General features: G+C 36.0%; 2 protein-coding genes and 1 pseudogene across 2 annotated transcripts; 2 read left to right on the top strand and 1 right to left on the bottom strand.

Annotated features, from left to right (window-relative positions):
* Window positions 1-16,745: 16,745 nt before the first annotated feature.
* LOC141839765 (KID-containing protein 1-like) lies at window positions 16,746-17,884 on the top strand. The gene is made up of 2 exons (XM_074727588.1): window positions 16,746-17,316; window positions 17,426-17,884. Exons 1-2 carry the CDS (start codon window positions 17,018-17,020, stop codon window positions 17,796-17,798), a joined length of 672 nt encoding a protein of 223 aa, XP_074583689.1. The 5' UTR covers window positions 16,746-17,017; the 3' UTR covers window positions 17,799-17,884.
* A 9,096-nt stretch (window positions 17,885-26,980) lies between these two features.
* Window positions 26,981-33,158, top strand: LOC141841087 (uncharacterized; annotated as a pseudogene).
* An 8,276-nt stretch (window positions 33,159-41,434) lies between these two features.
* Window positions 41,435-54,914, bottom strand: LOC141841086 (oxysterol-binding protein-related protein 4C-like). Its single transcript, XM_074729209.1, has 7 exons — window positions 54,826-54,914; window positions 52,671-52,850; window positions 45,076-45,321; window positions 43,934-44,030; window positions 43,540-43,834; window positions 43,325-43,427; window positions 41,435-41,859 (listed from the first exon to the last, which is right to left on the bottom strand). The coding sequence occupies exons 1-7, from the start codon at window positions 54,859-54,861 to the stop codon at window positions 41,578-41,580; spliced, it is 1,239 nt and encodes a 412-aa protein (XP_074585310.1). The 5' UTR covers window positions 54,862-54,914; the 3' UTR covers window positions 41,435-41,577.
* Window positions 54,915-66,179: the final 11,265 nt, after the last annotated feature.

Raw genomic sequence — 66,179 nt, 5'->3', positions numbered from 1 at the left:
TATTTTTGTAATATAGAGATATTCAATATTCTCATCATGTGTCTCAATGTAATATCCATTTTGACAAATATCTTTAAAACTTAATAAATTTCTTTGAGACTTAGGAGAGAATAATGCATTATCAATAACAAATTTTGTTCCTCCAAATAATGATATATTCTTCCATTCAATAATATTTGTACTATCAAATATTATATTAACATTACTTTCACCCATTTCTAAATAAGAAAAATATCTTTTCTTTTTGAATATAAAATGTATTGTTGCACTATCAACAAGACATAAATCTTCATTATTGAATATGAAAGTCATGATATTCTTCATTAAAAAAAATACATAATGAGAAACAACTAAAAGATTACTAAAGAATCGTAATAGCAAATGTACTAATTTATTTTAAAATATTTCATCATCTTAGAGATTTTCATAAATATCTTCATTTCCAATTGAATTATCTATTCCTCCATCAAGATCTGTAAAGAAATCAGAAACATCCAAATGTGTTGTCATAGAAGGGTCATGATTTGTGTTATTGTCTTGAAAGACAACATTTGTCTTTACATCTTTTTCTTTGCCTTTTAAAAAGGTTTGGTAGAGATGCGCAAGGTATTTTAGCGTACGACGGTACATGACCATGTTGATGCAATCATGCCCATGAACTATAGTTTTGATGGTTGACATCAGTAAAGTTCAGAGCAAAATTATGAGAAATCTCACTTGTTCATTAAGTGTGCAGGAAAGCCCTTACAGGTAAGAAGGCCGGATGTGAGGCAAAGGAAGGTCTAAGAAAGTCGAGAAGCAAACTCTTGGTAAAAGAAAACCCTTACAAGTCAGAAGGTCGGATGTAAGGCAAATGAAGTCCAAGAAGGTTGACGACCAGATTCTTGGCAAGAGAAGAACGATCGAACGCATCACAGATTAGATGGCGAGGGGTAATTTAGACGAATTTAGTAAAAACTTTCATCAGTCGATTGATAATGATATCCAGTCGACTGATGTTGGTATCAGTCGACTAGAAGGTAATAAGCAATCGACTGATACTAAGTTTCAGCTTGGATTCTACATACCAGTCGACTGATACCATGTCAGTCGAATTGATTTGAGGATCGATTCGACTGATAAGGAACTTCAGTTGACTGATTATGTTTCGGAAGCAAACAAAATAGAATTGATTTGACTGATTCTCGATATCAATCAACTGATTCTATTTCGAAAACAAATAGAATAGAATCGATTCGACTGATTCTCCATAGCAGTCGATTGATTTTATTTCGGAAACAAACAAAATAGAATCGATTCGACTGATTCTCCACATCAGTCGACTGATTCTGTTTCGAAAGCAAATAGAAGAGAATTGATTCGACTAATAACTCGATTATCCATAATAGTCGACTGATTCATAATATCAATCGACTGACATTTGAAATTCGATAAAATCATACACTATTTCAGAAGGTTCAGAAGTCGTTATTTGATCGTTGACCAAATCAGTCGACTGGTAGAAGATATCAGTCAACTGATCACAGAAAAAGCTGAACAGGTTTAAATGGTGAAAGTTAGTCATTGATGGGTATTGTTCATGCATTTTTGCTCCAAGAATTCTTGCTCAAGTGCTAAAGAAGTCATCTGATCTTCAACTACACAACTTGAAGCAATCTCTAGAAGAAGAAGAAGCAAATCTCTCAAGATCATTGTAAAACTTCTCTTCTTCTTCTTTGTGTTTTTCTACTTTTCCTTGCAAGCCATTATAATCCTACTATAAGATGGTTTCTCTGCCTTCAAGATTTATCTGAGAAGGAGAAGGTTTAGTGGAAGTGGTGAGCTGACAGTGGATCCTTAATTAGTTGCCTCAATGAGGCAGATATCAAGTAAAATCATCCGAGTTAGCATTGTGTTTGTGATGTGGCTAGTTTGCAAGGAGTTTCTGCTGCCCTAGATCAAGACTAAACGAGTTGAGCTATTCAACCCCCTCTTTTAGCTCACAAGGTCCTAACAAGTGATATCAGAGGTAAGCCACTCCTCATCGGACTAACCGCCGAAAGGAGTACAAAGCTAGAGAAAAAAAAGAAGGTGTGAGTTTAAGCTCTTTGATAGCAACAAGTCATCTGATTGACCGTCGAAAGAAGTCAACACTAAAGGGAGTTTGAATTTTGGAATGGATCCCCAAGATGGATTCGGATACGACATCCGAGTACCTCCACCATTTGGGTTGGCAGGTTTTGATCATTGGAAATTAAGAATGGAGTATTTCTTAAAGATGGATATAGAGCAATGGTTTATTCTAATGGAAGGATTTGAAACCCCAATGGATAGCAAAGAAAAACTCCTCAAGAAAAAGAAATGGATCGAGGAACAACTTCAAAAATCAGAGACAAATGACAAGGTAACCAAAATATTAGTAAATTTAATTCCTAATGATATATTGTGCAAGATAGGTCAATATCGAGATGTAAAGAAGTTATGGAGTAAATTGGTCAAGTTTCATGAAGTTCCAACCTCAATGCAAAGTGAAGATAAATCCAAAGAGGGAGACTCATTGAAACAAGAAATTGAGGATTCGGAAGTTGAGAGGTGCTCAACATCCAAGGAGGATGATATGGAAGAAACTCTTACATCAAGGATTGAGGGGGAGAATAGAACATTGATATTGGAACAAGATGAATCATCCACATCCGGAGTCAATAAGGAAGATTATGCCACCTCAATAAGTCAAGAGATCTCTAATTATGAAAGTATATCAATTTCAATTCATAAAGATAAAAAAATATATCATATGTTTTGAGTGTAGGAACAAAGGACACTATAAGAGTAAGTGCCCACAATTAATCAAGAAGAATGTTCAAATGACACCTAAGACAAAGAAGAAGCCAAAGGAAATTGAACCCTTGGTACAAAAAGGCAAAGAGCACATTGTGTGCTTCACTTGCAACTAAAGAGGACATTATCAAAATCAATGTCCAAGGAGGAGGCATCAAAACAAGAACAAAGGAGAAAACTCAAACCTAGGGGGAGCTCCTAAGGTAAAGTCTAAGGTATTATTTCATAATACAATTGTCTTATATCATGATGAGCATGTTAGAAATAGATTTTATCATCTTGATGCTAATTATCATGAAAATAGGAAGCATGAGAATTCTAAGGATAATTTTAGGTCATATCATGCTAAAACAACTCCACCTAAGGATAGAAAGGATCTAAACAAAAATTTTAAGAAGATTAGACATATGCCTAGAAAAAGTAATATCAAAGAAAATCATGAAAAGTTAAGAATGAATGATTTGGAGAAAGAAAATCAAGTCTTAAGATCAAGACTTGATAAATTGAAAATGACCCTAGAGAAAATGACAAATAAGATTAAATGGTCCAAAAAGGAAAATCTAGGTTTAGGTGAGCAAGAACTATCTAAGGGCAAGAAAGGTTTGGGATACAAACATAAATCTAAAGAGAACATATCCTCATACCATAGAGTTCCATATAGCTATTTTGAACTAACCCTAAGTCTAGGAGTCAAATCAAGATTACAAGGGAGATTATTTAATATTAACCTTGAGGACACCAGCATGACTAAGACTTCTAAGAAATCTAGGAGAGTCATTAGGAAGGTATCTAGGGAAGTTATCTCTAGTGAGTACCTAGTGCACCCAAATAGCTCTAATAGGTATTGGATTCCTAAGAGTGTGATCTCTTCACACTAAATGGATATAGGATGTGTCAACCTTAATTGGAAGGGTAGTTAACCCAACCATAGTGAAGTTGGCATTTTAGGATATTTTTAAGGTATTGTGATATTTTGAGAATGAAATCTTATCCTTGAGGATCTTATAGTGTGCCAATAAAAAGTAAAGTCTTGAGATTGATTAAAATTGACACAAATAGAATAGAATCATCAAATGTGTCAAATATGGATTTTTGACACAATTCAAGGGAGATAGGATCGCTTATGTTAAATTGCGTATTTGGCATAATGACTAGATGATGATGTTAATATTTCAAATTTAGGTATTTTCACTCTATTATAGTTATCATGCTTATGTGCCCTATCACATGTCATGACATCATTTCATACATTTATCTTGTCATGATAATATGAATTAGTATAATCATGTCATATCATACATAGATCATTTAAGTTATAATAGAATTTTTCATTGAAGTTATGCATTTAATGTATGTCATATCCATCTACATGCATTATTTCAATCGATTGTAATTAAGAATATAAATGACATTATTTGATATCCTAGGTAGGATGATCAAATATAGAATGTCTAGATAGAAATGCATGATCTCTTAATTTTTGAGAAAAATCAATTTTACATCTCACAAGACAATAGAATTAACTTGTATATGTATTGAGACACATTAGACAACAGTGAGATGTTAGGATGATGAACTAAGTTCAAGATGCAATTTGATGTATCAAATGAGCTTTAGTTTCGTCAAAATAAATTGATTTTGTATTAGCCAATCATGGAAAAAGTTAATATGCAAGTCATGTACATTTTGTTCATAGATCATGGTTAGAAATTGATTTTGAAAATAATTTTTCAAAAGTATTTTAGAAAATCTTGGTGAAGTCTATTTGTTGATAGAAATCACCATTGATCAAATTGATACAAAGTTAGAGTTTTTTTACAAACATTAAAGTTTTCAATGATTTTCAACTTTATATCATTCTTTAAAAATAAGATGTATTTTTTAGAAAACTATTTTTTCTGATATTATTTGACATAAGTAATGTATGTATGAAATTTTATGATTTTTTAAAAATTATAGAATTACTTATGTATTTTTAAAATTCAATCTGAAAATTGAAAGTGCAATTTTTTTATTAATCGATTGATATAAGTAATCAGACGATTGATTTTTATATTTTTCACTAAAATAGATTTGTTTAAGGTGTTTAGGCTCATTCCAAGTAACTTAACTATCCCTAACCATGTGATATGCTTGGATATGTAAAGTAAGTAACCTTCATTTAAAAGGATTGGATTGGATAAGATGAATGGATCTTGAGAAAAGATTTTTGATGTGTAAGCCAAAGGGGGAGAATGTAGGATTTAAGTTACGAAACTCACATTTATACTTTGGCATGAGAAAAAGGATGATGAAAGAGGTTGAGCTAATGAGTTAGCTAACTTAAATATATTATCAAACATCAAAAAGAGAGAAATTGTTGATGCAATCAACCTCAGGTCAAGGTTGATAAGACACTTAGTGATTTGAAGTCCTAACAGGTCAAGGTTGATCGAATGTTAGACAACAATGAAGCCCTAGTAGGTTGAGGTCAACCAGATACTAGACAACGAGGAAATCTCAACAAGTCAAAGTTGACTAGATGTCAGGCAACGATGAAGTCCTAGCAAGTCAAGGTTAACCATATGCTAGGCAACGGGATGTCTTGACATGTCAAGGATGATTGGATGTCATGCAAAAGGAAGTCAAAAAAGACATAGCAAACTTCCGAAGGTCACAACTTTTGACTCGGATATCAGAATGGGATGATATTTAGTGTGAAACGAAGCTCATTCAATGATGTATCTTTTTACTTAAATTAATTCAACTGATTATATGTATCAGTCGACTGATTTAGATCAGAACTGAACAGAAATAAATTGATTCAACTTATTAGGGTAATCAGTAGACTGGTGCTATTTTAGAAGTGTATAGAAATGAATCGATTCAACTGATTAGCAAATTAATCGACTGATATTTGAACATTTATAAAATCAGAATAGATTTCAGAATGTTCAAAAGTCGTTATTTGGTTACTGACCAAATCAGTCAACTGGTAGAGTATATCAGTCGACTGATAGGTGAAAATCAACCCTAACATCAACTGTATAAGTAGAATTTTACTTAAAGAAGAAGAAGTCAGTTCTTGGGGGTTTGAGGATGAAGTGTTGCTGCATTTCCATACCAACAAGAGGTTATTCCAAGCAACAAGAAATCATCCAAAGCAATATCTCATTTGTAAAGATGTTTTTACTTTTATTTGTATTTGTATTCCTATTTTTTATTGTATTGTTGTGTTCTTGTAAGAACAAACTTGTGAGAGACTTTTCCACCTCCGGAAGGTATCCGAAAAAGAGGAGTTCATAGTGGAGGTAGATAGCTCAAAGCGGACTCTTGAATTAGTCGTCTCAAGGAGGCAGATACTAAGTAAAATCTAGGAGTTGTGCATGTGGAATCACATTTGAATCAAGGTTTCTACTACACATTCAAACAACGAGCATAAGATCAAGACGAGAAGCGATCAAAGCTATTCACCCCCCAAGCTTGTACGGGTCCTAACATACCAATGTCCTTTCATGCCACATTTATAACATGATTTTTATAATTTCTTTTCATCATTATCTTGTTCACCTTGAACCCTTTTACCATTGTCATTTGTCAACTTCTGGTGGGCATGATTGTTAACTCACTTCCAGTGAGCTGTTATGTTTCTTTTATTATAACCACCATGATTTTCTTGAAATCGATCATTTTCATGTCTATGACCACGACAATGATTAAAAATTTTTGTTTGTGTTGTCGTTTATCATTTTTATAAGTTATCACATTCACTTCAAAGAATGGGCTTGCACCAGTTGAGCGGGTCTTATAATTTTTTATCAAAAGTTAGTTATGTTGCTCAGCCACAAGAAGACATGTAATCAACTCAGAATATTTCTTGAAACTTTTCTCTCTATATTGTTGTTACAGGAGCATGTTAGATGCATTAAAGGTAGAATATGTTTTTCCAAACCACATAATTTTAATTTTGAGCTTATTCTAAATATAACTAAGTTATATTCACTTAACAGATTTAAAATCTTGAATCCATTCATAATGAGCATTTGGAAAGTTGAAGAAAAATAAGTAGAGATGAATGAATAATATTCTCGCACACCATTTTTTTATTCAATATGAGAATATATACATTGTACAACAATTGTATATAGAAATAAAAAATAATAAATGAAATTATTACATTCCTTGCTAAGAGGTTTTCTTCGTGATCAAGTTTTTATCAGAATAGGATATTCTTTATATCAAGAATCTCTAAGATCTTGAGGAATAATTATTTCCTTAATACCCTCCCGCAAGCGAAACGGGGAGGCACACACCGTGAGCTTGTCTCGAAGAAGGGCAAAACGATGCGAGGACAATCCTTTTGTGAAAATGTCGGCAACTTGATCTTTGGTAGAGATATACTGAATCAGAAGTGCCTTTCGAGCAACACGCTCACGAACAAAGTGAAAGTCAATCTCAATATGTTTTGTGCGCGCGTGAAAAATCGGATTGGCAGTGAGAAACGTGGCGCCAACGTTATCACACCAGAGAACCGGTGGTTGTAACATGGGAACATGGAGCTCACTGAGAAGCGACTGGAGCCAACATAATTCAGCAGTGGCATGTGCTAAGGCACGATATTCCGATTCAGTACTAGAGCGAGCAACCACTTGCTGTTTCTTAGAATTCCAAGAGATAAGAGTGTTGCCAAGAAAAATACAATACCCAGTGGTAGATCGACGATCATCAGGACAACCTGCCCAATCAGCATCAGAATAAGCAGTCAGACCCAGAGAAGATGAGGGTCGAATAAGGATACCATGGTGTGGCGTATGCCTGAGATATCGAAGAATACGCTTAACAGCCACCCAGTGAGAGGCAGTGGGGGATTGCATAAACTGACATGCACGATTGACAGCAAATGCAATTTCAGGACGTGTAAGAGTAAGATACTGAAGGCCACCAACAATACTCCGGTAGGGTTGAGGATCAACTAAGGGATCACCATCATGGCGAGAGAGGGATGAACCAGAGGCAACAGGAGTGTGAAGGGGTTTTGAGTTATGCATCTGGGCTCTAGTCAATAAGTCTGTAATGTAGCGAGATTGGCTAAGGAAAAGACCTTGGGGTGTGCGAAGCGCTTCAACACCAAGAAAATAATGAAGGTTACCCAGATCCTTAAGAGGGAAAAACTCACCCAGTGTGCGAACAACAGAGGCAATGTGAGATGGTGAGTTGCTGGTAAAAATTATATCATCGACATAAACCAAGATATACGCCGTTATCTCAGAAGTATGATAGACAAAAAGAGAGGAGTCTGATTTAGATTCGAAAAACCCAAGGTTGAGCAACGAAGTACGGAGTGTCACATGCCATTCTCGCGGAGCTTGCTTTAGACCATATATAGCTTTGTGAAGACGGCAAACATGGTTAGGAAAATCAGGATGAATAAAGCCAGGGGGCTGAGACATATATACCTCCTCATGCAATGTCCCGTGTAGGAAGGCATTACTAACATCAAGCTGATGAATGGGCCATTCTTGGGAGACAGCAAGAGCCAATACAGTGCGAATAGTAGTGGGCTTGACCACAGGGCTGAAAGTCTCAACATAGTCAATTCCTTGTTGTTGGTGGAATCCCTTAGCAACTAAGCGGGCTTTATGACGATCAATGGACCCATCTGCCTTCCGCTTTAGTTTAAAAACCCATTTGCAACCAACAAGATTTTGATGAGCATTACGAGGAACCAAAGACCATGTACCATTACTAATGAGAGCATTGTACTCTGAAGTCATGGCATCTCGCCAAGCAGGATCTTTACTGGCACCAGAATAGTTGGTCGGCTCAGAATAATCAGCAGTGACAAGTAGAGCACGAGGACGAAGAGACCCTGTCTTGGCACGAGTGACCATGGGATGTAAAGAGCAAGCAGGGGCCCTAAGCAGACCCGTGTCAGGCTGTGCCGGCGGAGACTCCGAGGAGGATGGAACATCAATAGGAGGTGTTGTATCCCTGATGATAGTGGACGGGTTACTGGGCAGCGGCGATGAGCAATCATCGGCAGGAGACCCGAAGCCAACAGAGGTACCCAATATGGCTAGGGGAGGGGATGTAGATGATGATGGAGCATGGAGAGAAGCGGAGTCCCTGTGATTAAGAAAAGGAAAAGAAGTCTCATCAAAAACCACATGGCGAGAGATAAATATCCTCCTCGTAGGGATATGTAAACAACGATAGCCCTTGTGAGATAAACTATATCCTAGGAAAACACACTTGATGGATCGGAAAGATAGTTTATGACGATTATATGGGCGGGTAAGAGGAAAGCAACTGCACCCAAAAATTTTAAGAGATCCATAATCTGGAGATCGCTGAAAGAGCAACTCAAAAGGAGAACAATAATTCAGTGTCGCAGAGGGAAGCCGATTGATCAAATAAACCGCAGTAAGAAAGGCTTCATCCCAGTAGAGTAAGGGCATAGAAGCGTGGGCTAGCATAGCAAGGCATGTCTCAGTGATATGACGGATTTTGCGTTCGGCAATACCATTTTGTTCACTTGTGTAAGGGCACGACAAGCGATGTTGAATACCTTGTAGTTCAGGAAGATTGTAAATCGAGCGAAATTCTCCTCCCCAATCAGTCTGTATAGCTTTAATTGATTTATTAAATTGATTCTCAACAAGAGCACGGAATCGGAGAAAGGTTGAGAGAACCTCAGATTTGCTTTTAAGAGGATAAATCCAAGTATAGCGGCTAAAATCATCCACAAAATGCACAAAATAGCGATACCCATGTATAGAGAATTCCGGAGATGGTCCCCAAACATCAGAATGTAATAGATCAAGAGGTTCTTTTGAACGAGACTGAGACAACGGAAATGGTAGTTTATGAGCCTTACCAAATTGACATGCATCACAAAAGGAAACAGTCTTATTGCCTAAAATAGGTAAACCATAATGAGAGATAAGTCGAGCAACTGTAGCAGATGCCGGATGCCCCAGACGATGATGCCATGTGCTAGCAGAAGAGCGCTCGGTAAGATAAGCAGACCGCTCGGTAGATGGTGCACCGGTCTGGGCTAGACGATAGAGACCATCTTTAAGGGTACCGCGAAGTAGTTCCACCTTCGAAGCCTGATCCTTTATAACACAATAAGTCGGATGGAATTCAAAAAAGACGTTATTGTCAGCCGTAAAACGAGCAACACTGAGTAGATTTTTAGTAATGGCAGGCACATGTAATATATTTCGAAGTTGCAATAATTTGGCAGGACTAAGAATAGATGAGTCACCAATATTCGATACGGGAAGAGTCGTACCATTGCCAACAATAATTTGCATAGTACCTTGATAAGGAGAGTGTACTTGGAGATTCTCTAAATCCGCTGTAAGATGATCGGTGGCGCCTGAATCGGGATACCACGCAGGATCAGAAACTGTTGCAGGTTCGGCTATCAAGGCTGATGGTGGTGGAGGAGAATTAAAGTTTTGGTCGAAACGACGTCGACATGATGATGCAGAATGACCTCCACCGTTGCAGATCTGACACTTTTGTGAAGTACGACAGTTAGCAGCGATATGACCAAATCTATCACATAATTGACACTTGGGCCGTTTATTTCCGTTTCGGCCACCGCGGTAAGCACGACCCCCGCGTTGCTGATTATGGGTCGGAAGCTCGTGGGTGGTTATAAGAGAAGCTGGATTCGGGTTCTCCGAATATGAGGTTTGATACTGACCCAGCGAAGAAGTATAGTATGGTCTGTGAGGGTTGTGAGCCCCCACAGTGTTCGTAGGAGAGAGTCTACCAGCAGAGGAACCCCTGAAGTAGCGTTTGTCTGGAACGACGCCTCTGGGTGATCCGAGAGATAGATACGCCATGGGAGATGGCTCGGTGCCGTGCAACTGCTCCAGTCGTTGCTCATGAGTAAGTAGCATGCCGGTTAACTCTTCTATACTTACGCCTTCTCTCTTGGTTGTTATAGCAACCACCATAGATTCATACTCGGGTCCGAGTCCCCCGAGAATATAGAGCACCAGATCAGTCTCTGGAACTCGATGTCCAGCACCTATGAGATCGTCCGAAATTGACTTCATCTTTTGCAGATATTCGGTCATGGATAGTCCACTTTTCTTCATCGTCTGTAGTTGGAGTCGGAGTTGCATGAGACGTGCACCAGATTGTGAGGCCACCATTTTCTCCAATGATGCCCACAAGCGTCTTGAGGTGGTGCAGGAGGGGCCGACAACTTGAGCCAAGACTTCCTCCGACAGTGTTGAAAGAAGCCAACTGAGGAGACGTTGGTCTTGCTGCTCCCAAATTTCATATTCGGGATTTGTTTTGGTCTCTTCTACAGTACCATCTTCCTTCCGAGTTACTATCGTCTCGGCTGGAATTGTAGACTCGCCAGAAACAAATTGGATTAGACAATGACCTTTTAGCACAGGTAGTACCTGGGATTTCCAGAGGGTGTAGTTCCTCTGGTTTAGTTTTGTTGATATTTGGGTAGCGAACGACGTCATAGTAGGTGTTGACAGAATTCCGGCCATAGGATCGTTGGAGTTTTCCTTGCGCTCTGATACCAAGTTGAAGAAAAATAAGTAGAGATGAATGAATAATATTCTCGCACACTCATTTCTTTATTCAATATGAGAATATATACATTGTACAACAATTGTATATAGAAATAAAAAATAATAAATGAAATTATTACATTCCTTGCTAAGAGGTTTTCTTCGTGATCAAGTTTTATCAGAATAGGATATTCTTTATATCAAGAATCTCTAAGATCTTGAGGAATAATTATTTCCTTAATAATGACATCTACTCGCATCCACTCAGCTTCTGAGCGTCGATCTCTTTTTAGTCTTAGGTCTCGGCCTCAGATTTCGACCTTGACATCCACTCGGCCTCGGCGCCGACCTCTTTTTAGTTTGGGATCTCAGCCTTAGATTCCGACCTTGACATCCACTCGGCCTCAAGTGCCGACCTCCTTTTTAATCTTGGATCTCGATCTTAGGGACCTTGGCATCCACTCGGCCTCAAGCGCCGACCTCTTTCCAGTTACATCTTTAGGTCTCAGGTTCGACCTCAAGTTCTTTTCAGTCTCGGGTCATCCATTCGACCTCGTCTCACTTCATTCACTCGGTGCCTCTTTCAGTTATCCTCAGGTTTCAACCTTGGCATCCACTCGGTCTCAGGCGCCGACCTCTCGGTCGACCTCAGATTCCGACCTCGACATTCACTCGGTCTCGAGCACCGACCTCTTTTTAGTCTCAGGTCTCGACCTTAGATTCTGACTTTGACATCAGCTCAGCCTCAGGTGTCGACCTCTTTTTTAATCTTGGGTCTCGACCTCAAATTCCAACCTCGACATCCACTCAGCCTCAGGCGTCGACCTCTTTTTAGTCTCAGGTCTTGGCCTCAGATTCTCGACCTTGACATCCACTCGGCCTCAGGTGCCGACCTCTTTTTAATCTCGGGTCTCGACCTCATAACTCAGGCTGACAAAGTCGGTTCATCCTTAAGATTAGGATACCTTAAGATCATTTCACCCGGAGAATAAGGAAAATATTTTAGAAAACATAAACAATTAGAACACGTATATCGAAATAGAATCTCATATCTTGGAATATTTCCTAAACTGACGCTAATATTTTGAAGATCAACTCTATAAAAGGTTGTCCATACCCATGGGCACATATATGCACACTTCAAATCCTAATTTTTTCAGGTCCTTAATCTCCTTCTTCACATAAAATCCTAACTTGAGCGTCGGAGTGGCGTGTCGGGACTCATCCCAGCACTATTCTAACTCTTTTTTGGATTATTTTTCAAGTTCTTTTGTCCTCTTCGATAGCTATCTTCAAAGAGCGTACACGTCAGTAGTTCGTTGACCGGTGGCTTGATTATCCACGGTGTATTGACCGGAACAGCATGTTAATAATTTTAATAGAAAAACATGTCCATACCTTTTTTCAATATTACCTATAGCTGAATTTAAAAAATAGAACTTGAGTGTTGATAACGTTTAAAGAAATTATATAAGTAATTGAGCTGTCAAACGGGCCAATCTATGGTAGAGCGGGTCAACCCATAGAAACTCATCATATGATGGGGCAAGACGGGTCGGACCACCAACTTAGCAGGTTGAAAAATCTCCAATCCAACCCAACTCAAAGTGGGTTGCAAGTTAGACGGGTCAACCCATGGGCATGTAAAAAATAAAAAATAAAAAAATATTAAAATTTTTAAGTTTGGATTACAGTTTAAATGAGTTGAGTTGAAATTTTTAAATTTGAATTGTAATTTAAACATGTCAAACTCAATAGTTCATTGAATTTTTTATTTTAATTTTAAATTTTGAAGAAAAAAGTTTTCAACTTACGGGGTCAATCCAAGCCTATCATGGGCTGACTCAAGCAGGTTGTAAGCTTAGACGGATCGATCCATCTTAAAATAGATTGATAAAATTTTAATTCAATCTACCTAAATTATTTGATGGGACAGATTAACCCGACAAACTCAATCCAAATTGACGACTTATTACATATATGAAAATGAAATCTTATTGATCCTTCTTTTCACACTAACCAAAAGAATATATTTATAGGTACATAACTATCTTGAAACTCCCATGCTCCTTAATTTCACATGCATTCATACATAAATTGAGAGGTTAGGGGAGATGAAAGGTCACGGAGTAACGAAAGAGTTTATGGAGTATTGGGGATTTATGGATATCCATGTACATATATTATTTTACAATAATTTTGATTTTTTAATTATTTTTATGAGTATTTTATTATTGCATCGTACTCGTAGAGGCTTGAATATTCAATATTAAATTTATGCATGATGTATGCTTATTTTCACTCACCAAAGAAATTTTATGATGATAAAGGATGTTATATACTATTTTATAGCTTTCGGCATATTTATTAGAATGATTTATAAAAAAATGTAATTTTATCAATGATGAGAACAATTTTAAATAATTAAATATGCCATTATGCTATATATTTCACAATGAATTCATCATTAAAAAAGAGATTCTTTAATTTAGTAAAAAAAAAAAAATTAACCATTATAAGACTCTGTTTGGATCGGGTGAGGGACGGTTCATTAATGGAAGGGGAAGGGAGGGGAAGGAAGGGGAAGGGAAGGGAAGGGAGGAGAAGAAAAGTAACCTTGTTTGGGAAGAAAGGAAGGTCCAAACGAAAGGAAATGGGAGTTAAAGATATAAAAGGTCAAAAATCTCCCCGATTCCATCTCCTTCCTCCTCCTCCTCGTCTTCGACCTCCGCATCGGGTCCCTTCCTCGAGCCCCGCCGTCCCGCAGCCGCCTCTTCCCCTCCGCCGCACCGGCGGATTCCCTCGCCGCCAGCTCCCGCGACGTCAGTGGAGGCGACGCGATCGCGGTGGAGCGGAGCGCCTCAACTCTTCGTCCCCCTCCCTCCCTCTCTCCACCGGTGTGGCGAAGGGTGCGACTGTTTCCAAGATCTCCTCTCTCCACCGGTGAAATTACACGTTGATCTTGATAATGCGAGCCGTGCCTGCAGTCGCACCCTTCCCTCTCCTAGCTCTCCTGCAGAATTCTGATTTCCAAGATCTTGAAGCCGGTGTGGCTGGAGGCGATCTCCGCCGTGGCGAAGGTTTAGAAACGAGGATAAAAGGATGGGTAAAATTGGAATAAACCGGTTTAATATTTACTTCCCCTTCCTTACACCCCGATTTGGGGTGTAAGAAATTGTGGCTATTCATGGGCATGAAAGGGGAACACTTCCCCTTCTTTCCCCTTCCCCTCCTTACCTCACCCCATCCCAAACAGAGATAAATTTTTTTTTCCCCTTCCTTACCTTTCCTTCCCTTTCCCTCACCTCCTCCCAAACAGAGCGTAAGAGTAGTAATGGTATGAGCTCATCAAACTATTTATTTATTTTCACTCCATTGTCAATTTATCATACCAACTTATCCTAGTCTATTATTTTTGTGATTATTTAGGCCTGAGTTAACTTACATGTACATCTAGTTGATTATGTTGGGTCCTAACAGATACTTAAATTGGTTCTCTTCTTCTTCATAACTATCAATCAATTACATCGTCGACTCTGACCAACCTTAAGGTTAAGATCTAATCTAAGTCTACACAAATCCCAAAGTATATATCAGTTAAAGAATCTACTAAGAAGTCAAGCCTTAAGGGCTTTCTTGTCTTGCCAAGAGGACTAACCTATGAGACTTCTCGTGTGGAGAGATTAATTTTTAAGACTTTATCATTTGTCAAATATTGGTCAATCTTGATTTACCATGATTTTCAATTGCTAAGAAGTCTTACTTTTAAGACTTTTTCATTTGTCTAGTGTTAGCCAACCTTAACTTATTAAGACTTTCATTTGCTAAGAGGCCTAGCCTCTAGGACTTCATCATCAAACAATTGTCAGTTAACCTTGATTGATTAAGACTTCCATTTGTTTAGCCTTAGCAACCTTTATCCAATAGGATATTCATTTACCAAATCTCTAGGTTCACCATAACTCGCTAGGATTTCTATGTCTATCAACACATGTTTAACTTTTCTTTATCAAAACTTGTTGAACTTCATTTATTGCCAATGTCTTTAGACTTTCTTCATTACCAGTACTTGTTGAATTCTTAATTGTCAAGTGTTAATCTTGATCCACTTGAACTTCATTTACTATTAAATATTTATTCAATCTTAATCTGCTTGACGCACCATATGGGACTTAACACATAATCGTAACTTAAATACATTGAGTCAAACATACCTTTGACCAAGCATACAATCAAACATCAAAATACGTTGGTCTAGCAAGATAAGTTATGTATGATTGTACCAATAATTGTACTCCTTGAAGTCATGCCTTTTCATAGGTTAAAGCCATCCCTTCCTCACATAAAAGAACCCTATTCTATCACTCCAATTCACTCAATTTTTAAGTTGTGATCTCTCCTCGTAAACTCTTCTCCTTCCCACCTCTCTAACAATTTCAAGACACTAAAATATCGTTAGGATTGAAAATTTGAAATGTTCTTATTTCAAGTTGAAGTTCATGAACCTTGGGAGATTAGGTGACTTACGACTAATTTAAAAGGATGCGTTGACCAACCTAAAGGATGTGTCAACTAACTAGTAGTCATCGTGATCCGCATCACCATATTGAAAATTCCATCACCCATAGTTATTGATAATTTGAGAAACTCATAATCTTATTGATAAAAGGCTACATCAGTGAGCACCTTCAAAAAAAAATGATAAATTTCAATTAGTTACATTGACTCAATCCCTTGGGGTGACCAGCTCGACCCCACAAAAATTTCCCACCAACCACTAGAGTAAATCGGAAAGCGCACGTAGCGGTCAACCCAGATGTCCAGCATCATTTGATTGCGATCCCATTTGCAATAAGCACCTTCAAAAACTAATACAAATGAGCTCCAGGCTACAAGTGTAGTAGTTAGATATTTAGTAGATAAGCAAACATCTTAAATTTGAATATCAATTATGATGCATTATAGAAGATTTTTTCTTTAATGAGAAACCGACTTATATAAGAATGTTAATTATCTGGATGAATCTTGTAAGTATTTTTCAATTTATTTTGATAGTTGATGAGAAATTTTTATAAGACTAGATTGATTATATTTAAGATTAATAGATACCATATGCTAATTAAAATAATAATAATAACTAATACAATGACTAAGAGTTTCCTGTTTCTTTTGCTTTTACCAATAATACGACTCAGCTACCCATTTAAAGATTATTTTAAAATAATAATAATTCAAATTTACTCTAATTTTCAAATTGTTTGGCCTGGACATCATTATCCAAAACCTACTTGGACATAACGTCAGATAACATGTTTTATTTATTTATTTATTTTTGTTAGTAATTATAATATTTGCCTCGTTATTTTTTTTATTTAAAGCCGTTTCACCCACGGGAAACGACGGGAATCGACAAGGGTTACGAAGTTGACTTGGTCAACGACCCTCTCTTCCTTATCCTTTTCTCCCCCTTCCTGTCTGTTCTCATATAACTTCTCTCCCTTCTGCCTTTTACTCACCGAAGCACCCGGAATCATCGATTACTACCCAGTTTGGATCGCCGGCGATCGTCGTTGACCACCCTTTCTCTGCCTCCCGACAGCCCCGACTCTTGATTCCCGGAGAGGATTTGGATTTAGTGAGGAAGAAGAGGGATCGGAAGAAGACAGAGTATGTCTTCTCTCGTGCTGCCCACCGTCGGTTTGAAGGATCAACTGAGAAGCTTGCCGGTCTTCCTCCCCGGCGAAGAGCAGCAGGCGGAGGTGGTATTGATGCAGCGCAACGGCTTTCATTGCGATCGGCAAGAAGAGGAGGAGGAGGAAGCGTCATCGGAGAACTCCTCCATCGGCTCCGCATCCTCTTCCTCCTCCACTTCCGCCCGAGGCGATGAGGAGGGCGAAGAGGCCGAGAGCAAGCAGAAAGATGGGACTCTCGGATCCTTGGGCGCGTTGGAAGAATCGCTTCCCGTCAAGTAAGCGCATCATTTCATTTCACGGATTTTTTTTTTTCGTTGTTTTTTTTTTGTTCTTCTTCCTTTCGCCAAAAGGATGGATAGAACTGATTGCCCTAATTTCGCCCAGGCGAGGGCTGTCCAATTTCTTCACGGGGAAGTCCAAGTCGTTCGCCAGCCTCGCCGACGTCGCCACCGCCTGCGCCCGCGACGTCGCCAAGCAGGAGAACCCCTTCAACAAGCGGCGCCGCCTGTTGATGATGAGCAAGATGCGTCGGGCATCCTACGCCTCTCTCCTCTGCCCGCCGCTGCCGTCGCTCCTGTCCCCCGCCCACACCGTGGAGGAAGCCGACGACGAGGAGGAGGAGGAGGACGAGCCACAACCCGCCGCCGCCGCCCCCCTGCCACCGCTGCCGCACCACGGCAGCGCTGCCCTCGCCCGCAAGCAGACATTTCGATCGCCGAGATCTTTCTCCCTCTCCGATCTCCAAAGTCACGCTTAATTCATTCTAAAATCTTCATTGTAAAAGTACGCTCGATTCAAATACAAGGCGATCTCAAGTTCAAGAGCTCGATCGATTCTCATGAATTCCTGTCCTGCTTTCAAATCGAGATTTCGGCTGTGGCTTGTATTCGACGAACAAGAACAAGGTTTTTGCCCTATTAATTAATTACGTGCGTATGATAGATAACATTATCCAGTGTAGTAGGATAAGATAAGGCTGTCCCGCGAGGGACCACACGCAATGTGGATGTCGTGGTGTCAGTCCTTATCCAGCCGACCAACCCCCTTTAATTAATTTATCGAATGGCCGTACGGCCCAATCATTCATCCTTATCTCCATCCTCTCACATTGGATTCGATCTCATCCATCCTTTCCCTTTATTTTATTTTATTTTATTTTTTTTAAATTTATTTTCTTTGTTGGTTAAGTCAATCGATAAACAAAGACAATATATAGATTTTTAAATGTAATATAAATTGTGGAGTGGGGAAAATTGGAAGGTCCGAGTAATAGTAAGATTGGACGACGTCTTGGACAAGCAAAGGAAAGGGGGAAAAGGTGGGTGAGGCGTTGCTTTCGAGTTTCTTGGGCAGGAGTTGTTGAGTTTTGGAGGTCTTGCCGCGTACTAGGAATCAACGAATGAAGTTCTACGTTGGCACCGACGGACAGGAATTAATGGTGTGAATAAATCGACCAGAGGATTTTGAATAGTATGAAAAATTATTGATGTTTGAGTTGAGAATTTGAAATATGTATATGATATCTAAATTTGATTTAAAATTTAAAAATATAGATAATTTTAATTCGAATTTGAAAATAAAATTGGAAGTCGAATTTGATTTAAATTGTTTGAATCTAATGATTTATATTTGAATTAATTGATTCAAATTATCTAAATTTTATTTTGAATGTATTTAAATTAAAATTATGTAAATATAATCACAGTTTGATTTGAATTCTACTCGTGAATAGTTATAAATAATTTATTCAAATCGCAAATAATTTGTAAATTATTAAATAAACTATTACAAATTTGAATTTAATTTTAAAAAAAATTATCGAATATATTTGAAGTTATATGAAATTTAATAATTTTAAATATGAATCAAATATTTTTTTTGAGTTAATTCGAAAAGCAGGTTGATGCTTACTAATATTGACAAGGGATTGATAATTTTAAAATGAATTTTTATTAAAAAATAATAAAAATGTTAATATATTCCCTTTTATCTTCCTGGATGATAATTTTCTTCAAATTTGATATCTGACCTAAATAGAAAAGTGTATAGAGGGATTTTTATTAAATTAAATACCAAAGTAACAAAGTAATGAAGTATGAGGATTTCTGATTCAGATATGAGAGTAGATCTAACAAAATCTTACCTATACTCTGACTTGACTTGAATAACTGATAAAATTATATATATATATATATATATATATATATATATATATATATATAATTAGAACCAATGCTGTGGTGCTGATTTTGAAATCAATATTATGCTGTTGATTTTCAAAACTAGTACCACAGTTAATTTTCCTACAATTCAATTAAAATTTTAATTTATTTGATTTAACCAAATTAGAAATTTTAAAATTAAAATTGAATTATCTAAAATAATTATTTAAAAAAAATAAATTCTAAAATAACTGAAATAATTTTTAAATTCGATGGGTTCATTCAGTTAATTCAGTTTAATTGAACTTTTGCTCATCTCTAATAGAGGATATATGAGTCTCTCATGGGTATGAGGATAAGGATATATATCCAATTCTCTGATAGATATAAAAATAAGGATGAAAATTGAATACCTGGTAAAGATGAAGATGAATATAATAAATAAAAATGAGGACGAATGATATAGAATCCGATCCAACTCCGACTCATTATCATCCCTAGTCCTTATACATGCATTCCCAAAGTCAATAGAGAATTATATATATCTTTTGGAATTATCAAAAGGGCATTTCTTTTTGATTTTTTTATCAAAAGAGTATTTTATTTCACCAGCAACCCATGTACAATTATCCAACTGTCCTTCAATATACTATTTTCATTATTATCTCCGATCTAAATTTTGAACCGATCATACACATTATGACAGCTACAATTGTAGTAGTATGTTTTCGTAACTGCTATAATGCATACTTAACATGTTCAAAAATATTCATATTGTAACAGTTACGATTTCATGATTGCTTACAACACGGATTCGACATGCTTACTTAATATTCACATTGTAGCAATTACGAAATCGTAGTTGCTATAGTATGTATAACAATTATGATTTTGTAGCTATTATAATATATATAGTAACTATTATAATGCATCTTGTTTAATATTTAGATGAGAGACAATAATAAAAATAATATATTTCAGAGTAGTTGAATAATTATTTATGAATTATTGATAGGTGAAATACTCTTTTAATACAAAAATCAAAATAAAACGACTCTTCGATTATTTGGAAAAAAAAATTAAAACGTTGATTTTTACGCCCTTGTTTGTTTCTACGCCGTCCACGCGGTTGTGCACGTCTGCATGCTTATGGCTTCATCTTCCATTTGCACTCATGCTTGAGTTTACATGTATTAATTAGATTGTTAAAAAAGGCAAGTCTGTATGTACCCCGAATCGCAACAATGATTTGTGCTATACTGGTATTTTCAATGTGGAAAATGATACTATGAAAAATTCAATATGAATGGAGCATGACACTCACAACTACATACAGTGGGTCCCACTGCATGCTAGTAGGACCTACTGCCAATGTGAATGTCATGTTCCATTCATTTTAGAATTTTTCATGTTAAGTATCATTTCCCTTTCAGTGTCTATAGTGACATCAGAATTATATTTTATTGCAAGTAATTGTCATCTATCGGATCAAGATGAGATCTCAAAAACCGACTCAAACTCAAACTAATTATAACTTAGACCCAAGAGGATCGAACCGAGTATAACTTATACTCGGTCCACCTTGGTCTGTCTCACATATAGTAGTAAGTATATAATAAGTAAAACTTTGTTGATTTCGATTCTTTTGAAGTAGTACACAAGTAGGGGTTAAGTTGTTAAATAGATTTATTTATGATGGGGCATGTCAACCCATCAGAAATTCATTATATGACAAGACGGATTGATCCATCAACTTGAAAGATTAGAAAATCTCCAGCCAAACTCAATCCAAGATAGATTACAGGTTAGGCGGGCCATTCCACGGATATGTTAAAAAATAAAAAATATTAAAAAGTTTATATTTAGATTATAATTTAAATTGATTAAGTTGAAAATTTTAAGTTTAAATTGTAGTTTAAACAGATTAATCTCACTAGTCCATTAAAATTTCTACTTTAATTTTAAATTTTTTTAAAAATAAATTTTTTCAACCCGCGGGTCAATTCAAGTCCATCACAAGCCAACTCACGCAGGTCGTGGGCATAGGTGGGTCGACTTATCCAAACACATTTTAAAATAAATTGATAAAATTTTAACTCAATCTATTTAAATTATTTGACGGGGGCGAGTCAATTTGTCCGATTTAACTTAAATCGACGGTTATAGTAAGAGTGGAAAAAATATTAAAAATTTTGATATATAGTATATACCATATGGACAGATATCAAACATATCCATATTAATGGTATATCAAAAATTTCAATATGATATTATACCATAAAAAACTTTTCGATATCATATGAGATTTAATATTGTTTAGTATTTCGATATATATCCAAATACCTAACAAATTCTTTTATAAATTACTTATTATATATATATATATTGTACAACTGGTTTAATCCAACTATAATTTTGATATAGATAATATTATATATATATTATAATTTTGATATAGAAATTTTTGATATGAAATTTTTGATATAAAATTTATACCATACCAAAAATTTAATATATTAAAATTTCAATATAGCAAATTTTAAGTACGATATCAATATATATTTTTTATATCAAAATTTTTAATATAGTATACAGTTTCATATATGAAAAATTTGATATAGCTTATAGAACCAGTCCTATACATAGTTAGTTCACATGGAAGACAAATGATTAAGTGCGTCACAAATAATAAGATTTTTTTATACTAAATTTAAGCTATGATATTCATACGAGTGTATTTTATCAAATTTGATACGTAAAATTCACGCTGCACCAAATTTAAAATATAAATATTTAGATTATATCAAATATAAATTGAAATTATATAAATATTTAATATTTAATTAATAATTATTTTAGAATTTACTTCTAATTTTTTAATATTTATATATTTATTTATTATTATAATATATATATTTTGAAGTAACTCCGCCTACTGGCCTAAGCATTTGTCGTGTGCATGGGCCCCAGCACATGTCGAGTGGACCGTACAGATCAAGATCCAAACAGTGCCAGCCCGCATAATGGCCCAATTAATACGGCCCAGGCCCATTTCAGTAGATCTCTTTTTGCTGGCCGGCGCCGGGCCTGTTGCCTCCCCTCCCTTCGCTTCCACCTCCTCCCTGATCCCTCATTTGTGGCAAGAACAGTTTGAGTTGACTCTCGCTCATTTCTCATGTTCTTTTCGTTCTGACGCCTTTCTCCAATCCCGTTAAAACCATCCGTGGTAAGCAACTACGCGGCTCTTCTGTTCATTTTCCTCGCATCACTTCATGTTGTGTTCTTGAGCATAAGTCTTTGTGAATCAATCTTGTTCACTCGTCAGTAATATAAAGATTCACTTCTGGGTAAAACATCTGCTATCGTAGATCAACAACCATGATTTCTTGATCTTTGGCGGCAACTGATTATACCTACGTGCTAAAATAAGTGATTGATTGTTAATGACTTATGTGATATGTAATGGTTTTCTATCACCCTTAGGGCTATTTTTTCCTTCTCTTGTATTTAATCAGGAATCAGGATGGTTGAATTTACAGCTTATCTGCATATTGCCTACCACTTCACCCGTTTATATTTCCACATGATGAATGCATGCATAAAAGGTATATATATCCTTATTGAATAAGCAAACCATACTCTAAACTTATATGTGTTCGTATCTTTGAAATTTGAAGCTCATTAGATGATATAAAATATGGATTGTTGGATTTAACTGTGAGCTATGCAATTGTTAAGTGAAAGTAGTCTGGGTTAGGCATCTTTATGTATTTCCTGTTGCTTCTCTTAAATTTTGTTTAAATTTGAAAAGTTTGATTATTAGTAACAACACAAACTTTTTTACAGTCTCAGACCTACTTCTGTTGCAATTAACTGCTGTTTGTTCCATAATGTTCAAATTCTATCCTAATAGCATAGGTAAATTTGTTTCACAGGCTAGATGCAGCAATTTGATAATCATTATGTACAGTGTGGGGGAATTTTTTCGTACATTGCAATGTCAATTTGCCTACATTGTAATGGGAAACCATTGAGTATGTGCTACTTTAAAGGCTTCAAATAGCATAGCACGTGTAGGTAGTATATGGTTTACTTGCTGCATCTGCTGATTGCAGGCACATTTTTTGGTTGTTAGTTGGAAAGTACTAGAAGTTATATTGATAAAAATGCTTAAACATGGTTACCACATTGAAACCTTAGCTTATAAGTGTTCTGCAGTAAAAAATACTAATATTTTGATGTGAATGAATAACATCATAAAAATGATTTTTATTAACATCATAAAAAAACCCTATGACTAAGGTTTCTATGGTTCATCCCAAACTAGTTTGAAGGAACTAGATTTTGGTATGTGCGCTGCATATGCAGCATCACAAATGTCTTGCATATTGAAGCCTTCCACACATGTGTGACCACATATGCCATATGCGATGCAATACCTTGCAATATATGCCTAGATGTTCGCGTATGTGTCCATTGAGCCCTCTTTTTAAAATGTTAGCTACTTTAATATCTCCTTCATCATGTATATATTTAAGAAAGGTTTACATTCCCTCCCACAGGTGTGGTGCAGTGGTAAAATACTTAGAGGAACAATAAGAAGACCAGAGTTTGAATCCCAAATGGGACAAATATCCTAGAGGTCAACTTCTAAATGTGTATAAGCTGTTATTCAAATTTACCTGGTAGGCAAACCAGGGAGAAAGACCGTCTATCTCTAGGATTAATTGAGCGAAGCCCGAACATTTGGGTTGCCAAAAAAAAAGAGGAAAGGTTTGCATTCTTTTGTCTACCTAAAATTGCATCTAACTTCAGTTTAATGCTGAAAATTATCAGAAGTTTTAAATTATAAAAAATAGATAACAATTGCTTAAAGTATCATCTGGACTAGTCAACTTTCCTCAACAAATTCCAAAACCCAACTGTACTTGATCTACTAAATAGTAAAAAACCTGATTGAATGCCTCAAAGGAAATCTGAAATAGAGACTAATCTGTTTAGTTAGTAGAACCCAGTTGGTTCAATCAAATACTAGTGTCAGTAACAACCATATTTAATTGTGTAGTCTGGACTTGTGGTGTTCACTAAAGAGGCATGGGCAAATCTACATATACCTCAGTGGGTGCAATTGTACCCAATGAAATGAAGAAAATAAGGTCTTCTAATAGTTGCACTATAATACTATATAAACTATTTATATGATTGAAGCCATTCTTCAATATTTATTGTTGTACTTGTTGGTGCATATATGGATTGAGAAGGTACCAGTGGTTTAAATTTTAATAAGTGTAATTATTAATACCATAGTTTTTAAATATTTCTAATTAGTTAATTCGTCTACACAATGATATTTATATACATCACATTTAATCAAGGTTTAAAATTTTGAAACGTGTTGAAGTTTTGGTTATATTTGAGATGTTGAAGTTGAGTTTAAATTTTGATATTATCTCGTAAAATATTTCATGCTTATTGAATAAAAATTAATTTAACATTAGTTAAAGTTCACCAAGTAGCCATGACAAGATCAAGTAGATTTAAATTGAATTTAATTTGGTTTTATTTTGATCAATTTAAAATTTTAAAATATAACTATATTTTTATATATAATAATTTAATTGATAGTAAAACCGTTAAAGCCAGTCCCAAACTCGGATGAAACAGGTTGAGGATTGTGTTAAGTTGCTAGCCAGCTTTAAACACAAGCAAATGTTCTATGAACGGATCCGTCAAATTAATAATTTAATTCATAATAATATATTTTAAAAGGTTAGAAATTATATTATATTTATTATTTTTTGTAACACTTTGTTTCCTCCATCATAAAGAAGATTTATTTTTTTCTGTTTACCTTGTGGATAAATAAAGGGGAAAAATTAACCATCATTTAAGAGATTTTTTTTTTCCATCAATAGATAGAAGTAAAAAATTAATCATTATTAAAGAGGTGAAGAGGTTTTTTTCCTCTCTGTTTACCCTTGTGGACGGATGAAGGAGAAAAATAAATTAACAATGAAGAAGGAAAAAATTAACAGATCAAAGAGAAAAAAATCAAAAGAAAAAAAGAAATGAAAAATAATAAATAAATATATTTTTAAAAATAAAAAATAGAAATGAAAATAAATAAATACATAAATTAATTTTTTTTAAAATCAGAGGCAGCCATGACCTCCAGAGGATGTTGTAGGGTTGTGACTTCATTCGTGACACCATTCCACCTGTGCCAACCGACACAACATTGTATCGAATCCATGCATTTAATTAACCATGTTTTCAAAAGAAAAAAATCTTTTATATTAGCCTAGTTAAATGTTGTAAGCATGATTTTGTAAACTTTTCCATCTCAGTAAAAGTTTTCTTTGTTTTGTAAAATTAAAAGAATCTTAATTTTTTTCTTAAAAAAAATCTTTTCCATATTTCTTTGTTTTGTAAACTTTTCTTAAATTTTCTATCTCAGTGAGTTAAATTTTTTATTATGATCATTCTCCTCTATTATTTTTTGTAAGCTTTCCAAAGATTGGTTGACCAAAGATTGGTTGACATTTCATTTAACTTTTTTGTAGTTCTATAATTGGGTAGAATGATTTGATAATTCAATATTTCATTATTATTGCATTTCATTTAAATCAATCACCGAAAAGTTTAATTAGTAAATGTTTTTAAAAATATTCATTTAGAAACTCAAAAAACATGATCTACCAAGTAGTTTTCCTAATATATGAATTCACACCAATCTAACTCTAAATTTTATATTATATAATGTCAAGACATGAGACTTTAAATTTCTAAGATAGTGCAGTAATTAAATATTTAGAAAAAAGATATGATGTAATTATAGTTTAATATTTAGATGACCATTATTTTCTAGAGTAATAGTTTTGCACCCATTGACCCTTGGGTCTTGATCCACCGCTGAAAGAGGCATGTCAAAAAATTAAGCTCTAATTAAAGCAGGTAAATCCAAGATCCAAAAGAAAGAAATTAATAGTTGATCTATATTTCTCTAGTACAATGATCTTAAAAATAAGTGTTAATTCAGTGAATTTCATTAAAGTTTTTAACTAGTGCAAATTGAAGCACATTAAAACAAATTTTAGATGTTCTTTAAGCTTATGTCTGCCAACTTACCAAGTTTGAGATTTTACCTAATGTCCACAATAATTAAACCAGATAATTTTTTGTTTTTTCTTTTGCATGGGTGAGAGTGATGAATTTGTTGTGACCAATAGAACATTTTAAGTTGAAGGCTTGATACTGTTATGCACTATACATGGTATCTTTTCCATGCATGTTAATTATTAGCTAATTTCTTACTCTAGCAATATGTGTCTAGGTTTTCTATTTTGTTAGTGTTTGTGATGGTAATTTTTTTTCTTCAGAATCTTCAATGGCTGTGTAAAACTATTTACAATGGTGATCTTGGAAAAATTGTCTTCAAGGGCTATCTAATTCAACTGGTATATTTCTGTATGTAGATAAGGAAAGTCATTTAACTTTACGGTGTTGTGGATTTATCCTATTGCTTGCTCATTTCGGGATATACATTTTCCACTTCCGGAATATCATATATTGCTTGTGGCGCATTCCATAATGTGAAAATCCTAATGAACCCAAGATGTAACTATAGGCTATACTATAGCACTACAAAAACTCAAATGTTGATGCAGAATTGTCTCGTCATTGTTTGTATCTGATAAGAGAAACACCAAAACTCGAGACTATACTTCTCATCCCATAAAAGTGAAACTAGGGAGAGAACATGGGAAGCTATTGAAGATGAAGAAAGCAGTCCAACTTGTCACAACAAGTAGAACTGCATTTGCATTCTAATATATCAATCACAAATGATTTGTACTTGAGGATCATGAGTGAAACAGATAGTTGTGTATACAAACATAGGAAATTTCAGAAGTTTGATGTTGCGTTTCTGTCTGAAGATGTTGTAGGAGGTAACTTTTTCCATTATAGTATTGATTGCATGGAAAATTCCTTATCGGTACAAAATAATGGGCTTCACAGGAATAAAATGAACTTTGCAGGTTCTGACAAGGCCATTGAGAATGGAAACACTTATGACCGTCACCATTTGGAGGATCTAATTGGAACCCCTTATGTCAAGCAGATAAATCTTACTGCAGGTGAACTAATTGATTCAAATGATAATCCTGGTAATGAAGCTACTGGAGAAAACAAAGTCCATGCTGAATTAGCCATCACAAAATTTCAAAAGCATGATTTTTAATGTTAAAAATCCAATCACAGTTCATATTTTGTGAATAATGAAGTGGATAACTTTGAGTATTTTTCATTGCATGATGTTGTTGCAGAATCGATGGGTGACTTCCATTCAACGAAGGAGCTGTGCATATTTGTTCTTAAAAGTCATGGATTGCTTGGAGTAACTTCTGAAAGTGTTTCCTGTGTTTCACTTGAGGACATAGATGTACTAACTTCCAAATCTAATCTATTGTGCAAGCTATGCTGTCAATCTGGAAGTCCATCAGGAATGCTAATTTGTGACCTCTGTGAAGAAGCATTTCATATTAACTGTTTGAATCCTAAGATAAACAAGATACCAATAGATGAATGGAATTGTCAACCTTGTTTGAGAAGCAAACCAAATGTCAAATCTGGGAATTCATACAATTTGGTGGATGAATTGCCTGAGCAAGGATTAAGTATATCTCATGGAGATTTGAGCTCTGTAGCATTTATATTGCAGGACAAATTGCCTTATACAACTGGAGTTCGAATTGGAGTAACTTCTGAAAGTGTTTCCTGTGTTTCACTTGAGGACATAGATGTACTAACTTCCAAGTCTAATCTATTGTGCAAGCTATGCTGTCAATCTGGAAGTCCATCAGGAATGCTAATTTGTGACCTCTGTGAAGAAGCATTTCATATTAACTGTTTGAATCCTAAGATAAACAAGATACCAATAGATGAATGGAATTGTCAACCTTGTTTGAGAAGCAAACCAAATGTCAAATCTGGGAATTCATACAATTTGGTGGATGAATTGCCTGAGCAAGGATTAAGTATATCTCATGGAGATTTGAGCTCTGTAGCATTTATATTGCAGGACAAATTGCCTTATACAACTGGAGTTCGAATTGGTAAAGATTTTCAAGCAGAAGTTCCAGAGTGGTCATATTTTGTGAATAATGAAGTGGATAACTTAGTATTTTTCATTGCATGTTGTTGTTGCAGAATCGATGAGCGACTTCCATTCAACGAAGGAGCTGTGCATATTTGTTCTTAAAAGTCATGGATTGCTTGGAGTAACTTCTGAAAGTGTTTCCTGTGTTTCACTTGAGGACATAGATGTACTAACTTCCAAGTCTAATCTATTGTGCAAGCTATGCTGTCAATCTGGAAGTCCATCAGGAATGCTAATTTGTGACCTCTGTGAAGAAGCATTTCATATTAACTGTTTGAATCCTAAGATAAACAAGATACCAATAGATGAATGGAATTGTCAACCTTGTTTGAGAAGCAAACCAAATGTCAAATCTGGGAATTCATACAATTTGGTGGATGAGCAGGACAAATTGTCTTATACAACTGGAGTTCGAATTGGTAAAGATTTTCAAGCAGAAGTTCCAGAGTGGTCTGGTCTGGTACTAGAGTATGCCTTGTTAATACCTTGTTTATTTCTCAAAAGTATAAAAAAAAAGGCAGCCCAATGCACAAAGCTCCCGCCAATGCGGAGTCCTGGGGAAGGATCTATTGTACGCAACCTTTATCTTGCTTTGCAAGAGGTTGTTTCCGAGATTCGAACCCGTGACTTTTAGGTCACACGGCAGTAACTTTACTGTTGCGCCAAAGATCCTTTTTTATTTCTCAAAAGTATTAAAAATGTCTTCATATTATTGACTATTGAGTGTCCAACAATTTCGTGCAATGAACGTAGAACCACTAGAAGACTAGTACCTTTATCACGGGCTTCTAATATATTATACTTGCAAACATTGTATTTCCTTCTCTGTCTCACTGTGCATTTACTGTTAACATACATGGGTATATCTCCTGGCCCCATTTGTAAAATTGTTCATCAGCATGAGCTTGACAGGCAAGGCAAAAAAGGCAGCATGTTTAGTAGTGCTCATTGACAACCATGTTTCACATGATACTTGATATGAGGACTGAATTATTATGTTGACGCTATCTTTCTCTAATTTCTTCACATTTTTGTCGTGGTTTCTGATTTCATGGTTAGTCAAATTATAAACTTTGCGGTGTGCATTGCATGAAGATGGTTCCTTACCCAGGTGAAAATAAGAATAAGAAAGGATATGTCATGCCCTCATGAAACTACTTTTTGATAGTAAATCATTGGACATGTGAGATGGAATCTTAAAGAAGTGAGATAAGTTGCCCTTTTTTTGTACTATGACTAATAATATATCTACATGGAACAAACATTTTTACATAAAAGCTTGTGAGTTTTTTTTATCTTCTATTCATCTTTGGCAATTTCCATCTATTGACTAAGAATGTCAATATCATAACGGATAGGATATTTCTCTAGTATGACTTTTGTACTTGTATGTTTGTTATTTGTAAAATTTCTATTTGAATGTTATTCTTTCTTGGGCAGCTGGGGTGTACAAAGTGCTCAATTTTGTTCCATTATCATCTATTTAAGCAAATAGTACCTCAACGTTAAACTTTAGTGACAACACAATTTTTTTGAGAGTGCCCTATGATGGATAGGTGGCATCATTAATTAGTATAAGCTAACAAAATACTAATATATGAGAACATATGAGAACAATTAGGTGCAACTCTAATAAATGAAAAATAAAAAGGCTCAGATGATATGTACATGTTGACCGATAGATTCTATAGTTAGAAGTCTTGAATCAAAGTAAAAGTTCCAAGGGATAGAGGGAATAATATTAAATATGTATTAATATTTAATAGAGTAGGCTCATAATATTGGACAAGACCTAATAATTTTTATGTAAATGACCCTACTTGATTTGAAGTACCATTGACAGAGACAATACTTGGAAATAATATAACATTATGTAAACAAATGACATGGATTGAATCATTTACCAAGTTAAATTATTTTACTAAATTTAATAACTTTTTAGAAGTTTAATTACTTTTAGTTCATGTAAAATTATTTTTAAGAAATGTATAATGGATTTTATATTATATACAGTATTTTTGTTTATAAAAATGACATGATCTGCTTATGATATGATTAATACATGACAACTTAAATTGTAACCCCTAGAATTGAGTGATAAGATCCATTTTAGTCGATCCTAAATAAAGGAGATGAACATACTCAGTGGCAACCATAGATAATATACATCCTCACCCTTTCCTAAACAACTAATATAATTTTATGGTGCGCATGGTTGTGGCGGCGGCGACGGTGATAGTAATGATGATGACGATGTGACTGTAGACAAATATGAGTAACTGCATGTGATGTGTAGTTAGTCTTTACATGGTTAAAGAATTACATCACTCTCTCTTAAATAGCTAATACTTTTCTAGAAGTCACGGTGTTGGACTTAGATATTAACGTTATTGCAAGCATAGCTCTTAGGTTGTGGTTCATGTTGGAGCAGCCAATTTCTCTGTTTCTCAATGAATTTTTGGTCCAATGAAGGCATATAGAAGATCACTTTAGTTAAATGACTTGACTAAAACAAGAATCACTTCATGTTTCTTGTGGGGGAAGGAAATGAATGGTGGAAGCAAGGTGACAAAAAGATTTTCCATTAGCACTTTCACTTTGTTTCCTCGGGAGGAAATAGAGGGATGGAAGGAAAAGAAAAGCTAAATAAATCCCTTGTTTTTCTCTAAATTGCTTCCATTTTGAGTTGGGCAGAAAATTTACTTGGCATGTGATAGAGCATGTTAGCTCTTTTTATTCCAAATCTATTTTTGATTTAAGTTGTTAAATACTTTTAATACTTAAAGTTTCCACCGTCTTTGTTTCCTGCTAAGGAAACAATCAAATGATATTCTAAATCTTCTCTTCTGATTTTAACACTCGAACTTAGCATTTTACCTCACCATTTTTGTGCCGACACATGACATGGGTGCAAATATGATATGAGTCTCAATAATTGAACTTGTCTGTGAGAGTAAAAGAAAGAAGAAACAAATAAAGAAAACCTATCTGCGACTCAGGTTGTGTTGGGAGGAAGTGGATTTCAATGGTGTCGTGCTGAAGGAGGGAGGATAGGATTAAGGAGAGTATGTAGTTTGACACTCGTGTGGCAAGGAGGTAGTCAATGGGAGTGGCTGGAGTAAGGAGGAAAGGGAGCTTCTAGAGTAATCTTACCACCTGTTGAGATTTGATTGTTGCTTGAGAAAGAGGAATGTGAGAGAAATTGGAAGGAGAGAGAAGAGAGATTGAGAGAATAGGAAAGAGCAAGAGGGAATACTGAAGTTGTAGGAGGGAGGAGGCGCCGTCGTCCATTGTCGGGATCATCACAACACTAACGATTGAAATATGAAGCAATGCAGGTGAGCGAGACACAGAGATGAGGGTTGGGGGACTCATGTTAGGCAGAGGAGAAAAGAAATAAATACCTCAAAAATCTCTTGACTAACCCAAGCTTAGACACGATTAAACCTTCCTAAATTAAGAATGTACTTGATTTAACTCTAAACTGATTAAAATAAGTACCAATCGAGCTCAATTTTAAACCCACTCAACTCTAAAAATAAGGCCTAAACCTTAAATAAACTTCAAATTGATCACCAAAAGCCAATAAGTTGGTTAAGTTCAGCTTAATTAACTGCCAAAATTTAAAATTAAAATACAATCTAGAAATTAAATAGTCAAAATATAATATATAACAGAACTAGAGGTGGGTTACGCTTAATGGCTATCAGGGATATGGTAGAGTTGTAAGGCCTATTAAATAAAACTTATATAAGTGAGGTTACATAACTTATTATATGTTACTATTTATACTATATAAATTTACATTTTAAAAGTTATATAAATTGACATATAAGTTATAAAATATATGCTTGATAATAACAATTACTATTTATTATATGTTATATTAGGTTATATAACTTTTAATATATATAAATTAATTTTTGGTAATATTTGATTAAATATTAATATTTAAAGTTTTAAGATTAGTGATGTTCTGCTATTCGCGTCTTAAGTTTGGATCTTTTTTGATGTGTCCATGTGTTATCATTTTGAGAAAATCATGTGTGATGTGTCTAAGACTTGTATCCTATATGAATATGGACTTCTTGTGTCTGAGTTACATAGCTTCCAAGAAAGCTAAAATTATGGAAATATTTTCCAATCCTTTACATATGAGCATTTTCCCTACCTTTTTTCCACAATTTTTTTCCTTCCCTTGTGGGAAACAGGGTACCTAGTCCATGTTCTGCTTGTGGGGCTATACTCATGTTTATCAGGTTTTTAGCTCAGGTCTTGGTATTTTCTCTTTGATGTGTAAGTGTGTTCACATTGGTTTACTTGTATCATGTAATCTATACTTTAAAGTTATAAGATATATCATATCATCCATAGTGTATGTAATTCTGTCTTAGGCTTGCAGGGAATGACAATTAGAAAATAGAAACAAAAGATAAATTCTTTAGCACCAATTTTTCTTGTTTAATATAAGCACAGCTATCAAATCTCATTTCTGCTGGGGTCATTATTTCTACATGCATGTATGTAGTGAGGAATTCCATCCATTTGAGGAGCTTTCAGAAGTGGATTTTGCTGAATGTTCTAGTCTTACTGTAAGACTTGAGAAATTAATCTTTACTGTTAAACATTTGAGGTGCCTTCTATTCCCATTTTGACATATTTGCCTCACTATAGGCATCTAACTCCAACAAGCAACCAAAAACTGACTCCTATGGGTAATTGGATCCAGTGCTGTGAGATTGTATATAGTGGTGATGATGATGAGGGAACCATATGTGGAAAGTGGCGGAGGTAAGTCATCTTTTGTAATGTCCTATCCATTTCTATTATGTAATTATATATATTTTTTTCCTTTGACTATGCCAATATAATTGTTGATTGCAAATTGGAGTACAAATATAGTGATTGATGGCAAACCTTGACAAACATGGTGGGTTTCTATGAAACTTTAGTGTTTAATATTATGACTGAAGTTTAAATAGTTCAATGAAATCCTTATTGTGTTTGCAAACGGACTTTGGAGAGAAGGGAGAGTCAGCCTTTGTGCAACACAATGTTCCACCTCTGTATGGGCATTTGGCTCGATTTGATCAAATTAGTATTTTATTCTAAAACTTATTAATTGAATAAAAAATATGAGCCTAAACTAAAATAAGTTTGTTTGGATCCTAAATTGATCAAATCGAGTTCAAATTAAATCCAATTTGAACCCACTCTACTGAACAATAACATATGACTTCACCACACCCTAACTCAAGGTTCAAAATGTTGAACCGTCCTAGAATTTCAGACTTTGGTATTTCGACATATAGTTCTAGTAGAGAATTGGATGGGGATGAAGTATATGAAAAAGACGAATACGAGGAGGGCACAACTATTTCAATTCATTCTAAAATCGTATACTTTTGACATTGCATTATATGGACAAAAGTTAAAAATATTTCAATTCATCTTGACACATTTATAGCATGTCAAGGGGTGTCGAATGCTAACATAATATGATACTTATCGACATAATCGACACAACAACACGTGATTGATTATCTATACTGAAGAGTATCAAAATGTAATTTATTAGGACAATGCAATATGAAATTTTAAACCATAATTTATACACATGATATCATTTAAGTGCCTGGTGATTATAGAGAGATATTGCATGTGTCGCCCTTAAACTCTGGCTGAAAAAAATGATTTTAGAGAGATGTTGCGTGTTTTAGATCTAAACTTGCATATGGAAAGACTGGAAGGTTGTCCTCTCATTATCTATACCTTGCTGTTGATGTTCCAACATCCCTCTTGCCATACCAATGACAGGAAAGCCAGATATTTTTTATACTTTAATGTCAAGAATTAGGTGAAATCAAGGGGATGTTGAAGTCGACCAATCAATCTTATATGGAAGTTGCCAAATGTTGTAGGAACATTTTTAAGTGTAACATGTAATGGACTTAGGGAAAAGAAAAGATGATTGGCCCACGGTGAGCCCTTTAAAGGATCAACAACAATGCCTACAAGATTGATTTCTTCTAGAAGTGGTAGTTGTAGCACTTCAAATATCCAAGATGTCATTACTTATCTGGAGAAATGATGGCAACTGATGGCGGAGGGGAGGATAAATGATGCAGTGAGAGGGGAGGACAAAGAACTAGTCAAATATTGACTTCTAACATTATTGACCAAATATCTTCTAAGAAAAATACAGTATCTAACCATAAATTTCCTAGCTTCCTTGTTCCAAGATTGATTTCTTCTAGAAGTGGTAGTTGTAGCACTTCGAATGTCCAAGATGTCATTACTTATCTGGAGAAATGATGGCAACTGAATAGACGGCGGAGGGGAGGATAAATGATGCAGTGAGAGGGGAGGACAAAGAACTAGTCAAATATTGACTTCTAACATTATTGACCAAATATCTTCTAAGAAAAATACAGTATCTAATCATAAATTTCCTAGCTTCCTTGTTCTGTCTCTCAACCATTGCTTCTGAATCAGTCAACTACTATCGCCAATGCACAAGTTTCATTCCATCTAAACAACTACTATCACCAATGCACAAGTTTCATTCCATCTAACTCCAATGCTGCTTTTGTAACTTGAGTTAGTTAATTAGGGCGGTATTAGTTGAGGGCTTTAATGTACTTTGGGGTCTTTAATATACTTAAACTCCATCAATGGTGAAGAGGAGTTAATATGTGAGGCGGTCAAATCTTACATGGTATGAACCAAAGTTTTCAACTTTCCTAGAGTTCTCTTTCCTAAATTTTACTCCCTAATTGCTTTGTTCATCCTCTAGTCTTCTGCCAACTCATTTATGCTCTTAGCTGCTCTCTCAATTATTGCTAGAGCATTAAAAATATATATTGATTCAATTTCTTCACTATAGGTTGTACTTGAGTTTTGGCCTACTAGAATGATATGGTTTTGATACCGTATTGTATTGTGCCAATACAATTTTGGTATTTATTTATATAGATATATAACAATGTACATGTACAAGGAAATGGCAACAAACCATATATGTATATGCCTATATATATATGTACCTGAGAGCAGTATTATGAAATGTTCTAAGCAAATCATTTTGCATGAATTAAACAAACCATTCTAGTTTTTGCATCAGCTCCTTCAAGTTTCCACTTTTTAAAGTCTGAAATAAAAGCTTCGCTGTCATCGTTTGTTTTAAAATCAATCTTAATTGCTCTTTCTAGAAATTTATGAGATGTTATGCCGGGAAACTTTTATAGAAGAATGAATTTTCAGAAAACTGAACAAATGTAAGAATACCATAGAAACAATGTATTAATTAGCTAGGAAATATTTTAGTTTTTTTTTTCAAAGAGCAGGTAAATGGAGTAACACCATCAAAAAATGTGATGGTCAGTCGGTTGGTAGATAGAATGCTAAATTCTACTTGTGTCAACTGACACGACTTGGTAATTTGCAAACAAAGGAAAAAACATTAATTTGAATATTGAATTTTAATTTGATTGACAATTGGTTTATTTTAGGTACCATGTAGTTTAATATATGAGGGGGAGCTTTAGCGTAATGCTAAATTGTTGCCGTGTGACCTAAAGGTCACGGGTTCGAGTCTTAAAAACAGTCTCTTGCAAAGTAAGATAAGGTTATGTACAATTGACCTTTTCCTAGGATCCTGCATTGACGAGAACTTCGTTCATCGGACTTCCCTTTTATGTAGTTGATTATGTGGAAATTTGGTTGGAGTATTTTTAATTTGATTCTAGTGTAATGGGAATCTTTTAATTTAGTAAAAGTTCATTGAGATTATTATGTTCCCCAATCAGTGACATTTCTTTCTTAGTTTAGAACAGTGGCATTTCTTTCTTAGTTTAGTTATTCCTGTGTCTATAAAAGTATTGTGTCTCTATGTATCTTTTCAGTATTTGATTAGTAAAATACTCCACTTTCAATCTCTATGTAGTAGTTTATATATATGTGTGTGGGATAGTTAGTCTTTGCTTTGCCAATTTCGTCTCTATTTGTCTTTGTAATTTGAGGCATAAATTTAGTGTTGCGTCACAAGTTCTGCTATATGGGTAGGATGCGACTTATAAGTTATTGATGCACGACCCTATAAAACTATTGTATCTCTATGTATCTTTTCAGTATTTGAATAGTAAAATGCTCCACTTTCAATCTCTATGTGCTAGTTTATATATATAAATGTGTGTGTGTGTGTGTAAGATAGTTATCCTTTGCTTTGTCAATTTCGTTCCTATTTGTCTGTGTAATTTGAGGCGTCAATTTAGTGTTGAGTCACAAGTTCTTCATCACGATTAAAATCGTGTTTCGTGTACGAACTATGCATTCTCATGCAATATGGGCAGGACGCCACATTTTTTTCTTTATTGTTTCATGCTTGTCATTCTACTGGCCTCTGTGGAATCAGCTTTTGTTCAAATTTCTGTGCCAGATTTATAGCATTTAATTGCACTGGTTTCAACCTTTTTATGATGCATGTGTGAATGGATGTGACTGTAGGAACTGCCAACAGAAAGAAGTTATGAAACACCTCAAATTTATAGAGACTGTATGTAAGCTCCTCCCTTCATCCGTAGTTATCTTGACCACCCTTTTACATTTATTTTTGAGGATGAGAATCCTGTTAATAGGTTGGTTTAGCATAGTGGTGATGACGGAAAGTGTGGTGCTTTGACTGTAGAGCATTGTGTTGATATTTCAATAAAAAAAAAGCAGCCATTATTGACAGGGTTACATATCCTGTAAATAGTGCTTGCTATAATTTTGATTCTTTACGATGACTCAGATAAATATATTGAATAGATATAGATAAGGTGCTGGAAAAAAAATCTGCTTATTCATGAACAATTGGATTATGCTTTGATTGAAAAAGGACATAAATCATCAATACAATAACACCATTTAGCCATGAGTCTCAACTATTTGGAGTAAGCGATATGGATTTGCCTCACCATTGAACCTTATGTAAAAACAGATAGTAGAGATATCTATGTCTTCTAAATATTTATTTATTATGCTATATAGGATTTAATATGGCCTTTTATCCCTCTTTCCTTTGTAGAAATTAGAAAAGGAAAAATATTGTAGGACAATATTTCATAAAGGATAATGTAGTTGTAGTTCTTGTAGTGAAGAAAAAATTCAGTTTTTTTTTTATAGATGCTCAATTTTGATGATTTTGATTGGCTCATACTGGAATCTAAATTTTTAATGTATCTTTGTATATGGTGTCCCCAATCATAGGCTATGCTAAATGAAATCAAACGAATGCTATGTTCAACCCAATGATTATATATTACAAACAATAAATGTAAATATTATAATTGTGCTCTGAGATATTTATTTTTTTACATTTTGAAGTTATTTATGTTGAAGTTTTGGATCAAATTTAATTATTCTCCTTTTTTTCCTAAGAAACTAAAACATTTAGGCAGCTAATTTATATCTAAGATCACATTGTTGCTTTATCAAAGATATTATAGTTCTATCAGTTTATTTTTATTTTGATATAAAAATGATGAGAAAAATTAAATAAATTTAAATATTTGTATCTTGTTGAATGACAATCACAATTAGATGAATAGATAATAATGTTCAGTAGAACCATTGATATTATTATACATAAATTTTAATGAGACGTATTTGTAGACTCAACCTAAAACACCCAAACATGATTTATATACCCACAACTAATTTTATTTAAAGCATAACCATAAGATAGACTTTGCATAAAAATTGTACTTGTTCCATCCAAATAACTAATTTTATCTTAAACCATAGTCATAAGATGTGTGTGGCGGCTTCACGCAGTTGTTGGGAACGAGAGAATCAGAGAGGAGAATAGATGATAAGGGTGAAATGGACAACTTTCCCTTCAACGGAACAACTCCTGAAAAAACCTGACCATAAATAGTGGCTTATACCATTAAAATAGTGTCTTGCATTATTCATAAAATAAAATTACATGGATTTATAGACTCAAGATAAAATCTCTGACAAAAACTCTGATACCATGTGGCAATTAGGAAAGTGAATTATTATATTGCATTATTTGATAAAGTATAACTACATTACATGGATTAGTAGACTTAACATAAAAAATCTTACACATTGATCTTCTACCTAATTTGGTTGATTCGGTCTCATTTATCATTTAGAGGACAATAATTATTTTATTTTATTTAGTAATCCTACACATTGATCTTGTCATTCTTTTATCTTCTGCATTAACTTTTTCTATTTTATTTTCTTAGCTCAAATACTTGGCCTGTACACTATGGTTGGTCTTACCATAACATAAAACTTTTGTCTTAAACGACCACATGTCGTTCACTCAAAACTTTCACTTTTTTTAATTTTTCATCAACAACTTCTTCTACTGCACTGTTGGCATATTATACCATGTATTATAACTCAAGGAAGTCTCCATTCCATGATCAAATGAAATTAGTTGCTTGATGACAGGGAGAGGCAGGAACAATGAAATGATATTTGGCAGTTTTTAGATATTTTTTATGTTGGACAAATGTAGCGTGAACCAATTAGCAAAAACTAATGCTTTTTCTCATGACGGACGATCATCATTCACTAAAGAAGGCACGATGGACCTCCCACTAGTTCAAGTAGTATGTAATTAGGGTCACTACAAAAGGATTTGCCCTCCCCTTAGATAAAGTTTGCCTTTCTCTCAGCCCTAATCATTTTGGTTCGTGCCACATTTCCAATCACATTTGTTTGACAGCAGTTGGTTGTTTGATATCATCTTCTTTTTTTTTTTTGAAAAAGCTGCATGTTTGTTTATTATTCAATTATACACATTACCATTCTTTCAGGTTTATGGATGTTAAAACCATTGTGCATGATGTTTCCTTCATATGTTTGCCTTCATTCAAATGAAAATTTGCCTAAAGATATTGTTTGAAAGTGTTTATTTCTTTTTTGTGGACTGAGCTCTTTGATGATCCACCACTTGATGTCAAAATAGTGAAATCAAGGATGAATTCTTAAATTGTAGTAAGCTATTTAGCAATTACATGTTGATCCAAGAAATTCTTATTCTGTGCAGTCTCGGCTAGCTGATAGGAAGCAGAAATTTGGATGACTGGCAGCACTGTGCGAATATAATTCCATACGAAGTGACGACCAGCCTCTGCAGCATTGTAAGAGTGAGCATCTTAATTGAACTTTGTGCTTCTTTAGTATGTTCTTAGTTGAATTCTTTGAATGGCTGCCGTATGAGGAAACTATGATTCTTTTAAAAATATAATCAAATATACGAGAAATACTGTTTCACCATCCAATTTTTATCATACTAGTGTGCAAATTAATAATGGTAGGATGAGAAAGATAATATCATCATGTGTGAGCAAACTTTGTTGATACTGCAAGACAGATAATATCAAGAGAAAACAAAAATTGTTTATCAGCCAACTTTGTTGATTCTTTTGCACACCACAATGGTAGATTTTGGGGCATATTTATTTGCTCCTAAATCTCATGAATTTCCTCAAACATTTTGAGGTATATATATATATATATATATATATATATATATATATATATATATATAAATATAATTTTACCTAGTGCCTCTAACTATTAGATTGTTGTTTAAAAAATTTGCATCTAAAAATCAACATGGAGATAATTATAATTGTAACAATTATTTTTAAAGAATTAATAATTTATCTCTAATTGTAACTGGTAACAAGTTTTTTTCAATTATTTGTAAGTACAAAATCTAGGAACAAGCTACAGTTTAAGCCAAACAAAAAATGATCAGCTCCGAGAAACTTATATGGATAATACTAAACACTAAGAATGGAAGGATCAAAAATGCGGTAACAAGTTGCAGTTCCAGCCAAACAGAAATAAAATCAACCAAACAAGCTGGCAGCTTCCAGTGTTCATACACCACTTGATACTTGAAAACAACACAAGCAATCGATAATAACAAGTATTAAAGCCCATCCATGGTGAAACTCATGTCGGTAAGTGTTGAAAATAAGTTTGTATTAAGGAGGTGAATGGGTAATCTGGAAATAATTTCCAGTTTGATACAAAGCTTCCCTTATGATTGTTAAGTACATAAATCAGTTCCTGTGTGACTTGCAAGATGTAAGAATACATCATCAGAGACTGAGAAGAATAGATAGTTTGAGGGCATCACAAAGAAGATTAAGTTGAAAGCAACCATAGGCAGAGTGGTCACCGTTGCAATTTGCACTATGCACAGAAGGAACTACATTGGACATTAATAGTATAGGATGAAGTTTATTAGCTCAGCCATTCAATAATTTTACAAGCAATAGCTTCAGTAACTCTAAATGAATACTCAATTCACAGTGACTGACAAAAAGACAAGGAACAACATAATTCCAAGTAGATTCAAGGAAAAGAATAACCACTGATTGTCCTTTAACATTCATTGACTTTGATTTCATGTCAACCTTACACTTAAGGCCTAGGTGCTAGATCGCATGACCATTTGTCATGAGGCACAGGTTCATTTTTGAGGCCAATAAAGGGAGACAAGGGCTACACTGAAGGAATGCTGAAAAGGGAGATTAGGTGTAGTAGCACAATCCACTGAGTGATTTCTAGGCAATAATATCTCATCATAATCATGTTGGAGTATTCTGGTTGCTTCTTAGTTCTCTCCACTTTAGCATAGAAGAATCGTGTTGTTCCACCACACCCCTCAATTGAGACTTAAACTCCTCCAAACATGTACAATAACCTCCAAGAAATCCAACTAAATTTCATTCTCATCCACTTCACAAATTGCACCCACCTCAATAGACCTCAGCCACCTTGGTGAACTCGTTGCAATCTGGCCAATTAACCAAACCCAACCTGCATTTCAACTCAATGAATTTCTTCCCTACTCTATCGTCTCTAGCCGACTTCTATATCTGTCATAACTTACCTCTAATAATACCTAGGCAAACTAATAAAAGAAATCACATAGAAGCAATACGATGAAGTGATAATAACGTCAACTATTCTTAAGTTGACAATAAACACATATAAGGATGACAATAAACACATATAAGGATTGTCCACGTTGTAATCAGTCAGTACATCCCCATGGTTTGTAGGGGAAGAATGATTGGAGCTGGTTGAACTAATGGCTCTAATGGAGAGCATTCCTGCATATAAGGATGACAGTAAACACATATAAGGATTGTCCACGATGTAATCAGTCATTACATCCCCATGGTTTGAAGGGGAAGAATGATTGGAGCTGGTTGAACTAATGGCTCTAATGGAGAGCATTCCCATTCATTATTGTTGTCTGCCGTGGTGTGAGACACTGAGAAATGTTTGGGAATCCAAACTTTCCCATTTGATAACCTTTCTCTTTGTTGCTTCCTCTCATGTTCCTCTATTCTTCTCTTTACCTCTGAAGCTTTTCCCCAATCCTTGCTCAAAATAGCCTGGCTTAGTTTGCCCCATACCTTGGCCGACTCCGTGTTCCACACCTCTTTCTGTCCAAGAAATTAGCAAAAGTGTTGCTTAATTTTACTTCTTAATTTTGATTAGAAAAGAAGCACATGGAATCAATCTTCCAAAATATAGGCATATTGATTGAAGCAATGTTGATAGATTTCATTGGTTGTAGATTCAACCTAAAGTGTTTTTTTTTTTTTGTTTTTGCATAATCAACATGTTTTGGATCAAGTTCAAGACTAGTTTTGTTCTATTTGCATTCAATTAAAACTTTGAAGATGATCTAACAATCAACATGCTTTTCAAATGTTTAGGATCTGCTTGTATTATCTCTTTCAATGCGTTCCTTCCTAAGCTATATGACCTAAAGCATGAACTTTTCCAATTGTTGAATGGGGATTCAACTATCCATCTCTCTGTTGTAGACTGGCTTCTATTGTTGATGAAGCAAGATTATATTCTAGTTAAATGCTCTCAATTGTAGTCACTTATCTACCTTGAGTCCTACAAGCTCTTCGACTATTGCCTTCTCTCTTTCTCCTTGATCTGTTGTCTTGATGACACTCCCTAGGAGCTTAGTTCTAATCTATAGAGTTACCCTTTGAGGCATCCTCATTTACTATCGACTAGATATCCTTTACCAACTAGTCAACAATTGGGGTATTCTAATCAAGTGGGAGAATCAATCATCAATGAGCTTCTATTCAGTTAGGTACTTGATTTAGTGTCCTTAACAATATATTGACCTTTCCACCATTAATCTTTCCATGGTTGAGTCTCTGTCAACTTTTGAGATCCATGTCCTAAAGCTCGCATAATCTCTTCTCTGTCATTGATGCCATGTCTGTCGATTCCTTTGATTAGTGTCAAAGCATCGTGTGATAACCAACATACAGATTTACCGATCAATTAATGGTTCAAGAACTGGTGGTTCCTCCATCAGATTCTACAATCAAAGGAGACTTAATTCAAAAGTTTTAACTCTTCAAGAATCTATGAATGTTTTCATTTTGGAGCTAAGTCAAACTCAATAACCTGAAGACAACTTATAACCTTTCCTCTTCCGACTCTCACATTGTTTACCCAGGTATCCGCTCACTAATCACTTGCCCAGATTCTCCACTAGGACTAGATTGCAAGTCTAAAAAATTTCAAGTTCATCGACATTAAATTTTAAGAGAATTTCCAAGTTAATCTATTTTGGTAGATTAGGACGCCATGCTTAGACTATCTTTAGTGTGCAAATTTCCTTCATGTAGCTTAATTCTCCACCAAAGCACACAATTGATTTTACTATTATGACTCAGTCCTTGTAGGTACAATTAAATAGGACTGTAGAATCTGAAAAAAGAATGTGAAATAGGTAAAACATATATTTTCCACCTAAATCACTTTAACTCTAACGTGTGCAAGATAACATCAAACTATTTACGATTTATTTGAACTTTAAGAACTTAACAAAAACCGATGATTTTTCATGCAAGCAAATAATTTAATGTATACCTGTGGAACCACCAACACAGGAGTGTTTAGTCGAGAGATGGCTTTCTTGGCATCATACAAGACCGTAATCTCTCCGCTGTGGACATCTTTCAACTTGACAACTCTGCATTAGAACAAAAAAGAACATGTCAGTGCTCAATCCATGCATATACAGAAGATCTTGAAAATTGAAAGAAACACTATATATATTCATGTTTGTTGCATATGCATGGTACCGGTCCCACTCGCCCTCTATTTGATAGATTGCTTTTGATGTGTTTGAGTCGGAGATTGTTCCCTTGACAGATCGAGAAGTACCACCAAACCCAAGGAACCTATGGCTCTTGTAGTAGCAGATATCTGCCTCCAGTTCAGATTCCTTGCACCTGATTCTAACATTCCCAATCCAGTCAGCACCAGTTGGGGGAATCAGTTTTATCATCAAGTTTGGTGAATCCATTTCGTAGTTCTCCCCGAACGTCAAAAGCCTCAACTGCCTCTTTCCTTTGATTGCAGCTTCAACACTGGTACCTTTTCATAAAGAAATTTAGAGGAAAAGAGGTGTGACTAAGAGTTATATCACGGCTGAGATAGTTAGGATTCTATAACAGAGAACTTTGAGAGACCTACCGTGGAACCTGGGAACAACGCTGTGGCACCAAATCAGTTCTATATTAAGATTTGTATCAGTTGCATGAAGAGCAGTCACTGGAGGGTGATGAGAGACCTGCCAAATCAGTTCTAGTTACTTAGAATAGAAAGCACAAGAGTAGACATGGAGGAAAGTAGAGATTCTATGGTGCAAAACTTGGTTTCATGCTTATATGCCATTATAGGTGGTGATTGTGTAGATACAACAATTGGAAAAGGGTTTGCTAATAACTTGATCCATGTATACTACTCATCCTGTGACACTTCTCATTTAAATAGTTTTATCTTTCTCCATAGCCTTATTGGTATATTTGTATCCATCTTAGAAATGGAATGCAACAACAAATCTTCATAAAACGCAAATTAAATTATCAAAATTAAGGACAACTGAAGTAGGGTAGCACCCATGAAGATTGATATAACTATTAATTGTCCTTTTAAATTTTTACTAGTTGTGCAATTATACTTGTTGCTCAAAGGCTTTCTCACTAGTTGCAAAATGGAGTTTCAGATTTTTTTTTTCTTTCTTGAGTGTTCTAGTTCAACTTTTCTTGAAAGATAAAGATGCTACTTAACATATGTGGTGTTTTTTCTTTGTAGATTATTTTCTGCTGTGTAGGTCATATAGTATCTTTCCCTCTTGGAGTTTATTAAAGATTCATTTTCGAAAGTAAATGATGATCTTAAAATAAGTACTTTATAGTGTATTTATTTGTTGGATGTTTTAAATTGTATAATTGTATATATTATATAATTATTTTGGTGGTGTTGTGAAATGTGGCATATTATTCTGAAAGTTCTATTTAGTGTAAGTTTTGTTGTTTATGAAAATATAACGTGATTACATCAAATTTATATATTGAGTATCAAGGAACAATTAAGCTAAGTGAGAAAATTACTATGTGATTTGAGGGCGAACAAATTGGCCTATGAATGGATGTATTTTCTTCCCATGTTCTCATCCAAACTAAAAGATACTAAGAAATAAACCATATGATGGATTTGCAAAATAGTATTATATATATTAAACTATGAAGAGAACTAAATATTTAACTTGAACTAGGAAAGCTCGAAGAATGCATAAAAGAAATATGATAAGATCCAGCATCAAGTGTACTCACCTGCTCAAGGAGCACATTAAGGGATCCCCTAGAAACATGATGAGTTTCTCCTAAAATGGGATTGTAAGGAGCCTGGCCAAATATTGCAGGTCTTGTGGTTGATATGCTCCAAGCAACCACGGAAATAAACCTACTAAGCTTGCTCTGCCCTTGGGCACACTTACACAAGTAGTCCTCGTTGTAGCAGTAAACCATTTCTCCATAGCATTGGAGTTGTGACTTGGGCATGTTGAAGAGAGGTGGTAGCTGGATATGAAAAAAAAGAAAGAAAGAAAGATTCTCAATTTAAATAGTAGTGCACATTTTAGAACACTTGAGACACACTTGGAGTTGTGAATTAAGTACATTAGCTTGTAGCTTTAAAACTATGTTGGCTTTTTCACATGTATACTTCCACTTATTTGAATTTTATGTGTTTTACTCTAATATTTAGATCAAACAAACTAAATTTGCACAGGCTATTCAAGTGTAGTATGAAAAAACATCTAGTCTATCAAGGACTAGTAACCAGTCTGTGGATCATGAATAAAACTAATAATTATCCTTCAATGAGGAAGAAATATTAGAAAATTGCTTACTAATTATAGATGTCCTAGATGAGTGACACGTATATTTGTTGGTGCAATCATATTTCAAGTTGTCAAAATCAACTAATTGATGTTGGTAAAATTGTTAGTGCAATCATATCGTATAAGTTGTCGAGTTAGACCAAGTGATTTTGTTATTTGAACAAAAGATTTAAGTTAGACTTATATTGTATTTGTTGATAAAATTTGTCAAATGTGCCAGTATCAAATACTTAACAAGATATTGTAGATGTAGTGGATAGAAGAAGTCCAAATAAATTAAGATTGATCAGGTGCTTGACAATCGAATTGAAGAAGGTCCTAACAAAGGTGAACTTCAACTGGTGTTGGCAAAGGAGAAGTCCAACAGATGTTGGTAAAGGAGAATCTCGACATGTGTTGGCATAAGAAAAAAAAGTTTAAGAATACCTTAGCAGAGTAGAATGTTGGTGTAATCAACCTCTAGTTGATCAAGTTCGAATTGTCTCGAATTGAGTTTTTGATATTTGATCAATATGTTTAATGTGAGAGTAAAAAGTAAAGTAGGTCGAGATTGATCGGATATTTGACAATGGAAAAATTCATGTGGGATACAATTAACCTGACACTTGACAATTGAAAGTCCAATAGAAAGTTGACAAGTAGAGAAGTCCAAGTGAGTCATAAAATACCGAACATTTCGCAATGATGGAATTCCTAAGAGGTCATGGAGGACCGAATGTTAGACACAAGAAGCTGACATGTCATAGAGGACCAAATCTTAGGCACGAGAAGGGAAGTCCAAATAAGTCAAGGAAGACTGGATGTTTGATAGTGGTGAAGTTTTAGTATGTCAAGGTTGATAGGATGCTAGACAATGGTGAAGTCCTGACAAGTCAAGGTTGATCAGATGTTAGGTAATGGTGAAGTCCTGACAAATCAAGATTGATCTGATGTTAGACAATGATGAAGTCCCGATAAATCAAAGTTGATTAGATGTTAGGCAAAAGAAGTCTCAATAGGTTAAGGTTGATCGGATATTAGGCAAAGGAAGTCCTAGTAGATTGAGGTCAATAGGATACTAGCTAAAGTGAGAATTCAACCTTGAAAAACTGAAATAGAGGTATCAGTCAATTACTATACAGTAGCAATCGACTAATGAATTTTAAATCCCAAGTTCAGGGTTTGAAGGGGTTTAAGGCGGTGCTGGGTATAATCAATCTACTAATGGTACTGTTGTAGCGAATAAAAAAATATTGGATTGATTCGAGAACTTAAGAGATCATCATTAGTCGATTAATTAAGATGATCAACAACTGATGACACTGTTGAAGCAAATAGAATATCTAGAACTCGATTGCAACACTCAATTGCTGATATAACATTCAACTGTTAGGTGTATATAAGTCGATTGATGACATGGATGTTAAGCTGGAAGAAGTCCTTGAGTGGTCAAAACTTGACAACGTTCAAATTCTAGTAAAGCAATCAACTGATGCTGACAAGCAGTGGATTGTTGGATGGAAAGCAGTCATGATAATAACCCTATAAAAGAGAATTTTTGTGGAGGATTTTGAAGCCAATTCTTGGAGAGTTTTAGAGGAGAGTATTGTATTTCTATACCTTTAAAAGGTAATCCTAAGCAACAAGAAAGCTAACAAAGCGAGATTCATTTATAAAGTTATTTATTTTCATTGTTTTGTATTCGTATCTTTGTAGTTTTATTGTATTGCTTGTAAGAATATGGATTGTAAGATATTTCTCTGCCTCCAGAAGATGTCTGAGAAGGAAAAAGCATAGTGGTGTTATTACTAGGGCGCTAGGCTGTGGAGTATGAACTGGAAGTTTCGAACCATATAAAAATTCAAGGTTTGTGCTTGTATGTTGTTTGTGTTATTTTATTTGTATTTTTGTCGTGTATTAATCTCTTGTAGACAAGTATACGTGAACGACGAACACCATTGAAGTGAATCGTTATTCACCCATCTAGCAATGTCACTAATCCCAACATAAAAGTCCAAATAGGTTAAAAGTGATTGGATACTTGGTAGTTGGAGAAGCCCAAGTAGTTAATGGTGATGAGTATTTGATGGTTGGAGAAGTCCAAATATGTTAAAAGATGATTGAACACTTAATGGATCGAAATCCTAGTAGGTTAAGATTGATCACATACTATATATGAGAAAGACCTAGAAGAGGCTTTTTGATAGAAGAAGACCTAAAGGTTAGGCTATACCTTTTATCAAACAAGGAAGACCTGTACTTAGGAGAGGGTAGTGCTCAACTTAAGTGAAGGTTCGATCATTAGGATGGTCATAATCAATAATCCAATTAGTTGAAGGTTGTATTTAGTCGATAAAAGTTGAGTAGACTAAGTAGTTGACTTTAGTGAATTAGTCAACAAATAAAATATTTTTATTCATAGTTGAATCAATTGAATAGTTGATTGATTTATTATTAGTTGGTTGATATGGTCCAGTCAAGTAAGTAATCTACTAAGTTGATCAATCGGCAAATAGAATATATATATTCATGATTGAGTCGAATAGACAATCGAATAATCTAACATATCAAAGTCAATTGATGATATCAAAGAAAAACTAGAGATAATCATTATCTTGACAATTCAAAACGATAATGGTCTGAAACCCAACATCTATAGCGTACCTATTAACATACTAATCAACATTAGCATAATCAAACAATAAAAAGAAGTTGAAGAGGATTGAAGCTCATAAAAGAAAAATCAAGAAGAGCATTTGAAGACTAAGGTTCCTAAGATATTATTGTGATCATTTGAGCTTGCTTTCTTGTGTACTCTTCCTCATAATTTTTTAGCTTCCAAATTATAATCTTGTAAAGATCTTGTAAAAGATTTCTTCACCAAAGATTCGTTGGTCTTGCAGTAGAATCAAAGGTTTCAAACAACATTAAATCAAGGCATTAACATTTGTTATTGTTTCTTTTTATTTTTGTTACATACTTTGTATTGAATTAATTTATAATTCATTACATCAAAGATCTTAGGTGTAAAGTGCAAGAACAGTCATTATTAATTCATTAGAAAGATCTTAGGTGTAAAGTGCAAATTATAATAATAAAATTTATTATTACCACATCATGAGAGGTAATAGGGTAAGACTCTAAAATCCAATTAAAGATGAAATTAATTAACCTCGACCTAACTAATGAAATTTCATAAACTTTCACTCGCTTGGCCCTTTATGAGATTTCACTAATAAGAAATCTCACCTTTGCCAAAGTTATGTAAAGAATGCAAAATAGAGTAAATTACGTACGAAAGAGTTTGATGAAAATGAAGCATTTAATCTTGTCCAATCGCTTTTTTGATTGATATACGCTACCAAGTATTTCTTCTCTTCTGTAAAAGGTGGAATCCGCCACCTCAGCGGTCAAGGGCAGAGCCAACCTTTGAACTACCCGGGCTATAGCCCGGGGTCCGACAATGTCGGAGAAGGAAAATTTACAGGCGAAAGTAAAAAAAGTTTAAAGAAAGAAGAAGGTAGCCCGGGTATTGTATCAACATAGTTTACAGTTCGAAATGAGCCCAGATAAATCGTCCCAACTAGCTCCGCCATTGCCAGCGGCTCTACACGGTCGATCCCACAACCATCTGTGAGGAGGTAAATCGAGAAACTGCAGTTAGTCACGATGGAGGAGGGTATTGTCTCAGCTTCGCCGAGATTTAAACCATTATCCTCTTCTACAAGTCTACTCCATCGTAACCAACTCAGCTATGCCCCGGGGTTCGATATTTCTTCTCAAATCAACACGAAATCGATCTCGTTGTTTCTTAATTAATTAAGCAATGAGACAAGCATTTCTATACTAATAACTTAGTTAGAAATTTCTTGACAAAACTAGCTCAAGAATGGCATGCATGATGGCACTCAAAATGTTACTAGTAATACAAAGAAAAAAGGTAATTAGCTCAAAATAACGGTTTAAGTCTTGATAATGTACGGTAAAATTTACGTGAATCCACTCTTCATGCATGATCTTATGAAGGATGGCTACATCATTCATGTTAATTTGCACACAAATCTTAAAATTATTTTGCACAAATCATTTATTAGAAAATAAATTAAATTGAGGCACTGGGTATAAATAAAAGAAAGGACATACATTTTTTTTAAAACATAAATGAAAGCGTTTGTTACAACTTAACTAAATCCATCTATCGAAACAAAGGCAAAAATAATTTGCCGAAATAAAGACCCCTATTATAATTAAATAAGAAAATTTAAACTAATTTTATATTAAATAAGAGAATTTATTTTTTACCTAAATAAAGAACCCTATTATAATTAAACTAATTTTAGCATAAATAGTTCGACCTAACACTCATGTACGTACGTACAAGAAAACATTATCGTATGTGCTTCAATATTTTTGTTTATTTAAAAAAGAAAATAATTAAAACAAAATAAAACAAAATAAAAGTAATAGTCTTATGGTTATTATATTTAGTACTTCTAATATAATTTTTAAAAATTAAATAATATAAATTTATTGGTCAAAACATAGTTTAGTGCTGAAATAAAAAAACAACGTATCAAACCTGAAAAAAAAAATACAAAATCAAATTTTGACCAAGACTTATTGTAAAATGTGATGATTATAATCATTTACTAAAATAAAAAAAATCTAATATTGGACTTAATGATATTATGTTAAAAGAATTATTTTTTATTTTAACAGACAACTATCTTTTAATTAAAATTTAATTGAGAATTAGAGTTTAGAATAGCGACGGATCTGCAATTAAATGAGAAAGAAGCATGGCTAAAAAAAAAACACGCATACAAATTACCCAAAATATAGGAAGTCATGTAGATATTGATATAAATTGTGCATGCAGATTTCGCTTCGGCGGCCTGGTTGGGCAAAAGTCGAGATAATGTCTTTCTGTAGTGGTCAATTATAATTTTTTGATTCACCTCCTCATATATGATCGTGATACCGATCATATGAAACTGTCAGGATGAATTTCATTTGTTAAAATGTGACTGTCAGGAATTGATGAACTACGAGAGAGTTCACTAATGCAGCGGTAGCACACCTCAACAGACTCCAATTCCTAGTCGTTTTCATCTATAAACGCCATAAAACGTTAGATTCGAGTAGTCATATCGAACATTAAACTCCATAAAACGACAACTAGCTTCTCAAACAGTACTCATCACCTACCACATTTAATCACACAAAAAAGTGATCAAGATATATAAACTAATATATATACATAACTTTATATCCTTAATTAGTATCATCCATGAGTAAATATTTCACAATTGAGATAATATAGGTTTAAGACAAATCAAGGTCACAATCATGTATCCAATCCTACTGTCTTTAGTAGAAAAAGTATTTACATTCTTGATTTCGTCTATTGGTTCAGTAAATTAATGAATAAAATTCATATAGCCAGCATTAAATAGTTCAAACAAAACAATTTGGTGATGATATATGACTCCCCAGTATGTGAAAACTGTTACATGGAACAATTATTGGGCACTATTTGGATAATTTCTTGATTTACTAATCTAGCCTGCATAGCATTTATTGTTTTCTCTAACTATTCACCCTCAAGTATCATAAAATATTAGCTTGTTAACAGATAGACTCCACTTGGAGAACGTTAAATGATTAGGTTAGCATATGTGTCAATCAGTGAAACTGATAAACAAGATGATCGATGATCTTATAAATGAATGATATATGTGTTTCAACTTTATTGTCACCTTGGAATTTGATTATCCATCCTATGGGAGCAACCATGTCATAATATGATTGTCAATTGTTTAATTTATATGAGCTCACATATTGCTAGCTAGAGCTATTGGTCAATATTCGTCTTAACACTTGTCCTAATTAAATAATTTACTTTTTTATAAAAATTCAAGAAATTAGATTACCTCTTAAGAAATTGCAATAGCTCAATGTCGATCTCCAATTTGCAGAAGAGTTAATCCTATCAATATAATTATGTACCTCATGATATGAAAATGACTTTAATTTTTTTTTAAAAACAAATATTTCCCTGGAGAATTGTTTAACTAGATTATTTAACAATATATCCAAATAATCATGACATGCATCTCAAGAAGTTGGCTAATCACTCTTGCAACTTGTAACTATGTGGTAGTTTAGTTGCCTTTAAGGTATAATTAAGTTGGTTATAACGAAGCAGAGTTGTTGAAGTGGACAAGAGTCAAATCTCAGCAAAATTAAAGCAATGTCTTCTTCCATCGTGGCCAACTGCAGTTTCTTAATTTACCTCCTCACAGATGATCATGGGACCGCCTGTATGAGACCGCTAAGGTAACGGATTTCACCTTTTATTGAAATGTGGTAGTTTAGTTTTTGAACCAATCTTTTATCCTAGTTGATATTAGTATTTGTAGGTGTTATATATTTATTTCCTCAATCATATCAAGCACATTACTTTCCCTTCAGACATGTAAGTGTACTCCTCATAAATACAACCATTATGTTAAGGAGTTGGTATCTCTCAAAGCTTTAATCTAAAATGATAATGAAAATATTTTTTTAGTTGTCATATTCTAGAGTCATCATAAATGATTGATGTTGTTATTCACGTGAATAATAAGGAGAATATATATTTTCAAATGAGAATTTAGGGAAAATAATAAGTGATGTATCACACTCTTAGTCATTTTAAAATAAAGAAAAACGAAGCTAATTAAATTTTAATTACATAATTACATAATAAACTTTGAAGATGTTTTTAGTTAATAATTAGTTCAGCGATTTGCTCCCACAGTCAATCTCCATTTGAGAAACAAATCCTTAGGTCTCTCTGTATAGTCAATCCTCTTTAGTGAATAAATATTATAATTCCAACTATTAAACTTAATTAAGATCGAATTAATTAGTACTTCAAACTAATTAATTAACCAGGAACAGTTAATAATGTAAAACGGATGTAAAACAAATGGCTGGATTGGAGATATATTTAATTAAATAATTAATTAAATTGAGGAAATGATGATAACCATTAAGGCATACCTGGAAGCGAGTGAGATCGGATCCTGGCCGTACGTTGCAGAAGAGGCCGAGCACTTGCTGGAGGAGGTTAGGCGGCCGGTGCTCCGCCGCCAGCCCTCCTTCCAGAGCCAGCGGCGCCGTCAGCACCACCTTCTTTCCTTCTTCTTCTTCTTCCGCCTCCCCTTCCCTTTCATTCTTTCCCTGCACCTCCAAAAAACACATCATAATTAACATGTTAACAAATTCGTTAAACTTCAATATAAATTTTCAATTATTCTGGGTACCCAAAAAAAATTAAAGTAATTTAATTTTTTTTTATAATTCAGATATTCAATTCTTACATCTAAAATTCTAAGAAGGAATTGTATCGATTAAAGCCAAAAGAAGTGGAATTTTATCGAATAAAGTAATAGCCAAAAGAGGAAAATTATCAATAATGCATGTAATCATTGTAGCGAGATTTGTCCCGGGGCAATGGTGCAACGGTAGGATATTTAGATTGTCACCTAGACATCCACGGTTCGATCCCCAGTTATGACGTATTTGCAGAATTTTCTCTCAAATGAAGATCGTAATCAAAGGATGTTGGATGTTGGGCCCGATCCGTTCCCTAAACCCATTTTGGAATCTCCGAATCCGAGAAAGCGGGGATGGGGATGGGGAATCCCCGAATCTCAGAAAGCGGGGATGGGGATGCCACATTCATTGAGATTCATTAATTTGATTACATCTTTATATCAAATGAAAAAATAAATCATATTGATAATTACTTGTTTGGATACTATAGTTTCATTATTTCTAAAACAAATAATACTTTCTTTTTTAATTAATAAAAAGGTAATAAATTTTAAAAAATATTTTTTAAATATGTCATGACGGGGATCGGGATGTGTATGGGTATGGGGATACCCATGGAAATACCCGCTGAGAAAATCTCCCTCGAAACCCGCGGGAAACCCGCTTACCTGAAATCTGACGGGGACGAGAATGATATTTAAATTATGATACCAGACGGGGATGGTATATGGGTTTGGGTTTCGGGGACGGAGATGGAGAAGGCCTCCCCGCGAACCCCCGAACCCGTTGCCATCCCTAGTTGGGCATCTGGGTTGGCTGCTGCGCTTCTCGATTTATCCCGGTGGCCGATGGAAAATTTCCGTGGGATCACCCTCAAGGATTAAGTTAATGCGACTAATTGGGATTAATATTTTTTGTTTTTTTAACGAGAGTGACCCAGAACGCGAGCTAAGTCATGAATCAATATGGAACAATAACATGAGCCAACTGTAGAAGAAATTTAATTCTATTTTTTGATTATTTTATTTCTATGGATGCAATTAGATATCGAATAGAGTTGAGTTTGATCTTTATTATCGAGTTCAATAATGTTGTCTTTATAAATTAAGTTAAATATTTATTAATATATTACATTTATATTATTTTCTTATTCTCCATTCACTATAAATATATGAGTATTATATATATAGAAATTTGATATCCCGATTATGTGTCCTTATGATTAAGTATTTAAGAATTTATCTTTAAAATTTAGAAATTGAGTGTCCAATAAAAGAAATGAATGAGACAGAGAGACTAAAGACCAGAGGAATTAACCAATTGATTCAGCAAGCTTAGCAAACTATATATTTTTATTCTTATAAAAACAAATATTTTTTTTATTTATTATTAATCAATAACTTTAGGCAAATCAAATTAAAGAACAAGTATTACTACCCTATACTTTATCTATTTTACTTTATTACCAATCTCGCCACTAGTTTCTTGAGCAAACGACGCCCTTCAGCCTTGCCCACTCTTCGTCTTTCTTCTACAGTACGACGACGAAACAGAGTCCCCAAGCTAAGCAGAAGAAAAATGCTACGTTTACTCATACGCATCGATTTCGATCCGTTTGTGCTCGATAAAGAAGAAGGAAAGGGCGGATCGAAATTTCACGGCGAGATTCGTGAATGTACTAGGGATTGCATCCATATCTTCTGCCGCAGATGGAAAGCACAGCGCTCGGTTCGAGAAAACAGGACGAAACAAACGAAATTTCACATAGAAACAAAAAATAAAACCGCTGACGATTTCACCGATCGACGCAACTCGATCGTCCAAAAATCAAGGCAAAAGTAAGCGATCGAAGAAGGGGACGAGATTGAACGGAGCGTACCATCACTCGATGCGACTGAAATCCAATCCTATGCATGGGCGATGCTCCGATCTCGATGTGGAGATTCCTTCTTCTCCGTCACTTGGTTGAGTCGATGGCGAGCGGAGAGGTCGGAGATGAAGCTTCTAATTTATAGAGCTGGCTAATTGCATTTCGACCCTGTACCTTTCTATTATTTCCCTTCCAGTTTGCTTTCTCAAAAATATAGCCATTAAAACTTGTATGATTCTTTCAAGTACAAAGCCACCTTTATATATTAAAGTTGTATTTATACAATTTACCAAATCAATCACTCGACTTAACTTAATTTTACATAATAATAATAATAAATATATCATATTTACTTTCTAAAATACCACTTCTCTTTATTAAAATCGTAGTTTGGGTCAAGCTCAATTTTTTCTTTAGATTTTGTTGGGATACAATTAAAGTTTCACATTAAAAATACATAAAAAATATCAAATTATTAAATAAAAAATATCTCATTGGTACGAGACCTTTTAGGTAAAATCAAAAATAAAATTATGAGGGTATGAACCCAAAGTGGACAATATCATACCATTTTAGAGATATATGTGAATTTCATCAGATCTAGCAGTGATATCAGAACAGGTCTATATGGAGACTTTTACAAAGGAATGATTGGGGACCATTAGGGAGGGATTTTTGAGACATTTTGAGTAAAGTTCAAAAATAAAATTATGATGGTGTGAGTCCAAAGTGGACAATATTATACCATTTTAAAAATATATATGGATTCCATATGTTCTAACAGGTCTTGCTTAACTTATGCTCCTCTTCTGACTCCATTAGTTTGATCGAGTCTAAACCTAGTTTTTGCCTTCCCATGGCCTCGCTATCTGAGTCTTGTGCTTCTTCAAGTTTGTTGTCCTCGCCATGTTATTGTGATTGAAGAGGAGAAATCTCTGTTGGACTGTATAGAGTCTTTATGAGTCATTTTCTTGGAGTTTCTAGTAGGCTTGCTTCAAATTTATTATCTTCTCTTCTTAACTTCATGCTTGAATGAGTCTGCACCACATTCAACTCCAATTTGTATCGGTCAAAATCATAACAAATAAAAATAGTATTTTAAAATTTTATTAATATTGAAACTTCAACTGTAATGTCGGCTCATAACTCATGGTTGACTTGGATTCAAATCGTTACAATTTGAAATGATGAATTAGGATTAAAGCGTGATCCTCGTCGATGGTTTGAGCGAGGTAGCTTGAGGTTTAACGTAACGTCAATCAATGCTCCATAATATTAATAATAATAGGATAAATTATAAATAGTATTTAGACATGTACTATGACACATTAATGATATCCCATACTATTTAATAATCTCCTTTTTTTCATTTGTTCAAGTTCCTCCTCTCTTTCTTCCTTCGAGATAGTGATCGAGGTGCCCCCGGGGCATAGCTGAGTTGGTTACGACGCAACAGAGTTGTAGAAGAGGGCAAGGGTTCGAATCCTGGCAAAGTTAGGCAATACTCTCCAGCGTCGTGACCAACTGCAGTTTCTCGATTTACCTCCTCACAGATGGTCGTGGGACCGACCGTGTGGGGCTGCTAAGGTGGTGGATTTCAATTTTATGCAGAAGAGATAGTGATCGAGGTAGATCCTCCTATGTGCTTGCTGTCCAAGTCTTGCAAATCGAAGTACGACAGTCAAGTCAGCGATGGGTTGAGAGGGAAGGTTTGTATGCGTGCACAATGGAGCGTAAGAACTCAATGAAGAAGTAGATAGAGATTAACTTTTGCGTGAGAGAAGAAAAAAAATATATATATTCACTTACCTTTGTGAAATCTTATATAGTCGCAAAGGTGGAAGGTCCATGTAGACTGCCATGCAAGCTCTGAGCAGATTACATAGACGATCACACAAGCAACATGTCATCCACAGATCACGGGCCAACCACATGCGCAAGCCATTGCGTTAGGGGCGACAACCATTGGTCTACACTCTTGGTGTTGTTTGGTCATTAGCCTAACACCGTTTTTTCGATAAGCAACCTCGTTGCGGTCATTTGTATGCCAGAGATTGTCAAAGGTTATGGTCAGAGATGTTGGGTTGCAAGGGTGTAAACATAGTCTCACATCTAAAACACATGGAAAAGATCATGAGTTTAAAAGGATGAAAGATTTCTCCATTGGTATGAGGCCTTTTGGGGAGAGCCCAAGAACAAAGCCATGAGAGCTTAGGCCCAAAGTGGACAATATCATGTCATTGTAAAGATATTTTGATTCCATTGGTACTAACAAGTGGTATCAGAGCGAGGCCACTCTTCACCGGACTAACCGCCGGAAGAGCCATGATCCAGATCTAATCAAATGGGTTGAACCTTAAACAAAGAAAGTGGGTGCTCCTATATCTGAATCAAGAGGACCAGATACTAGACAGAAAGTCCTAGTTGCGGCTAGGTAGGAAGTCCTAATAGGTCAGGTGGACCGAGGGGCAGAAAGTGCTAGTTGCGGCTAGGCAGAAAGTTCTAATAGGTCAGGTGGACCGAGGGGCAGAAAGTCCTAGTTGCGACTAGGCAGGAAGTCCTAGTAGGTTAGGTGGACCGAGGGGCAAAAAGTTCTAGTGAGTCGAGGATTCGTACATCAAACGGAGGCTCTCCGTTTGAGGGGGCTTGTGGTCCTTTGTTTGAGGGGGGGATTGTTGGGTTGCAAGGGTGCAAACATAGTCCCACATCTAAAACACATGAAAAATATCTCCATTGATATGAGACCTTTTGGGGAGAGTCCAAGAACAAAGTCATGAGGGCTTAGGCCCAAAGTGGACAATATCATGTCATTGTGGAGATATTTTGATTCCATTGGTACTAACAAGAGAGAATCTGCTTGACAAAGATTCCTCGTCGTCCCAGAACCATTGTGGTCATGCGGGTAGAGGAGGTCGGGGCTTGATAGGACTCTGTTGTGGTAATTGTTGATGCAGTTTTGTCCCGATTGTTGTTTTGATGTTGACACAGATTTAAGTTCAGTTTAATTGTATAAGAATTACGAATTAGGTCAGAGAGGGCTCGGTAGCTCGTTCTCTGGACCGGATTGAGTTGGAGAGGGCTCGGTAGCTCGTTCTCCGGATTAGGTCAGAGAGGGCTCGGTAGCTCGTTCTCTGGATCGGTTTGAGTCGGAGAGGGCTCGGTAGCTCGTTCTCCGGATTAGGTCAGAGAGGGCTCGGTAGCTCGTTCTCTGGACCGGATTGATTCGGAGAGGGCTCGGTAGCTCGTTCTCCGGAATAGGTCAGAGAGGGCTCGGTAGCTCGTTCTCTGGACCGGATTGAGTCGGAGAGGGCTTGGTAGCTCGTTCTCCGGATTAGGTCAGAGAGGGCTCGGCAGCTCGTTCTCTGGACCGGATGAAGTCGAAGAGGGCTCGGTAGCTCGTTCTCCGGACTAGGTCAGAGAGGGCTCGGTAGCTCGTTCTCTGTACCGGACCATGGTCGGAGAAGGCATGGTAGCCTGTCTTCAGACCGGATCAGTATCAGAGGAGGCTTGGGAGCTTGTTCTCTGATTACGTGATCCAGCGCGGTTGGCTCGGGTGAGACCCAAGTTAACCTGATCAAGTCTTGATTTAGGGCTTAAAGTATAGCTTGAGTTAATCGATCGGTGAATCGATTAACCAAGAGTAAGTTAGTTAATCGATCAGATGATCGATTACAGTCCTTTAATCGATCTGGTGATCGATTACATATCATTCTGTGAGACCAGCATTAGCGTGTTAATCGATCTGATGATCGATTACCGAGCATTCTGTGACAACTCGCAAAACTCACAGAACGCACCATAATCGATTGGGCAATCGATTATGGTGAACTATAATCGATCAAGTGATCGATTACATGTTTTATTGAGGAACCAAGTTATGGATGGTAATCGATCACCTGATCGATTACCATGCCTTAATCGATCAGGTGATCGATTAAGAGCATGGGTAATCGACTGGTTGATCGATTACACGCTTTAAAAAGGAGAGAATTATGGTATTTAATCGATTGTTTGATCGATTAAGGTATGTGTTCAGTTTCTGCTCTGATCATTCTGATTCCTGATGTATTCTGATTGTTCTGATGAGCTTTTGCAGGTGGAGTTTGAATTGGGATAAAGAACAAGAATGGTCAAGTGATTGCTTTCCTTGTGCAGGATTTGTCGAGTTCTTGGTTTCACCTTGTTTTCAGGAAAAAGACAACGGAACTGAGCTGCAGAGGATGATCAGGTTGGTCAGGGACTGCAGTGGACTCAGAGAAGAACGTTGAGCAAGGAGGTTAAAAGGAAAAGATGAAGGAGAAGAGAAGCTCTCGGAAACCTAAGAGCTGTGTGTAGCCGCTCACTTGGCTACCAGGATTCATAAACTCTAGTACTTAACCTGGAGGTCTAGAGTTCGAATCCTGGGGAAGGCAAAAATTCACTGGCCAGGGGTGGAAAGACCTAGTGAGTAACGACACGGCCAAGGGTCGTCAGTTGACGACATAAGGGGTCGCCAGTTGGGCCGCCCAAGGGACCGCCAAGGGGCCGCCAGTTGGGCCGCCAAAGGGCCGAGGGGCCGGGTCGTTACAATAAAAAGACGCCTTTTATTGTAACGACCTGGCCCCTCGGCCCCTTGGGCGGCCCAACTGGCTGCCCAATTGGTGGCCCAACTGGCGGCCCAACTGGCGACCCCTTATGTCGTCAACCGACGACCCTCGGCCGTGCCGTTACTCACTAGGTCTTTCCACCCCTGGCCAGTGGATTTTTGCCTTCCCCAGGATTCGAACTCTAGACCTCCAGGTTAAGTACTAGAGTTTTTGCCTTCCCCTGGCTACCAGGATTCATAAACTCTAGTACTTAACCTGGAGGTCTAGAGTTCGAATCCTGGAGAAGGCAAAAATCCACTGGCCAGGGGTGGAAAGACCTAGTGAGTAACGGCACGGCCGAGGGTCGTCGGTTGACGACATAAGGGGTCGCCAGTTGGGCCGCCCAAGGGGCCGAGGGGTCGGGTCGTTACAGCTTGTGTTCGGTGTTCTTGGCTTGCTCGTGCTCTTCCTTGAAGCCTGCATACTTGGTGTTCTTCGCTTGCTCGCGTTCTTCTGCTCCTACTTGAAGCTTTCTCCTGAGGTGGTGCAAGGAGTTGCCTTGCTCTCGGGAAGCCGTGCTTGAGCTTGTGATCCATCTTTAGAGGCTGTGCTGTAAGCTTGTATTGTTTGCCTCTCTGTTTTCCTTCTATAATCTCTGCACTTAATTGTTATCTTTGAGATTGGTTGTGGAGAGGTAACTCCACCGAGAAGGAGGTATTATCTAGCCGGTTCTTGCCGGGGTGTGATCTACCGAAGATCAAGGGTTCGTCCACCTCACGGACACGCCGAGGAGTAGGGGCAAGTTATCCCCGAACCTCGTATATCCTTGAGTTTACATTGTGTTTGGTTGTATTAGTTGTTTTTCTCTTGTTTCCGCTGCGTACTAACCTTTTGTAGGAGAAAAACGTTCGATTCGCGATAAAAGGGCTATTCACCCCCCCTCTAGCCATCTCACGATCTTCAACAGTAATGGGTGTCGACCGAGTGCACAAGGTCTTGATAGAGCGATGATCCAATTGGGTTCACCTAGATAGTATCACATGTCCCTCTCAAAGTCGGATTGAGGAGCGAAGCCGAATGAAGTCCGATAAGTTCACGAAGTAAGAGGTTGTTAGGGAAAGGTGGAGTAACTTTTCTGCCCTAGGGTTTCATAAGGTGTCAAGCCACCATCCAATCCTAAAGTTGTAAAGAGTTAGATCTCTAATCAACCCAAGGGAAGAGTTTGTTCCCACAGTAATGAGAATATTAGTCTAAACATCCAAAATACCAATAGAATACCTAGAATACTAGAAATTCCATCCCATCTCGCTCGAGGAGAGGAACTCGATCCCTCAGTCACGACAATATTTATAATAATAATACTAAGCAGGTTAAGAGTACCAAAAATCCTACCATGTCTCGACCAGGGAAACGAACTAGATCCCTCAACGGAATGATGATAATAAGAATGCCCAAAATTCCAGAAGTTCACTCCTGGCCCAACTAGGGAGAGGAGTTTGATCTCTCTGTTAGAAGGATAATACTAAGAAAGCAAAAAATTCTAAGGAAAGGCCCTAGAAAAGCTTAAATTTGAAGTGAAAAAACTATGTTTGCTTAAGAGCTAGCAGCTTATAGAACACTAAGCCCCTGTTCGAGAGTTGATTTCTATAAGGCTATAACTTCTCCCTTTAGCCTTCTATATTACTATACTTGGAATATTGATATTCTTTGTGGTTGTTGATTAGTGAATTCTTGTTCTTTGATTGTATGAAGATGGATGACTAACATCCAATAGCAATTAAGTATCAAAGATTTAGATTAGCCCAAGGCCGCTCGTGATTACAACTTTCCTAGACACCGTCCTATGTAGTTAAGTAAAAATGTCTTGATTGATCACGAGGGAGGCTTCTTGCTCTAGAACAACCTATACTCCTTCCATATGTTGGTCTTGCCATCCCGATCAGACTTTTTCATTCGTTCTCTTTTGGTCAGCTCGGATCATCTTCACATAGCACTTCCGGATTGCTTGTTGATCTTCGCGGACCTTGCCCACTTTGTTCCCCTTGGAGAACTTGATCTTCTAGTGATAAGGGAAGGCTACTTCTTGTAGGGTGTTGAGTGATGGTCGGGCCAAGGTAATGTTGTAAGCTAAAGAGGCATCTACTACAGTAAAAGTGGATAAGATGACCCGTCGCTTAGGCCCCCAAGAAGAGTGGTAATCTGATCTGGCTGCGCGATTGAACTGCATACCCCGAGAACCTGAACAGAGAAGTATTGACATTATGTAAGTCCTCTAAGCTTATCTCCATTTGTTTCAATGCCTCCCAGAGCAGGATGTTGATCTAGATGCTTGCATCACTAGGGGGAGGATGCCTTCCAAGTCTCAGAGTCTAAAATTTAGTATAGGTTCTGACTCTATAACTAGTGTGTTGATGATCATACATTCTTCTTGACTATGTTTCTTCGGAGCCCGATTGGTGTCATCGTTAGTGGCTCCTCTGGAGAACATGTGGATGATTCCCCGGACATGTGGGTTATCCTAGGTTGGCACCTCCTATTGTTATCTAGACATCAATTGGTTCTGTCGAGAGGGAGGAGGTCAGGGTACACCTAGGGGGCCCTGCCTTGGAAGGTATCGAGGGAGCCGTCATGGGTTATATGGAATAGGGGTGAGCATTTGGTTAAAACCGAATCGAACCAAATCAAATTAACTAAAATTGAGCCGAATTAAATTTTTTAAATTAATTGAACCGATTGAATTTTTAAATAAAATTTAAACAAATCAAATTGATAAAATATTAATTAATTTGGTCACAAATTATAATCAAAATAATCAAATTTTTTAAGTATTATAAGAGATTTATCAATTAATTAGAGATTTATAAATTCATTTACTTATGAATTTATAAATTTTTTTTATTTCAATTTACTCAGTTTAATTGAATAAAAGATTTTAAATTCAAAACTGAATCAAATTAATTGATTTTTTTAGAAAAAAAATAATAATTTGAAATAATCAAATTGAATTTTGAAATTCGGTCGATTCGATCGGTTTGTTCGGTTTAATCGAACTTTTTCTCACCCCTAATAAGGAGTGGGATTTGTAAGTATGACCCTTACTTGAGGGTTGAGGCCTATGATTCATTCTAGCTCATTGTCCAAGTTGTGCAGTCATTGGTGTTGTGCTCATATTCCCAGTGGAAGACACAGTAGGTAGGAGTCTGGGACCTTTGAGGACCTCATTCAAAGACCAATATTCTCCTTAACAGTTGATGCTCTTCACAAATTTGCATTTCTCTTTCCTTGTATATATGTAAGGGAGCAGGGTAGGGTCGGTAGCGCAATGAACAGTCATGGAAAAGGCTAGCGTTTCGAATTGTGATCTGGAACCTAAGTTGGATGAGTTTCTCTTGGTGAGCTCTCTGAGCTTCCTCCATGTTGTTTTACTTCTCGATTCAGGCAAAAAGTTGGATGTAGTAACACGGAGGCTTCTTCGGCAAGGATTGAAAAAAGTCTCCCTTCCGTAGTCCTTGGGCGAATGCACCCATCAAAATCTCAAGCATAGCCAATGGTATTTCTAGTGCAACTCAAGTGAACCATTATATATAGGCACGTAGGGACTTTTGTGATCTTTGTTTAAAATTAAAGAGGTTGAGGGGGTAGGTGAATAACTCTTTGAGGGTTGGCATTACCGATGTGATCCATTCGATGGTCAAGTCAGTGGTAAGCTAAGAGGGAAGGCTCGCACATGTGCGTGAGAGAGCGTAAGAGCTCAAAGAAGAAGAAGATGAAAAAGATTAGTCTTTGCGTGAGAGAAGCAAAAAATCATACTTTCACATACCTTCGTGGAACCTTATATAGCCGTGGAGGTGGAAAGTCCATGTAAACTGTCATGCAATCTCTGAGCGGGGTTACGTGGACAACCAGACGAGTGAGGCATCATCCAATGACCAATTGCATGAGGAGATTGTTATGCTAGGGGTGATAGTTGTTGATCTGTACCCCTGGTGTTGCCTGGTCATTAGCCTGACGTCACTTTCCCGGTAGCCAGCCTTATTGGGGACAATTATGTCAAGGACTATTAGAGGTTGTCGTCAGAGAGAGACTGTTGGACCAAGATTCCTCGTTGTCCCAAAACCACTATGGTCGTGTGGGTAGAGGACATCAGGGATAAGACTCTGTTGTTATGAAGAGCATTGGTGTTAGTACCTCGGTGGTATTTTTATGTATTACCAAATAAGTTTAAGTTATGTCCTTATTATATTTGATGTGTATGTCTAAGTGTATAGAGATTTAAGAGAACACTCGTATTTTGGTAGAAGACGCAAGCGATCGAGAAAGATGGCATGGGAAAGGAGCCCGGGAAAGGAGTTGATGGGCTCGGTACATTCGAGGTGCGAGGAGGTGTAGAAGAGTACTCCGACGGAGCGAGAAGGACATATAAGAGCGAGTTGGAAAGGCTTGATGCATCCGAGGGAAGAGAAGCCAGAAGGAATTCTGCGCATAGAGATTGAGACAGACCAGAGGAGGTGAACTTAGAAAATGGTCAACTCAACGCTGACCATTCCAAGTGCCTAGAACTGTTCCAAGCGCTCGGAGTCCAAGTGCCTAGATCAATTCTAAGAGGTTGGAAACTCAATCCAAGTTAGCGAGCCATTATCGAAGTGGTGTCTACGTTAGTAGATTCCAAGCACCCGAATCACTTCCAGGCGCCCAGAATGCAAGGAGTCGTTACAAGACCATTGTCGGGGATTGGGTTTCAACAAGTCCGGGCGTTCAGAAGGCTTTCAGGTTCCTGGAGACACCATGTTAGCTTAATGATCAGATCGAGATGAAGGCTATAAATAGACTGAAGCTCGAAGTTATAAAGCACACACATTCGAACTGAAGCTCAAAGTTATAAAGCACACATACTTGAATTCATTGTCTTTCATCATTTTGTAGTTCTTATGCTCAACCATTGTACGAGGATTCTTTGCCTTCAGATTATTTTCGACGAGGAGATTTGAGTGGAGCGTTCATAGTTCCTGGACTAACAACCCGAGGATTGTAACCAAGTGTATTTGTACCTCATTATTTTATATTATATTTATATTTTTTAACTAATGTATGCCCTTATTAAAACGTTAGCAAGAAAATAGAGACTTTTAATTTGTAGATTACTATTCACCCCTTCCTTCTAAAGATCTACACTACTTCCGCTTGTAGGATTGATGAGTGCGTTAAGAGGGATGAATAGCGCGCATCGTTCGTTCATTACTAAAACAAAATTAGCAACGAATATTAGAAAAACAGACAAGGACACACGGATTTACTTGGTTCCTAACCCCTAGAGTTAGTACATCCAAGGTCTATGCTTGGGAAGGTGTCCATCTACTAATGGTCTCCTTTCCGGACCTTTATTCAGAGGTGAAGAAATCCGTCTTATAGTCTAGATGATAACAAAGATAAGTGTAAAATAATAAGATTTAAAATAAATCGCATGTTGGGATCGGTGCGTTCGCTAGAGGGGGGTGAATAGCGTTTTTCGATTTTCTCCTGCAAAAATATTAGCGGAAGCAAAGAAACAAAGAAGAAAAGATCACAACGCTAACCCGTTCGATTTACTTGGTATCCACCTCTACGAGGTGACTAATCCAAGGATCCACACACACAGCCGACGATTCCACTATGAAAACCCTCCTTTTCGAAGAACCCTTCGAAGGTGGAGAAAACCCTCACAATCTTGATCTCTTCCTTACAATAATGAAGATTGAAGTTTAGAGGAAGAGAACACAAAAACACAGTGTGAATGTTCAGCAAAGAAGAAGAGAATCAGAGTTGTTGTTGTTCTTCGCGTCGAACTTGGCTTTTATGATTTTTCCATACATCAGTCGACTGCTCATAAGGCCAGTCGACTGATGGCATTAATGGCTCATTAATTAAATCAGATCGCATTGTCAGCGACATTAATGGCTCATTAATTAGCATTAATGGCTCATTAATTAAATCAGATTTGCGCAGTTGTCAGCCAAACGGTCGACTAGCAGTCGACTGCTGGAATCGCCAGTCGACTGCTCCCAGTCGACTGATCAGTCGACTCCACTCGACTGATCTTTCTGTGTGTGTCTCGGATCAACCCCAGTCGACTGCTGGCAGGGCCAGTCGACTGCTCCAGCTGAAAACTCCCCCTTTCAGCTCTTTCTTCAACCCTTAGCCTTGACGCAAACCTTCAAACGCCTTCCACAAGCCTCGTGCTCATCCTTGCACTAGCTTGAGACGTTTCCCTCGGTTTCGTCATGCTAAGTCATCCTTGCCAAGAGGCCGCGCGCTTCTCCTTTGGAGACTTCTCCATGTGCCAAGAGGCCGCGCCTCCGGGACTTCACCACTTGCCAAGTCTTCAAACCTGGACTTTCCTGTATACTCAAATCACACATGTTAGATCACCAACATTGCCTAACTTAAACCCATTTTAGCCAAACATTAAAATCCAATCACTTGGGGCACGATTGCACCAACAATCTCCCCCTTTTTGATGTTTGGCAAAAATTGTTTAAGTTAGGTCTTTAAATCAACATATATAGCATAAGTTCAAATAATCATGAGCAATAACAAGTAACCAACAATAATATAGCATCAATGAACATGATCAGTAATAGCATGCATTAAACATCTCCATTCTCAATAAACATGATTAGTCAACTCCATAAATTTAACCCAATAAACATGATTAGTCAACTCCATAAATTTAACCCTAACTTCAAACAACTTCATTCTCCCCCTTTTTGGCAATCATCAAAAAGAAAGCATCACAAGGGGGCAGAAAGGTTTCACACTTAA

The sequence above is a fragment of the Curcuma longa genome, chromosome 11 (assembly GCF_044706935.1).
Source record: "Curcuma longa cultivar G26 ecotype Majalengka, Jawa Barat chromosome 11, ITB_CL_G26_1.1, whole genome shotgun sequence".
NCBI lineage: Eukaryota > Viridiplantae > Streptophyta > Magnoliopsida > Zingiberales > Zingiberaceae > Curcuma > Curcuma longa.
This window is presented reverse-complemented; position numbering and strand designations above follow the sequence as displayed.

Coding starts and splice junctions, on each gene's coding strand:
- LOC141841086 (XM_074729209.1), bottom strand. CDS start 54,861: ATGCATAGGATTGGATTTCAGTCGCATCGAGTGATG. Junction 52,851..54,825: donor TTCAGTCGCATCGAGTGATG/GTACGCTCCGTT, acceptor TTGGAGGTGCAG/GGAAAGAATGAAAGGGAAGG. Junction 43,835..43,933: donor CGTTGTTCCCAGGTTCCACG/GTAGGTCTCTCA, acceptor CTTTATGAAAAG/GTACCAGTGTTGAAGCTGCA.
- LOC141839765 (XM_074727588.1), top strand. CDS start 17,018: ATGTCTTCTCTCGTGCTGCCCACCGTCGGTTTGAAGGATCAACTGAGA. Junction 17,317..17,425: donor GAAGAATCGCTTCCCGTCAA/GTAAGCGCATCA, acceptor AATTTCGCCCAG/GCGAGGGCTGTCCAATTTCT.